Source organism: Triplophysa dalaica, chromosome 22 (assembly GCF_015846415.1).
Source record: "Triplophysa dalaica isolate WHDGS20190420 chromosome 22, ASM1584641v1, whole genome shotgun sequence".
NCBI lineage: Eukaryota > Metazoa > Chordata > Actinopteri > Cypriniformes > Nemacheilidae > Triplophysa > Triplophysa dalaica.
This window is the reverse complement of record NC_079563.1, coordinates 16047439-16119306: the sequence shown is the minus strand read 5'-3', so window position 1 is coordinate 16119306 and position 71868 is coordinate 16047439. Positions and strand designations below refer to the sequence as shown.

Sequence of the window (71868 nt, the reverse complement as noted above, 5' to 3'; positions counted from 1 at the left end):
AGTGTACGAGTGCCCCCATACCTTCAGTACACTGCGAGCAAAACATGCAACGCGGGGCTTAAACAAATGGTCAGATGACAATAAATTGAGGAGATCATTTTGATTAAAAGGTATCTTCCGAATGCACAAATGTAAAAGTATGTACAACTACATTCAAATAATAATTCTGAACTGAAGTATAATAGTATGTGTGTTTAAACATGCAGTAAAAGAGAGAGGGATAGAGGTGTTGTTATGGACTGCAGACAGTCACTGAACTCAACCCCCAGAGCAGAAAGTTTTAGCAGTCTGTTAAAGCGGCCTCAGACTGTTCCACGCTCTCTGATAATGAGCAAACAGGGGCAATTGAATGTCAATGCCCCCGTGGGAACAGAGGAAACGTGCCCCCCAGTCACGCTCACCTCCCCCCCCTCCTCTCTCTGAACGTGCCATTCCAGAGAGTGAGAGAGAGAGACGGTGTAACCTTGTGGATCTGTCTCTTTGTCCTCTGATCGGCTCACTGGGTGGGGGGGGGGGTACTGACAGCTGAGATCCCCCCACAGGTGGGCCAGTAAACAATTCGGCTTTAGTGTCAAAGACTTATTTTGACCCGTCAACTTTGATAGGGCATGACCTTTGACATGACCTTTGGGTTAACTTTTTGCTGTAGACTATTTTCAGTCTTTAATATGTTTCTTCTTTTTTTTATATAAATAGAATGATATAAATAGAATAATATAATAAATACAGTATCATTATAATGTAAATAAATATAATAGTATAATAAAATAGTAAAATATACAATTTCTTCTGAATATTATTTACATTATTAAACTTTTTTCACCCTTGCTGTATATCATTCTGAACACGTAAATAGTAATTTATTTATTTATTCTTAAGAATAATAAAAAAATTTTCTATGCAATGACAATTAAGGTCTGTCAAGATTACAAAGAAGAATAAAAGCACCGTAAAAGCTGCGTGCACAATATTTCATGTTTATTTTGTTAAAAACACAAAAGTATTTATAAAGCTTCAAAAGACTTTGAAAATTGTGAAGTTGTGGTGCATTGTAGTATTTTGTACATTTTGGGGATTAAACGTCATTGTTTACTATAGTTTATATTTAAACATTTAGGCCCGGTTTCACAGACACGATTTAGCTATGCCTCAGTTGAATTAAGATATTTTTGTCACTTTTATAAGAATACATTACTGGTTTGCATTTCAAGAGAATCAATGGCACTGATATATTTTAAGTTCTTTCTGGGCAGGTTATATTCAGTTAAGACACATTCATTTTAGTCTGGAATTTAAGCCTGGTCTGTGAAACCGGGCCCAAGTTTATTTTAAGTATTATGAAGATTTGAATTATTTTTTTCCATCGAAAACATCACATCATACACCTTAAGGACAAAATTTGCTTATATCAGAATTTTTGGGTGAACTGTTCCTTTAAGAGCACGACCCTCACAATAGAGTAAACAGCGGTTTTCAACACATGCTCTTAACACAAGATCTCTTATCAACAACAGCATCAGCAATCTGACACAGACAAAGACGTGGAGATGGGTTCAACAAGAAAGAGAATAACTCAATCCTTTTAACGCTCGGTAATAAAATCTCACCCATGATGCTTTCTGAGCAGTCTCTTAGAAAACACTACTTGTTCAGGTAAGCCAAACGCTTCCAAAATGCTTCTCTCAAGAGATCTCAAGAGAATGCCTTGTTAAGTTAGAAACAAGGCCAGACGCGACAAGCAAGATGTCACAGTGTGTTTGTCACCTGACAAGAATCATGTCTCGTCTGCAACAACTCCAACCCATGCATGCCGTGTTTCAGAAAAAGGGGCCTTTCGGATGACTCGCATCATAGTAGAGAAAGATCAGAGAGAGAAAAAGAATAACAATCGTAGAGGATGCTGTGATAGCACATTCAAATCCTCCGGCTGTGTTGAATGTTTTTTTCCGAAAGCTTCTGTCCTTTTCGTCTGATAGTCAAATGAGGCAGACGAAAAGCAAAGCAGCCCCTCCCAGACCCCTTTCTCTCTACCCAGGGATTAACCAAAGATCACTAAGTAGGTCAAGAAGACACGCTCTGAGAGCACAAGGAAGGGTGGACCACAAATACTTTTGCTAGATTTCGAAGCAATTATTCAACCGTAGACATAAACACACACAACCTAGATTATAGATTTGAGTGCTGGTTTGTACGTCAGGCGAGTGGCATGCAAGTGTAGGTTAAATACTAAACACCAAAGAGGCACATCTAGAGTAAATATTCTCAGTCACGGGGGAGCTTTTAAACTTATTTATTCATGAAACGGCGAGCTCAAATCACCCGTCGCTTTTGAGCAATGCTGAATTCGTCCACATTTATTTTGTCAGAAACGGCTCTCGTATCTCGCCTCGAAGAAAGGGAGATCTTTTCTATGCTTGAGCTTGAGTTTCTGACACATGTATTTGGAAGACGCTAACAGATGCTGAGGTGCACTTTGAACCCCGGAAAGTGTGTTGGGTAGATTAATACTCAGAATGCTCCATAAGCGAGTGCTCTGAAAGCTTTCTGTTCATATATAATCCTGCCAGGCTATTTTTAGAGATGTGCATTAAAGAGAATATTCAAGTTGATGCTCTTATGTCGGCCTGATCAGTTATGAATATGTCTTTATCTAGGTCATGACTTAGCTGGTGTGCTAATAACGTGTGTTTCCCTGTGAGTTTAAAGAAATAGTTCAATCTTGCTTTTCGTCGGGTGATTTTAATGTTTTGCATATGTTGTTGTAGGAATGTCTGATTTACAGTCTACTGATAAATGAATGAATTGAAATGCAAATATTTTCTCTCTCTGTTTTTCTTCTGGGTCGAACAATATTGAGTCACAATGTGGTGACAGTGACTAGAATCTGAGCGGATCAGCAATAAATATATCTGATTAAAATAGGTGTATTTAAGAAACCTAATTCTTGTTTACTTGTAATTCTTTGTTCGGCACAAACCGCAGGTGCAAATAATATAATAAGTGTCATGTTATTCTTGGCCAATTTACACCAATATCGTTTATAAAAACAATATTTGTGTGAATTATTTATTTATTTTGGAGAGATATTCATCATTGACTTCCCCCTATCATTCCAAACATGAATGTTGTTCTGCAGAATTTCAAAAGAAGATATTTTGAAGAATGTTGCTAACCAAACAACATCGACTCCATTGTATGGACACACAACATTTCTCAAAATATCGTCTGTTGTGTTCCACAGAAGAAAGAGTCAGGTTTTGACCAAGATGAGGCTGAACACACGATGACAGATGACAGTGGCGTGATTTGGATGAAAGGCTATGCATGGATCTTGAAGAACAGCTTATTGTCATAAGTCTTAGGTCAGGTTCCTCTTCTCTCCTCATCTCTTGCTGATCTCTCTTCTCCACCAGACACCAGATACACAGAGGTTAATGCATGGATGGGGCAAGAGGGTAGAGGTTAATGTCCTTTGACACAGTGGTCTTTTCCCCTTGAGGCAGTCAGGCGTCTGAGTTCAAGTGCCCTGGGCCCCTGCTGGACCTGTGGACCCGGGGAACAAACCTGCCAAAGCTTTGTTTCATATTTCCAGCACATTAGGTAAAAACAATGTACAGAAGAAATGGATTAGTTTGTGGATATGTGTGAATTTCAGCCCTGATTTTTTTTAGAAAATGTTGTTATCTTAGCAAATTTGAACATAGACATTTATTAGATCCCATTATATGTGTTATATTCCAATAATTTTTTTCTTGATCTAAATAACATGTAAATGCATTTTAATTTGGAAGAAAGAAAATACATTTCATACTGAATGTTATTCTATACGGAATGTGGAAATCTCTCTTAAACACCTGTGTTGCTTTGAAGATGATTATCAACAGGTTAACTTGCATCGATGTTAAGTTTCCTTTCAAAAATCGTCTTAATTTTGTAAAGGTTGTCGATCCTGACGGCCGATGTGCAGCATGACTAAAAAAAAACATACAAGTCTGCTCCTCTGTTCTGAGGTCAAAGATTGAAGTTTCATGAACCGTGTTTCTGTGAAAAGCTTTGGGGCACAGGTCAGGCAGCTTGTGATGGGGAAGGAATGAAGGGCGGATATTGTATCTCCATTCATGTGGCATTTGAGGTCAAAGTTCAAAGATGAAAGGTCTCCTAAGTTCGAAGGTCGACTTAGCATGGAGAGATTGCGCCAAAGTTGCTGATCCGGTGTGTGTCTTCGGGATCCAGGATGTAGGGCGATGACGGGATTGCACACTATACATGTAACCCTGAAATAAAATGAATAACATCTTACTCCTCTAATGAAATGTATATTTAATCCTAAAAGCAAATGGAAACTATTGGAGTGATACTTGCCTTAATTTGCTGATGCCTGATCTCAAGTACATTTCCTGGACTTGAACCCACAACTTTAAGTTTCCAAACACCATATACCTGTTGAGCTAAGGACTGAGGATGCAAGTAGAGTACAGTTAGAGTAGTAGTGCTTTTCTTTGTTTCTCAAAAGGATCTTATAAGAACCTTTGGGTAAACAGCTCTTGGGGTCAAAATGGTTCTTCTATATATCGCTGTAAAGAACCTTTTGTACATTTATTCATTTAGCAGATGACAGATGAATCATTGAAGCCCATTAGCTGACAGCATCTCTTAGAAATTAAAAGAATTACACCTTTGACTTGTAAATATTTATTTACACTGTGTTTATTTGCGCTGTGCTCATTGTGTCGAAGGTCAAACGAGTTACCTCATAAATGTTTATCTGATGCTTATAAAACAGCCTCTCGTTTCCCGAAATAGCTTCAGATAACTCCAGATCATGTACTGCGAGAGGTGAGCTGACGCACGTCTCCCAGTGCGCGCGCGCGAAGCGACTCCTGTAGCTTTAAGCTGCGCGCACCCGAGAGAGAGGAGGAGTGTGAACATTGCGGAGTTCTCGGGGATTCCGAGAATACACAGTTTGGACTCAGACTCAGAGCGACTGTCGGTGCTGGAGGCCGGAGGAGTCGATGCGTGTTTGGACTCTACTTCCATACGGCACGTCTGCGCGCAGGAAACAGAGGTGTCTCCAAAACCCGGCCCGGAGAGCGGAATCAGGTACGTGTGTCGGGGCGACATCCGCACAACAGCCAGAGGGACTAGGATGCGCGAGACCATCATATGGTTTATATGTGCTTGATGTGTTGTGATTGCGCGTTAAGATAAAAACGACGCGCATGGAGCGGTCGTTCACACATGCCGCTTTGTTGCGCCTTCATAAACACGGAAAGAAACGCAGGGCGTTGTAGACGCGTTTTGAAAGTTGAAGTGTTTTGGACTTCAAAAACGCTCGCCTGACGCACGTGTAGACCACAATTGAAAAATAGCGCAGACGGAACGCAAGTACGCGCTCTGACCCAGGAGCGCGATGGTCGCGCTGTCATTTAGTTTCCATTTTGTTTCTCTCAGTCGGTGCGATGTTGCCGCTCGCACTGGTTCGTTCATTATTTATAGACGTGCTGGGTTAAGGAATGGCTTTTTCTGTTTGCGTTTTTCCAAGCAAGATCATTATCATGGTGTGGACTTAAATAACGGGAGCATTGCGTGACCTGTGTTGACATTATTTTGTGTGTTTGCTTGAACATTTTGTGTTTCTTGTGTATCGTTTTGGATATCACTAATTCGACATTATTCTCATTCTTCAGGTTTAGGGAAATAAACCATATTTAATCGTCCATTGGCAACTCTGCGTACTGGCAGTTCTTGGTGTTTCCAAAACCATATACTGTTACCTGTCAATTCATTATTCTGTCTGGTTGGTTCATGCTGTTTGTTCAATGGAGAGCACCAAACATGAGCGAGGCGTCATAAATCCTCAGGGTATCTTTAGGACAGGACCTCACCTGCTAAGTGAGCTTGTAATTGATTGTGGTTTCTCTATTTACATAGGCAGCCTAGGGGGTAATGACACATATTGGACTTTGCATTGTTTATAGTTTTCATGAGGTTTCCTGTGGCTTCACTCAATAAAAATGGGGGGTCAAGGGTTAAAGTTTAAAGGTTGTCAAGCAGAGGCCGCAGTCTGGGTCGGTGTTGGTTCAGGTGGCCTCCGGAGCTTTTATGGTAAAGGACCAAATAATTACAAAATAGAGAAACAGTACGCATGTGCGTAGTTCACTGTACACGTTTTTAGACTTCATATTGTTTGTACAAGTCAGCGTTAGTTGATTTCTCAGTGGATGGAGGACGGAATGTAGGTTAAGTGAGCTAATGTATTCCAGCGCTGATCACTTACTAAGGAGAATTTTTCTTGGCTGACACACATCATTTTGTCTGTCTCACTGAAATCGTTACGAAAAAGTGGACAGTTTTTCTCTCTTCGTGGAGTTTCATCTTTAACATCTCTAATAAGATGCAGGCATTTGATCTGTCGTTCAGATCTACGATCCAGATGTGAGGGCGTTTGTGTTTCCCAATGGATCGTGGATGATGACGTTAATATTGCAATCAAAATGCAAATTTCTCATTGTGGATGTCGACAAATTCGGAGTGGTTAAAACAGTGCTGGTTGGTCACTTTCACATCGTTTTTCCAAAGTTAACCTCGATATTGAGGGTGAGGTCTGTTTGCTTTGGGCTTTAAAGTGATTCAAATTACAAAGAATGTCTTGTTTGATTGGAAGGTGCGCAGCTAAAACAGATGCAAAAGATTTCCGAAGACACTTGGTGGGAATGGAAGCACATGTTTTTAGCGTATGCAACGTAAATTTGCATGGTGTAACATGTCGTAAATCCATAAAAGACATGGGCGGTTTACACTCCATAAGAAGTCAGTTGACAGCTCAGGGACATGGTTTCTTCCGTGCACAGAGAATAGTTTGTTTCATATGTTTTATTGATAAAAGATGACTTGAGAAAAAACAGCCACCGGTGGTGAAAATATGAGCTGTTTGTGAACCAAAACATAGTGAAAATGCAAAAAAAACCTTTGAAACTAGGTCTGTCAGGCGGATCTCTCCAACCTTGTAACATGGGTATGCATTACATATATAGCAAAGGATAGATTTTTATATATAGATTTTCTTGCTTGTATATTTTGCTGAAATTGCAGTGAAGATTGACTCCGCAGAACATTAGCACAACAGCACAGAAATTATAAAATATTTGTAGAAACTAGGTGTGGCATACATTTCATTAGCAAAAAAAGTTAAGTTCTCAAGTTACTGATTCTAAAATACGTATTCTCAGGTTATTTTAATGTAGTTACTACGGTGCTTACCTATAAATGCCAGCTGTTTTTTTGTATTGCCTACTAGGCCCTGAGGTGTAGCTTTCCTGTAGCTCAATGGTAAGAGCATTGCGTTAACAACGCAAGGTTGTGGGTTCGATCCCAGGCGATTGCAAATACCTATGTAAAAATGTATAGGATAAAGCAATGTAAGTCACTTTGAATAAAAGCATCTGCCAAATGCCTAAATGTAAATGTGTGTTTGTCCTGGAGGTCAAGGAATCCCGGACATCAGGTTAAGTGGATTTCACTTCTCCTATGGGCTGTTATTAATTGTGTCTTATTTTAGGCAAACGTTGTGCAAAGAGAGAGAGATGCCCGTGTTCCTCACCGTGTTTCTGGAGTAATAAGGGTTGGTCATTCATCTCTTGAAGCCGATAGCTAAATATACAGTATGCACAATTCACAGTCCAAGGCCACAGCAGGCCAAGCTGTCTTTCACACAATCTTACTGACATGTCCTTTCAGAAACTTTCAAAGCCAAAAGAAGGCCGCAATACGCTGATAGTTACAGAATGATCTGCAGGCGAGGCTTCGGTACGACATTCACAGAACAAGTGACGTGAATAATCCCAGCTTCATTATTTCTTGCGTGGAAAAGCTTTCCACCGGCCAAAGCAATTAGCTGAAGAGATTTTTATGAAGCAAAGATGGATATGCAGTTTATAAATAATGTTGATTATGTAGCATGTTAGGAAAAACTTATATTACGTTTTTGTGAGTTAAGGTGTCATTCGAAGGTCTAAACACAGAATCTGGTTTGTAAAGCAGTTTTTTTTTCAAATAATTGTTTTACTTATTTTTAGAAATCATAAAAAAGTTTATTTGAGAAAAGAAATGTTGGAGGGGAAACTGTAAAACCTTTGCCTTTATATGAATAAATCTGGGATAATCTCACCCTATTTGTATATATGCATTTGTTGTGTAAATGGTTTAAATTATATTGTATTATATTATGTATTTTCCTTCAATTTTATGATACATAATGTAATACATGATTTCTATCCTGAAAAAACAATAGAAACCCAATAGAGTTTCTATTAAAATACCATTATGAACCATTAGCTTTCCAATTAAAATCATTACAAAACTCCTTTTTGTAGTGTGTTTTGGGCATTATTTCAAAAATGATTAATCTGCCAGATAACACTCCTCCAAAAGAATTCATCATAGACGCCATTATGGTTCCCATTAAAACCGATACGTTCCTTATTATAACCAATAAATGCATTACATTTCCTATATTGTTTTGGGCAGGGTACATTATATTGACTCTTCATAGAAAAAATAGTTCCTTTACATAAAGGGGAACATTTTTAAGACCCATTGGAGATGCAGACTAATCTGTCTCATCTGACCACTCGTGATCAGATCACGTGAGATGGATGTTAATACCCAGTGTAAACAGGCCTTTGGTATTTATCACTGGTTTGAGGCCATTGCTTCCGGCTCCCGCGTATGTGTCCGCGACCTTTGTTATGGGACTCGGAGATGTCAAGGGTCAAGATTTATGTTGTCTTACGTCGTCGGGTACAGAGCTGCATACCTAATGCCCGACAAGTCCTGTCACTTTTGGAAAGCTGGATCACTTAAGACTCACTTAGGGGGTTAAAATGAGTAGAGCTGTTGCCAGGCAACAAGGGACACATCAGCAGCCGCAAGAGCAGTGAAATGTTGCTCCTGTTCTCCAAATGCTTTCTGATGCCTTTCAGCAAGGCATGCTGGGATATTATTTTAGATGCCAGGCACTCCTGGTGTAGGATTTATAGAAAGTAGATTTTCACATAATCATACTTTCTAACCTTCTCAATGTATGATAAAAAAATGTATACATGTTCACATCTCCTCTGTGGGTTAATTTTGTGTAGCGTGTGTTGATCTCCTTCAGTAGTTGGGAGACGTCCTTCAAACAAACGTCCTCGTGTCCTAGGGCTTCAGGCTTATAGAGACAGCACCTGCTTTCCTGGCATTAACGCTCTGACTTTGAGTGACCTGAAAGCTTTTAAGTAACACTCTCAAACAAGATTTGGTCATGTGACACCATGTGAGGGGTTTATGTGTCACATTTGAGTAAAGGTGTGGGGGAGCTTTTTCATTCACATTATCAATTAACTGTGTTGTTTGAATATTGATTTCGTAATTGATTTTACGTACTACGGAAATGAAGGATGAGGGACTTCCCTGGGATCTGTTGAAAAGATATATTGTTAGGCATAATATTTGTAGAACAAATTCTTTCAGTCATTTATAATGATGATGATGACACATCTTGTTCGTTTACAATGAGACTTTTAAATGGTTTTAAAGTAAGAAACAATCAAAGCATGTTTAAAAATAGTAATGTTTTCTGAATTTTATACAAAATGTCACGATATAAGCCCCACTATCTTTGATTTAACTTTGACGGGCTTTGATGGGTTTTTTTTGTTTCAATTCCTCCACTCGACTGTGAACTGAAGTCAAACTTTTCATAAAGCCGATGTTTGTGGGCTCTGTCTGAGACCGGGTTACTGTCACAATGAGGGTTGTGTAGAATCGGTACAGTCTCTAACCTGAAGTTGATGTTTACGTGGTGCTCCGCTTGTGTAACCACATATATATATATATATATATACATCTGATTCAGACACAGGGGCCAGACGGATCAGATCAGATCTTTTATCTAAGCCACTTGTCTCACCATCCAAGGCTGCCCTCACAGGTTATATTAAGGTACGGCTTGCCCTAAATACACTTAAAGGAGTTTAATAAGGTCAACGATCGGTTTGATTCGGTTGCTTGTTATTGACCTTCAGGTTATTTATGTGTTGTTGAATGTCATTGGCAGAGAGGTTAATGAGTGTTAATGAAATCAAATCTTTGCTGACCTTCTGAACCCTCTGATGTCCATATATTTTTTTTAAATGTAAAAAACACTGATCTCAGTTTACAGTTGGGAAAGCACTTTTTAATACTTTTTAATAGTTGGATATTTGCAAAAGCCAGCGATGAACATAAAGGCTGACTAATAATGAGGAATTATGGCAAAAAATTTTAATCTCAAAATTTGGAGAGGTTTCAGAAAGACAGCTGCGATATTCGATATAATGAACCCTTATATTTTAACATAGGCTTGTATGTCGCCGGCGTTAATTCAAGTTGATGTTTAGCTGTTGATAAAACGTGTAAGGGTTGATAAATCCTTCAACAATATATTCCACAGAGCCACAAGAATCTCACAAGAAATACAGGAAAAAATAATAATTTCTATAATGGCTCAATTTGATCTTGTTTTGTTTGTTTTTTCTTTCTGTGTTTACTGTTACGGTGCGTTTTTTACAGTGACGGTTTTGCTTAAACAGTTTTCCTAAAGCGCTGGATGTCTACGTTTAAAACTGACAAAACTCTGAGCATCCGAGAGTAAATTGTCCCTTAGAGAGACGTACGAGAGCTTTTGATGTTGACGTGTGAGAGGATCGGTGTGTCCCCGTGTGTGTTTGTGTTGTTTGGAAATATGTTCTCATCTTACAGTGAACGTACAGAACAGTCTTCACCGGCCCGAGAGAAAATATCCTGAGTGACAATGAAGGGCATTTCATGTAATACATTTTTATAGTTTGTGTGTTTTTTGGAAATCAAACCCATGAACTTTGCGTTGTTAACTCAATTCTTTACCAATTGAGCTATGGGAACCATTTTCAAACACCTCTTGTCTCAAAAATGTAACAAAGTGATTCCCAAATACACTGGTTTTGGTGACTGAATGAGACATCGTGTGCGTGTTGAGCTGGTTTGGTTTCACACTGATTATATTGAACCCTGGTGCATTTGCATTTATCTTACTCTTCACAAACGTGCATGTTGTATGATAGAATTACAGAACATGTTTTGTTTTTATTCATTTGGTGCTATTATGCGCAGTATAAACTGCACTTTCACATTAGCGAACGGTGCCCCGTTCTGAACTAAACATCACGTGTGAAAGCCGTAGTCTACGTGCGTTTCTGCCATCTGATAAGATGTGTTGTGTCTCTGATACACGTGTGTGTTCAGTGCTAAGAGTTCTCTCTCTCTCTCTCTCTCTCTCTCTCTCTTTCTCTCTATCTATCTCTATCTCTCTCTCTCTAATGTGTTTGTGTTTTCCATCTTTTTCTGAGCTCCCTGATCAAACTCTGCTGCAATCTTCACACACTCTTTTTTTTTAAAATATAGAAAGACAAAAGTGGGCCATGGTGACCTATTTTTTCCTCACAGTTCAGGGAGGTTGAGGGTTGCGCTGCTGCAGTCGGAAGGGGTGCACGGGCTGTCGGCAGACGCAACCACACAGAAGTGGGTCAACGGAAAGGTCTGTCTCTCGTAAACGGACTGTAAATTTGGTGGAGAAAGTAGCAAATGAAGCGTGGTTTACACGGTCAAAATTGTCTGTGATCTCAGAAGCTTCACGTACATTCCTTTCACCGGGATGTGAGCTCAGAAATGCTCATCTCGTCTCGGTTACAGCTCAGGAATGATGGTACACACTTTAATGGATAGTTCACTCAAAGATGAGCATTCATTGATATATTTACCCTCATGTCATTCCATATCTGTATGACTTTCCTTCTTCTGCTGAACACAAAAGACGACATTTTGAAGACAGTTGGTAACCAAACAATACTGACCCACATTGACTTCCAATGTATCAACACAAAACCGTTTCTCAAGATATCTTCTTTTGTTTTCTACAGGTTTGGAATGACATTCACAGGGAATAAAATGTTGACAGAACTTTCATTTTGGGCGAACTATACCTTTAAGTTGAATTGTGTATGGAACCAAACTGAACACAGTTTTTATCAACAATGCTTTTTTTGGCAATGACAGCTCATATCATTGTAACATTGTCAGTAGATGATGTATGTCACCCATCACAATTTTGGGTTTAACACTTTAATACAGCACACACATTGACTGTTAATTCCGGGGATTTGCATCCGCATTTAAATGTGATTGATACTCAACAAGAGACCTTGCAGTATGTGTGTTGCTCTTCAGAGTCCTGTAAGACAGCCAAATCTATAAAGAAAGCTTCAGTCCGGAGTTAAAGTGACGCACACAGCTCGAGTCAAGGTTTTTATTCATAGTGCAGGGTAATTAAGATGACATCAGTATCCCGCACTGGTGAAAGCCAGGAGTCATGACTCATGAGAGAATCACTGCATCGTTGTTACGATCTTGGACTCGGATCCCTGTGGGCGTGGCCTTTTATGAAAGATTGTTGTTTTTGTCAAACGTAAAAGGTCAACAGAACCTCCTGTGTATACAGAGAGAAAGGCACAGCCAGACTGACAGACTGGAAACCAGCAGGACTTTGAACCCCAAAAGAAAGCTCTTCTTTTGAGTTATCGCTCTTTACGGCACTATTTAATATTTGATCTAAGAGTGAACTGCAATTGTGTTTTTGACAGACAGAGACTTTGACCTGACCAGGGCGTTTCAAGGTTTTTAAGGTTTGTAGTTACTTGCACAGGCCAGAGACTTTACGCAAAGCAATAGAGTGAAGGAAAGTGTGTTGGTGTGTGTTATGCTGGGTTCACACCAACTCATCCACGCTCTTTAAACTAGTGGGAAAAGTTTGTTATATTCGCATGACTGAAATCTAACAAATATTTTCAACCTTCCTGTAAAACAAGATTGATGCGCATTTGTGGCAAATGCGCTGCCCGATTTGTGTTGCCTGATTGGTGTCATTCACACCGTCTGCCATTGTTCTGCGCATCTTTGCATTGATTTTTTATGTAATTTACTCGGGCAAAATGATTAATTCGCGTTTGGTGTGAACCCAGTGTTAGGCCTCGGTTTGAAAATAATATAATTATTTCACAGGTGTCTGGAATACTTGATTCTGATTGGTTAGTTGAGGCATTCTGTGTTTAGAATTTTTTTGTATGACTGTTAATGTAACAGTTTGCCCAAAAATGGAAATTGTGTCATGAATTGCTCACCCTAAAGTTATTTCAAATCTGGATAAATTTTGGTGAACACAAAGAAAGATATTTGGAATAATGTTTGTAATCAAACAATTTTGGGTCACTATTGACTACCATAGTAGAAAAAAATCTACTATGGCAGTCAATGGTGCCCCAGAACTTGATAAACCTAGAACATTAGAAATTACTGTATCTTTTGCTCCCTTCACCGGTTTGAGTCATTCATGTAACAAATTCATTGGTAATCAAACCTATGACTACTCTACTAACATTGCGTACTACTAGAATCCCAACGTTTTTATTCGAGTTGGATACTCATAACCCGCTAGATGATGTGTTGGTACGAATGACCTTTGATCTAATTGAGCGTATCGTGTTGCGTGCGTGCCTCAAACAGGGCCAGGTGGGTGTTCCTTCGGTAATCTGATGAATTCCAGTGAAGTTGAGGAGAGCTCTGACGTCTCGGGCTCCTGCACGCTGCCAGAGGAGTCCACGCCAGATGGTGTCCAGCAGGATCGCATATGACATGCGATAACATTACAGTCAGGAAAGGTCAGTCCTTGTGGCGCTGCAAAGTGTCCCGCGAAGGACACGATCTGTACGTTCCTGTGCCGCCTGTGTGCTGCGGGGAAGGTTTGGTGTTTAAACATGACATCGCTGTACTCTTTCCTCACCTTTGTGTCGATGCACAGAGGACAGTACAAATATTTGTTTAAAGCTATGAACCTTGTGCGACCAAGGGCACTGCATTTGCATGACGATAAAAAGTGCTTTATGTTCTACTGTAACGGCAGGCGTAGCTTTCTCGCCTTGGAGTTTCATCCTCATTCAGAGAGGCACGTGACATTGGGCTGAAACTTTTATTTATAAAGGGATAGTTTGACCAAATCTCTTGTATGATTGGAAAATTGTATGAGGAATGGTATTATTTAATTTTTGGGGATTTTCAGACATTTTTAGGTAAACGTGTTTTTGGGTAAATGTTGTTGTCGAACATGACTAATGCCCTATTAGATCTTGTGCCGCACGTCTGACAACCCATCCCAATTAAAGAGCAGAATATTAACGTCACGTTACATAAATATTAATATTACGTTACAGTCTCTCGGTCTAAACCAGAGTTGGCCAGGCTGTTGTCTCAGGTGCCCTGAAGAGTCATCTGATCTCCCGAAACGGAGACAAACAATCTGTGGAAGGTTAAAAATACACCAGCGAGAGACGTTTTGAAATTCCGCCTGTATCTGAGTTTGGTGCTAAGGTTAAAGATCCAGCGTTCAGATAAGTCTCCCCCGCTGGGGTGGAGATAACAGCCACGCAGATTGAAAAGCGAGAGAGAGAGACGTTGGGGCGAGATGCGAGATGTCTATCTGACAGTGTGAAGGTTTTTGTCTTGCAGATTCAGTTCAAGGACGCCTGCAGGCAAGCAGCCCTGACTGTGCCAGCGATGTTTCTCAAGGTCACATGCGCTCGCCCTGTGACTCTTAGCAACAACAGGCGGGGGGGAGTGGCGGGTAAAGGGGGCACTCACTGTAAAATCCTTCATTCCCCCACATGCATACAGAAAGAGGACGTTAACCCTTCGATTGTCTTCCTGTTGCAGACAGTTCCTGTGGCTTTGTTGAGGTAACGTTTAAGGACCGTCTCCAGTGAGCCGTAGCACAGCCATGAGTCTTCAAAATTTGGAAATGCAACATCAAATGGACCTGTTGCGGTCGCCATTGAAGTCTGTGCCGCAACTGTTTCCTATCTCGCTTTTAGCTTCTGCATCCGTTTCAATCTGCGACGATTAACAGTTAAACGTTTGTTATGATCAACCGTTACATCTTTGAACATTTCGCTGTCAAACTCTGCGCTTTGTGGTCTTCCGTTTTACATCACGTGTTACTTTGTTCGAGCTGGTGTGTCTGACATGTATCTTGTGTTGAAATGGGTCTCGGATGAATTTGTCAGTCAACATTTTGAAAGACCAAATAACGCAATGTCCTTATACAGGATTTGCAGGTTTAAGGGATAGTTCTCTTGTCCTTTCAAATCTGTATGAATTTCCTTGAAGAATGTATGTATAATGCATTATAAAGAGTATAATGCATTATAATTCTTCATAATGTGTGTTGTAATGCATTATGCACATTTAAAATGTGTAGTGTTATAATGTAATAACAATTATTTATACATTACAATGCATTAAAAGGTGCATTACAATGCTTCAAAACTACTTTTATAATGCATTATACATACATGCTTTAAGGAAAGTGTTACCACTTCTTTTCTACTATTGTATTTTGCAAAAGAAAAAAAATCATACAAATTTGAAATGACAGATGCTTTGTAACTTTTTTTAAGTTTTTGTCCGCACGCAATAATCCCCCAAAAAGGAAAATACAGTCATTATTTACTCTCTCTCATGTTGTTCCAAACCTATATGATTTTACTTTCTTCTGTGCAACACAAAGAAAGAATTGTACTCGTCTTTCTCTTTTTGCCATACGATTACAGTAAATTGACTTTGAGGGTTTTAAGGTTCATTATATGATGCCACAGAGTTACCAAAGAAAGTCCATATGACCTGCGATGTTTTGAAGTGCTCTGAAGTCATCCAGTAGCTTTGCATTAAGAGCAGACTGAATTCATTATACAGTAATTTAACTCCTGTGTTTTTTTTCATTTTTATTTTCATTTCCTTCCTTCATTTTTGGATGAGTCGTTTGTTTGAAAGTGGATTTTGTTGAGTAAGCCAGATCGACCTGATGTGACTTCTAAAATAACTCTGGTGCGGCACGAGGTATGTGCTAATCTAATCTGCTCCCTGAACACTCGTTTTCACCGTTTGGCGACGTTTCGATTGCAATGAGTAACCATGACGACCCAATGATCAATAACCACCGACATGGCTACGGATTCTGTCCGTCGTAAATCTTCCACCGGCCGGCGTCCAGCTCATTTCATTTTTTAATTTCCTCGCCACAGATTCGTTTCAGTCTTACTCAAAAGAGAAGCTTTTTCAGATGATAAATTATACAATCGCTACAAATTTGTCAACTACTTCCGCACTTCCAGACCCGCTGTTGAGGCAAAACCCACCCTAGTTTGCATTACGATGTGTAAAAAAACAGATAGACACTTGCGAGCGTAGCGCATTAAGGTCTGTGGCGGTGCCGACGGTAGGGCATTAATCTTTAATATTAACGAGTCTCTCTGTGGCAGGAGACCCGGCAGCTTTGTCCCTCTCTCTCCTCTCGGCTCGCCTACGCTCCCTCCTCATTTAATTAACAGAAGAGAGATTATGGAGGCCTCAGGGTTGTGAAGATTTGATTTAAACATAGAAGTGTTAAAGGATTGTCATACTCTTGGCTGATAAAGGTTGGGGAGGAAGAGAATAAGAATTTGGGGAAATGATTTTGTTGGCCTTCTAGTCCTTACAGGAACGCGTTCTGTTTGTCTCTTGATGAATATGTCACGATTTAAACTATCGCTGTGCAGCTCTATCATTCGTATGTGAGTCACGATTAAGGCGAAATTGAATAAAAATATTGATACGAAGTCAGCACGATGGCCAAGTGAGCTGCGACCCTAGTTCGACTCGAGTCTTCACTGTTTTGTCAAGATGTAAAAGTCCAAAAATAACTTTTTCACAAAAATATTTAGTGTATATCAATATGATTGAATCAGCACCGGCCTTTTCAACAAGATATTTCTAGGGCGGATGTTGGTGTCTGCTGTGGGATGTACGGGGCACGCCGGTAATCAGGTGCAAATTCCCACAAGCAAGAAGCCCCACGTCTCCAAAATAATGTTAGGCTCTTTCCTTTTCTCAGAGCCGAAGTGGTTAACATTTCGCTGTAATTGGCACCCACAGCTAGCTCTCCGGTCCGACAGGGATGAGTCTGGAGCCTCTGCCTTGCGTGACAGCTGCCTAATTGGGCATTCTCCCCTTGTGGCAGGTGCCTCCTCCTCCAGCCGGGACCGCTGACGAATGGCAGCGTATTACAGATGAGGACACAGTGACCCTATCTACCTTCCCTTGCCGTTAGCGGGGTGGGGTTGGGTAGTTTAGCCGCGCTGGGCAGGGCTCTGCCAGGTGGCAAATCTTTAAGAGTGTCACATGACAGTGTCAGTGTGTCAAGGTCGCAGACAGCAGCATTACTTCTTTCATCTGTTGAGGGGTTTTCACTTTCAGTTTATAGCTCCTGGCTGTTTTAGCACCTCTGCTCATAGAGCGAGAGTAGAGGATGCCTGAGTCTGGTTGTGTCACTTTCATCTCTGCTCTCATGCTGTGTGTGAAACTGCCAAGGTGAGGTTGTGTCCTCTTGTTAGTGGCGATTAATGATACTTGTTATGTAAAAATGAAATATTCTGCTGATGTCGTGCTGTTGGCTTTTACTGTACCTTCATCACAATGGAGATCAAAAGCACGTTGAGCGGTCACAGCGGGTTTTAATCTGGATAAATTGCACAGGGACAGTTTTTTATTTGTGGTCACGCTTAAAAAAATCTAGCATTTACCCAAATTTTTTCCAGATCCGTATGGTTTTCTTCTGTCGACACAAAGAAATTGTTTTAACTTATCTGTATTGAAAATTGAAAAACATCTCTTTATGTGTTTCACAAAACATAGGTTTGGAATGGCATAAGGGTGAGTAAATGACAAAATTTACACCTTCCCTAAGTAGGATTATTTGAATTATGAATGTGTGAAGAATCAGCATCGATTTTTGAGTCACAAAAAGACTTCAGTATCCATTAAAGGGACACGTTAAAGTAAAAATTCTGTCATTATTTATTCTCTTTCGAATTGGGTCAAATCTGTATCAATTTTGTTGTTCTGATGAACACAGAGAAAGATATTTGAAAGAATGCCTGTAACCAAACAGCTCTCGGCCACAGTTGACTACCATAGTAGGAATAATTACAATGGTGCCCCAGAACAGTTTTTTCCTACAGTACATTCTTCAAAATATCTTCTCTTGTGTTCAACTGAATTTTTTTCTACAGTGGTAGTCAATGGTGCCCGAGAACAGTTTTTTCCTACAGTACATTCTTCAAAATATCTTCTTTTGTATTCAACATCAAACATATTTTTTTCCTAATATTGATGTCAATGGTGGCCAAGAACTGTTTGGTTACAAGCATTCTTCCAAATATATTCATATCTTCATCAGAGCAAAAAAATGTATACAGATTTGGAACAACTTGTGGGTTAGTTAATGGAGACTGTTCCTTGAACATCTGTCAGTCGGCTCAGCTGGAAGGTCAATTGAATTGATCTACCTACATCCTACTGTAAACTCAAGTCTTTGTTTGTGTTTATACGTGTGACTGCAAATGTGTTTTCTTTGCAAATATGCCCACCTCAATACCCTAACCTCAGACGCACAGGTGCACTTGTTGTTCTTGTTTTGTATATTTTTGGCTCAAAGGGGTTGTGCAGTCACTGCTGTACTCCAGGTTTGACTCTTACCTTGTTTCCCCTGTAGCTGTTTCGAAGAGTCGAGTGGTACAGAGGTGTAATCTGTGTCCACACACACACAGCCTTGAGGCCTGGACTGATCATCCAGGCTGCTTTCTCATTTCCAGCAGTACAAGGAAAGCGTTGAAATGTGTGTTTGAATGAGTGTGTGTGTGAGAATGTGATTTGTTTAGTGTGTGTGTGTGGAGGAGAGAGAGATTCATTAGTATTCTACTGAGGAGTCCTGGCGGTAGAGCAAATTGATTACCACACTTCACCTGTCTGAGCCTCCTGAGATCCGCAGCGAAGAAGCCAGCTCTGTGCCCGAGCTCACGTCGCCTGAATAACGGTGGACGGCTCTTATCAGCTGCCATTTAAAAAGCTTACAGTCAAAACACTGTTGTTTTAGTACAGTAGGCACAACGGGGCGTGTTTTTGGGGTGAGAGGGTTGCTTGATGTGAATGCATGTTTAGTTAGCTGCTTTGTTGGGTTGAGAGTGGATGGTCCAATTGACTTGTCCATCCGAGCACCTGGAGATCTGAGAAACACACCTGGATGAGACATATGGATAGTTGGAGGAGGTGCAGGAGAAAACGATTGATTTGGAAGCGTCAGTGCTGTGATTAAAGGAGTTGTTCACTTTAAAAATAAATCTTCATGATAATTTACTCAACCACATGTCATCCAAGATGTTTATGTTACTTTTCTTTAATCGAAAAGAAATGAAAACTTTTGATGAAATTACGTATTATGTGAAGTCATGAACGCGCATCGCAGAACAGAGCAAGGCGGGCATTTGTGTTTATAAAGCATATATTACTATTATTTTTTAATGACCGATCGTTTCGCAAGATGAGACCCTTATTCATCGTCTGGCCCTTTGAAGCTGCACTGAAACTGTAATTTTGATCTTCAACCATTTCGAGTCATTGAAGTCCACTTTATGGAGAAAAATCCTGGAATGTTTTCATCAAAAACCTTCATTTATTCTCGACTAAAGAAACAAAAACATAAACATCTTGGATGACATGGGGTGAGTAAATTATCATGAACATTTATTTTGAAAGTGAACTACTCCTTTAAAGAGACAGTGGATAGATATGTAGGCACTAGCGGAGTCAAGGGTTTCTCTGAGAAGCGTGCGTGTGTGCGTGTGTACAGCGAATGAGATTGTGTAATCGTACTCGGGTGGCATTTCGTTGGCTTGTCCAACAAGGATTCGTGCCAGCTGGAAGGTTGCATCAGGGGGAGAAACCCTTTTCATTGGTTAAGTGCACTTAATCGATTGGAAAAAATATATAGAATCTTTCCAAATTGAATTTCTTGTCATGCATTGAAGTTAATAAATATGAAAGTTTTAGAGTTACGTATAACACAGAAGTGTAGAATTATTATGAGAAACCTTATAGAGGACTTTTATTTATAAATTTATTTAATGTATCATAAAAGTGTTTATCTCGCACCAGTGTGTGTTATTTATGGTTTCAACACATCACTATGAGCCTTTTTCCTTTTAAGTCTTTCATTTGATCAGTTTAACAGAAAACAGCGTATCTATGTGTTGTTTACTGTGGCCACGCCTAGATTTGACTTTTAATTCGTAAATGTGTTTGGCAAGATTGACTTCTTTCTATTCCAGGCTCAGTTTGCAGCATTCCACGAGATGAACTGTTTATTTACTTTTTATTTCACTGCAGTACAGACGTTTACCAGCATGGACGTTAGGTCGTGTTTGTTTAGGTAGCCTGCTGCTCTCTTTATTAAATTTTCTGGAACCCTATTGAATTGACAGATTCAGCCCCGCGTACCTGAGTAATCCATTGCCAAATAGCAGATGTCGTCGATAACATGTTGGAATGCAGTTTACACAGTTCCCCTTCCTTAAAAGTTCTTTAACCTTGGTTTACCTTTAACACCGGTGAAGCGTCTGCCAGGCCGGTGTCAGATATTAGCGATACGCCCATCGAGGACCGGGTTGTCACTTTTTATTAACGCCGAGCGCTTCGCATGGACTCCAGCTGTTGCACGGACGTTGATGTACTTGACCTTGACTCGCAGCGCAATTTCTGCACCGCTCCCTATTTTTAATCACACATTTTAAATGGATTACAGACAGTATTTTATTATGGGGACGGTTCATTGACCTTTTATTTTTGGGGGGTACGTTATGCAGGCTTCGGCAGGGGGCGGGGCTAGATTCCAATTAATTTTGTAACCCACATACCAGAATTGGCAGATTGGCTCTGGATATCACATCCCTGACATTTACGTCAAGAGGTTCAGCATTTAAGTTTTTTTTTTTACAAAAGTCCTCAAGGGAAATTGACTCTCAGCCACTGATGATGGTTTGACCTTCCTGCTCGGGGTGTCTGAGTGAGTAAAGACGCCCGGCCATGATAAAGTGCCCTGCGCACTGCTGTTGCCTTCACCACTGGCTAGTGAAATCACTTAAAATGCTGTTGGGTGTGAATGTTTGACATTGTAAGAGATAATGGATAATCACTTGCCGGCCGCTGGAGGGAGAGAGAGATTGAATGAGGGAGAGAGAATTATTTTCTGCAGAAATGCTCAGCAGGGGTCACAAGTAGTCGGGTGGACGAATATGTGGTCAATTTAAATACGCATGCTATCATGCCCTCCTAATATAAAAATTTGCATGTTATTTATTTATTTTAAAGGGATAGTTCACCCACCAATTTTTTTAACATTTACTCCACCTCTCGACATTTTAAACGTGTATGACTCTTTCTTCTTTAAAACACATTAGAAGATATGATATTTGAAGAGAAACGGCTGGTCCCTGTTGACTTCTTTTGTATGGACACAAAACCAATGCAAGTTTTCTGTTACCAACATTTTTTTTAATATATTTTTTTGTGTTCTGCATTGGAAAGTCATAGAGGTTTGGAATTTCAAGAGGGCGAGTTAATGATGATTTCATTTTTAGGTGAAGTATCACTATTGTAGCAACCTATATGCATTGCATATAGGCAGAAAAATTATCTTGACCTGGCCCATTAAGATTAGCGTGATATGTCAGATGGCTGTGTTTCGTCTTTGTTTATTATTTTTGTGTCAGTGACTCACGCTATTCTTGTATCTGAGACTAAAGTTGTTAATAAATTAGTTTTCCTCCTCTGTTCTTCTAACCTTCGCAATAAATGTGACTTGCGTCAAATTCAAGGTACCAGCGGTAGGTGTTTCCGTGACTGTGTGAAGGTGTTTACTTAGTTTGTTACTGTAGCTTAACCGTCAAGGCAATACAAAGATCATGAGTTCAAATGGTTGTGTAGGTATAATGTACAACATTCTGAATATTCTAAGCATGAGCGTGCTGTTGAATTGCTGTAACAGCGTTCCTAGCTCAAGGTCAAGCTTCACTCCTTGGCAAACCGCAGTAGCGTGTTATCATGCTGCTGAAGGAGCAGGACGTGGAGGTTAAGATGCTTTCTGACAGCTGAGCGCTGCTTCGCCGTAGCTGGAGAACCCTGTATTAATTAACCTTTGTGGTGGCGGATCTGACAGTGGGAAGTCAGGAGTGTTTATGAAGGCAATTCTGACAGGGTTCAGGGCTGTCGAGCGAGCAGCCAGCGGTTCTGTCATGTTATCTGATGCGGCGGAGGAGCAGTATGACAGGTGTGCCGTGCCCCTCCACACCTGTGAGCGCTCCCCAGCCACCACAGATTTGACACTTGTTTTTAAAGGGGAACGTGTTTCGTGTTGCTATGTCAGGAAGACTCTTAAATCTTAAGAAATTTATATTTGTGTTATAGCTCCGAAATGTAAAAAAAACGGACCTCATGTAAAAGCTGGCACATGGGTGCTTTGAAGGATTGCTTGTGACCCCTTTGTGACGATTTTAGCATAGCTGTTTTGCATATTCTAAAACAAAACAAATTGCGGACAAAAATCTTTGTTGTAGAACTTGATGCTTTGAGATACTCGAGACGGGCAGCAGACAAGAATCTTACTAACAAAGTTAAGGCAAATTTGTTTCTTTAGGACATCATGCCTTGCCCACAGGTTCCTCAGACTTCCATGTACTTTGCTCTGGGGCGGTAGTTCTCAGAAGTTTTAGTTTACATGGGGACGGATAGACATTTAAAGGGCATCTAAGGGCTAGCAATAACACATCTTGGTCAGATCCACTGTTATGTATGTTACATTTGAAATCAAAACCTGAAATATAAATTCTTAGAAAATAGATTTATTATCAATACGAGGAATTATCTGTCCAGACATCAGAAAAATATCAGTGAATGCACATTTTCTATTTTAAAAGAGAGAAAAATGTATGCCTTATGGATGTGAAAAAAGCTTGGACAGAATTTGAAGAATGTTATGGTGGTTATTGACACCTGTCACTCATGTTGTGTTTTCTCTTCCTATTTTGCAGGTTCCCGTGTGGCCACATCTGAGATTAGAAGAACAAACAGCTGTCACTGACGGCAAAGCATTGCCAGCTGGGTTGGCCTGCCGTGAAATTATAAATGCCCAATGGTGCTGTATGTAGAACTGACTAGAAAAGAAACAACGTCCGAAGCACTGTTGGAGTTCTCTGATCTCATCATTTATGGCACATATGCTCTCAAGGCGTTTTCAGCATTAACAAAACACATCAAGGCGTCCTACTGTTGAACATGACTCATGGGGTGGAGTCTGGCCCTGAAACTCAACAGGATTCCACTGCTTTAACATATCTGGAAGGTTTGCTAATGCATCCAGTCACAACTGGGCCTGCTGCCACTGTTACACGGAGAACAGAACCTGACCGCCACAATGAGGAAAATGCCAATCAGGTGACTCGGGTGTTTCAGCTTCCCAACCATGGCTCCCCATCGCCAGACAAAGGCAGCCCACCCATTGCAGCCTCCCAGCACCTTAAAAAAGCAAGACTGCTTCGCTCGGGGCCATGGAGTGAAGCCGACAGCCAGAAACGAACAGGATCTGTAATTGAAGTGAATGGACAGAGAAGGGAGCATTATAAAGGAAGCCTGGATGGTGCTGGACAGGGGGAGAGCACCTTGCTTGCTTCTCTGCTGCAGTCTTTCAGCTCTCGCCTGGAGAGCGTTGCATTGCAACAGCACATTTCACAAAGCCACAAACATCATGACATGGAGAACGGCGGCAAAAGTGCTCCTGTTGATAAAGACTCCTTCCAGAGTTATGGCACAGCGTCTGGCCGCCTCAAAAGCCTCATGAAGAAAAGCAAGCAGCAGAACCATAACACTGTGCCTTATTGTCGTCAAAACCGAAGTTCAGATTCTCCTCATTCCTCTCAAAGTTCAACTCAGCCCACTGGCACCGAGTCGATGCCCTGCACACAGCGACTCAAGGCGGTTGCAAATATGGTGAGGACCAGGTTAAGTCCAGCCCCCTCTCCTAAACCCAGTGTAGCCTGCAGTCAGCTGGCCTTATTGCTTTCCAGTGAAGCCCATCTACAGCAGTACTCCAGAGAACAGGCCATAAAAGCACAATTAACCAGTCGATCAGCAAGCGAGAGACTAGCAGCAATGGCTACTCAGAAAACGCAGGATACAAGGCCGCCCAGCATAGGGCAGCCACCAACCACTCCAGACATGTTGAGCCCTTTAAATATCCAAAATGGAACACTCCCCTCACCCTCATTAAAGACTAGCCCTTCACTAGCTGTATCACCCTCCACAAAACCTCCCAAAGAAAGACGGCCCTTTGACAGACACAGTCGACCCCCGCAGAACTGCAGCAGCTTGTTGCTTCTCCTCCTCAACAACCACAACTCCCATCAGCGGCTCACCAAGAATGGACACCTGGAGAATGATTGCGGTATCCTCCTGAGCCGGCCCTCCTCCCTTCAGTCCGACAGCGAGTACTCCAACCAGGAGTACAGTCTGACCAAAGACAGCAGCGATGCCGAGAGCATCTCCAGCTGTTCCCCCATTGACCTCTCTATGAAAAGAAGAGCCCCCAGCCAAAAATCTGAGCCCTGCTTTTCTTTAACCCCCTCTCTGGACAAGCTCACAGACTCTCCCATAAACAAATGGAAGCCAGAACCTTTTGTGCCAAAGGTCTACGAGGCCACAGATCTGGATACTAGCCCAGACATGAAATCCCATGATAAGGTCACTCTAATGCAGTTACTGCTAGACCGCAAAAATAACGAGAAGGTAAACAAAGGTTCAGATAATCCTGATTTACGGCCTAGCACAATCATCAGCAGCTTGGGTACAGCCCCGCTAAAACAGATTGTTATGCCAGAGGACAGTGGGACACAAAGTCCTCTGGACCGGCAGGTGGGTGGAGGGCTATCTACATTCTGTTCTGTCTCCCCCTCAAACTCGTACCCCTCGCCCCGTGCTCAGTCCAGTCCTCTAGATCTGTGCAAATCTAATGCCCATTCAAGTGAGAAGAAGGTGGACCCTTCGTTTAGTGCCAGCAAGCTACTACAGAATCTGGCACAGAGTGGTACAATGAACCTGTCTCCCTCTCCCCCTCCTTTGCACTCTCACAAGCCGACAAGCAGAAGGCAAAGCCCAGAACTTGAGCTAAACAAGCCTCAGGCTCTTTTGGATCGTCTTGTTGTTGCAGTCAAGCGCAACAGAACCTCCACGCTGGATGGTCCCCCCGCTGCTCTCACACCTCACAAATGTGAGCAGCCGCCTTCGGCGTCAACGCAGATAGAAAACCTTCTTGAGAAGCGTACCGTACTTCAGCTTCTCCTGGGAACAGCTTCCCACAAGGACAGAACCAATGGACTTAAAGTCTCAGAGGAGAAGCCTCAGGGGGTCGCTGCCAACTGTGAGAGCCAAAATAGACTTTCACATCTTAAGATCAAAACAGAGCCTGTTGAAGAGAACTGGTCATCAGAAAGCTCTGATGACGGGATGCACAATCAGAAACGATTAAAACAACACAACAACAAAGCACAGGACAAGATCAAACCTGAGCATTGTCCTACAGAAACTGCTGCTAAATTTGGACTTCTCAGCGAGCTTTTACAGCAGAATGCTACCTATCAATCAAACCCACACAACACGCTCTACACTAACTCTGTGAAGGAGGAGCCAATGGATTTTCACAGCACTCTCCCTAAAAAAAGAAAACTATGCGTTGAGCTGGCGGAGCACCTGAGTAATGAACTCTGTCAACGGTCAGGAGATAGCACTAGTGACAATTTGGTGTCTAATACAACTGAAAACAATGGCAGAGGACTGATAAGACCAAAAGAGGAAGATATACTTGGGAGTCCCAGGAGCAAATCTCAACTGTCTCGAGAAAGCCAAGGCTTTAATGTTCTTAAGCAGCTCCTACTCTCAGAAAACTCTTTAAAGGAGCTTGCCCAGCCCAGAGAAAGTCCTGTCCTCCCTCAGGCGAACTGTGCAGCTAATGGGAGCTTAACTAACTCTGCTTTTCCACACTTGCCATGGTACCCATTTTCTTTTGGTACAGGCCCTGGTGTGCCCAAAACAGATAGCACTGGCGTATCACAACTTTGGGCTATGGAATCTCCTAAAGCCAGCTGTAAATCCGTTATAAAAGAACCTGAGAGGTCACTTAGAGAAACTATTAGTAGGGAGGAAAGATCCAGTCTTGACTCGCCTCCTTTAACCAGGTCTAACCCGATTTTGTACTACATGCTCCAGAGGGGAAATGGTCAGCTAAGAACTGATATTCAGGATCAGGTCCAGCCAGCACACTGTGTCACAGGTGTTAAATCGGAGCCATGCAATGACTATGAGCACAGCATTAGCTCTCCGGCCCATAGACAAACTCACAAGCGAGGAGAAGAGAGTCTAAATGACTCGGTGGAGAAATGGTAGATGTTTGAGAAATGTGTGCATGGCCATTTATTTATGTCTGTGAAATCTTCTTTATTGGTTTTTGAACTGAATAAATGGCCGAACATCTTTGAGGATATTTGCCCCAGCTTAGAATTATTTCATATATGTGTTTGTTTGATTTGTTTGTTCTTATTGATGTCATTAAATGGTCCTTCAATGTTCTTCACTTTTTTTGCTTCTTTTAAGATTTTTTTAGCATGTATGCTAAGCTAACTGTTCAGCACAATGTAAAAATGAACTCTTCCTCCTTCCACACCTGAAACATTTATGAAGAACATTCACTTACGTGTATTATTGATGAATCCAGAAATGTTACTGCTAATTTCACTCTATATTTATCTACAGCCGAATCAGGTCCCTTTCCATTTTTCGAGGCAGAGAAAAATGTACAGTTTAAGCACAACGGAATATTGGATTTGTGGCATTGAAAAGTCCAATTGAAATGGGAAAATGTATATTTTCTTACAGCAGAGTTTAAGGAATGGGTTGTAATCTATCAGGTATCTTATATCTAAGACTAGCAAAGGTCAAGAGGGGTTATCAGATGTTTAGGGCTAAAAAGGCAACAACATTTACTGGAATGTTATGTTATTGTAATTTAGTCAGATTTACAGTGCTTTAATTTCATCTGGAATGAAACCGTAGGTGTTACCGTGGTGATAATGGCATGATGTTTTAAAAACACAAGAATACGCAAGTGTCATATTTTAGCAAGTGAAATGTATCTTTTTGCATTTCGTTTAATTTGTTTTGTACTTTAAATATTCTATATGTAGCATTTTGCCGGTTTCAGTAGACTGTTATGTTATGTTATGAAGTATAGACGATTTTGCGGAGTGCTAGTTTGTCCCCCAAAGCCATGAGGGTTAACTATGGATTATATTTATAGAATATAAAGAAAACGCTTTCAGTGTGAATTAGACACTACTGTGAGAAGAAATAGGAATCTGTCTAATATTTTTCTTTTGTCTTTTGTTCATACAAAGGCCCATCACTTACAGAGTCTTAAACCTTAACATTACAGATTTTATTCCACGTTCTCTGTGCGACACGTTTTGACAATGATTCAATAAATTTATGTAAATATTGCTTTCATGATGAAAGATGACTATTTTGTATCGTACCAGACAAAAAAAGTTTTTAATGTCTTGCATTGTACATATGAAATGTGTAATAATGTACATAACAACCAGAGAATGACACTTTTTCTGCATGTCTCTATGTTGTGGGCTAATGATAATCTCTGTTCAAAGCTCTGCTCTGCAGCCTGTAGCATGTACGCATGGGGAGTCCCTGTGTATGGGGAAATGTCAAGTCTTAAAATAGATGTTTTTCTCATGAGGAGATGGTACTTAACCATAATCTGTCTGCAAATGCAGTCCTAGACTGTTGAGCCAGTGCTCAAACCTGCCAGGACAAATGTTTATTCATTTTATTTCTGAATGTTTTCACATTTCTTTTGGTTAACAACTGAAACAACATTGGTATGAATTTAATTTTGAGACCGTTTCATATACTTACTCCAATTATAATCAGAGCCTTTTGGGTTTTCTTATGTTCTTTGGTGTTTATTTGCACTGACAGCATAATTAAAATATTGAAATGCACAGAATTATTGGTTTGCTGTCTTCTTTTTGGTTCATGCATCAGTCTTTGACCTGCTTTGTTACGCAACGTGCTATGTAGAGCAATTTGTCTGTTTAGGGCTACAAAACAACATGGCAAATCACATGTAAGGGGTCCCACGGTGTATGTAGATAGAAATGGCTCATTGAAAGGTGATAAAAACAAAATGCTTCAGTATATAAGGTCTGTAGACACCTATAAAGACATAGTATATTATATTGCATTTTTCTCAATAGATCCTCCTTAATATCACACGTTGTACCTTTGATTGCCCATTTAATTCTTGAGGCAATTTGAACTTTAATTGCACCTTTTGAGTAAATTTTTGATAGAAATAATAAAATAATAACGGTTGTATTCTTTAAGCTTTCTCTTGCATTAATACAGTGCTTAAAATCAACCGAGGCAAATGAAAGAAAAATAGAAACGTGAATGAAACATATATAACGCATTATATGAATATTATATAAACATACATAAATATTATACTATATGCATAATATTCTATGCATCCAAGTTGTGCCCATTAGTGTGATGATTGAAATAACAGTTACTGTTTGAAATACATTTTTGAGGGTCACCGTCTCTCGCTTCCTCCAATGGAACCTCGCTTTCTGATTTCCACCTGTGAAGGTTAAACGGCGGTCAACTGACAGCGTATATCTAATTTTAACCTGTGAATTGCACGCATCCTCCCCAAAATCACCTCGGTACCTTTGATTCCAACCGTGAGACTGTGATGCGCAAAAATACTTTACAAACTGGTATTTGCATTTCTGCCAGTTTTCAACAATGACAGGAAAGAGATGGCAAAGGAGGGTTTGGAAAATACTGTCTTATAACTATGGGAAAACGGCTTGTTGGCTTCCATTTTGAAAAACAGCTCGTCCAACCATTGTGCGAGAAACGCATTGATCTCAATTCTGCGCTTCCTGTTGGCCACTTGAAACAAATGTCCGAATAAACATTACCTTTGATTCAAGTCAGATTTGTTGCATTGAGTGTTCCATATAGGATTACATTACAAAAATGCTTTGATCATTAAACCACAATAAAAAAGAAATGTTACACGCGGTAGGTAAATAATTGTTATTTATTTTTAACTGCGTGTTTCTCATTCAAAGCCTGCAGTCCGCAGCTTCCCCTCCTCTATAATCCTTTAATGCGTTTTCTTTCCTTCAACTTCAAATAACCTTTTCCTCCATGTGAACTTCACAGTCCAAAGATTCTTATCGTGCTTGAACCGCCAATAACCCCAGATTTCCTTTTGGCTTTAAAACAGAGAAGAGGCCAAACGCACGAGTCACATCTAAACCAGGGTCAGCGTTTGAAACCGCACAAGCGGCCGTTTGTCTGTCTCACATCCTCTCATATCCCGGACTATTCTGATGGGGGTGTTTGGATGCCGCCAAGAAAGGTTCTCACTATTTAACTACAGCCCACTACACAAAGGAAATATTTTGGTCTTCCAGGAAGATAAAGTACTGAGGTAAGTAAGGTTCAACAGGTTGAGACGGAGGGATTGAGTTGCTGCGTGTGTTGCCTACGGTAAAACAAGGTGTTGTGGGTGAATGTTTAACTGAACTTCATCACGGTTCCACAGTGGTTGGTTTTAAAAACACTCATTCACAGGTCTCATGTAATGACTCGGGACGGTGTCAAAATTGTTCTTTCACAAGGAAGTAAATGTGTGGCCTACTGTTTAGTTACCTCAAACAAAGTGCCTCACATATGTAAGCACGTGTAATCGTGTTTCTATTCATAAATGTTTACCGTGGTTTTTGGGATATTTTACCTTATGATTTTAGGCACATTTTTTTGAGTTGTGCCCCTGACTATAATAAAATCAATATAGTACGTAGCCTCAAGTGACTTAATATTTTTAAATATAAACAATTTTATGATTAATGCCCATATTTACCAAACAATGGATTTAAACAACCCAACCAATCCTCATGATGGCAACTTCTTGTAGTCTGGGTTAATACCTCAGGGGTCGTGACATTTGTATGTCTCTGACATCTCTAATGGTTGATCTGCAGTTGCCCTGCAGCTGTGAAACCCCCCTTCCCATAATTTCCCATCAGCCCTTTCTTCAAAGGCTACCAGAAATGTGACAGCTGGCAGAAGAACTTCTCCTTTCATTCATCGGTGATCACTTATTCCTGTGGTTGATCACGAGCAACTGGTGGTGCGTTGACCTCGTGCTACGAGACATAAGGAGCTTAAACTTGATTCAACATACTGGAGTTAACATTTCATCAGCGATTAAAGAGACAATAAATTTAGTTTAAAAAAAATGAAACAAATGTGGTGTTTTTGACCTCGGATAATGTACGATTTTGTTAATGGAAGGAGGATACATTTTGTTACTTTACATGTCATCTGTTTAAATATTTCTTATTTGAAATGTTTGGTAACAATGTAAAATAAGGTTGTATTTGTTAAAGCGGCCCTGCAACAATGTGTCATGCTTTCTGACATCTTTACAATGTTAAGTGCGCTGTTTTCTCATGCTTAACATGGTCTACTTGTTAAAAACAAGTTGGGTGTATTACGTAGTATTTCTGTGCTCCATTCACTCCCCCGGTGGTCATATAGGTTTCGGAAAGTTTTTTTCAAACATATAAAACTGGTTCGCAACAACCTTTCTTAGTCCCTTATTGGACAATTCTTTCAGAAAAGCATGGGGCACGGCCACAGGAGAGCAGGAGAAGGAGCATATGCAGATATCACTTTCACTTGTGTGCACGAGAGAGCAATAGCATACGTTTGCAAAATTCAGGTGTTTGTTTGTTCACTGCATTTACGTGATGAATGTTATATAAACGGTGGATATAACGCTGCATTCGGAGATCGTTTGAAACTGATATATGGAGCCGTCCCAGCGCTAAAAGATGCCAGATATGATCCACCTGCGCTGAGTGAAACTGATTTCTGTGTTTTGTTGACAATGGGTGCGCACGTGCTTTGGTTCAGCCTACCACTCCCCCCCGCACGCGCCGTATGATTTCGGAAACAATCGTAAAGCTGTATCTACCCTTTTATCTACTACACACTTGCATTATTCGACCAATCACTACGAACTGGTTAACTGGCCAATCACAGCATACCTTGCTCAGAGCAATGAGCTTTCTAATAATCTGCGTGTTTCGGAGAGGCGGGGCAAAGAGGAGATACAAAAATGCATTACATCTAAAATAAACGATAATATTCGTATCAGCCGTGTCATATCACCCCTTTAACAAACATTATTCAGAAAAACATTTTAGCTCATGTTAGCTTACACATTAACTAATGTTTACAAATACGACCTTAAAGTACCAAATGTTCTTTATATGTGTTATTATAAACAGTATAATATGTTTTGTAAACATTATTTATGCAAACCTTGCAGACATTTGAATATACCTAAATATGTAAATCAAATACAAATAAACCAAATAACAAAGATGAATAATAATTAAATATAATAAAGTGTTACATTTGTGTTATATTTCAAGGAAATGTTTTGATTTTCTCTGAATATACTCTACATGACCAGCTCAAAGTCAGCTCTTAGGGTCATGGACTTTCAGCGCAAACATTTCCACAAATCTCTCTTAAATGTGAAAGGTGCCTTAGTGTCAAGCAATCTCACTGAGGCCAGACTGAGATTAGAACTATTGGATCTAAGGCCAAAGGTTAAAGAGAGGCCCATCGTGCCCTATGCATTGTACCAAAAAGTGCTGGAGATTAATTTCCACTCCTGAAGTTAAGAAAACTCCCCAGACTGACCCGTGAAACCTTTGCATTACACTTCAGATGAATGTTTGGAGTGCCGTAAAATCATATCTATCTATCTATCTAAGCAGCTTGCTATAAATAAAGTCTTAAGGGTGTAACATGAACTCAAATGTTGTCACATGTGGCTGCCTCTGGTAAGGTGTAATGGCATCATGATTTGCGTGACCTTCGACCTGAAAATGTAAAGTAGTGATATTTTATGTAACCCGAGAGAGCCATGCTTGTTTACTGTACAGGAAATAGCTCTGATATTCCCTAGATGTGTACAGTAGATATGCACATGCAGTGAAATATCACATGCCTGAGGGTTCATGAGAGATCAAACTCCATATTTACACAGAAAGAAACTGGAGCAGGTCTACAAAACAACTCTTTCAGTGTCATGGGTGTAAGTAACGTGACACCTATAGTAAAAAAAAGTGACGCAGATACTCCTCTTAAGGTTGTGTTTTTATTTAGAGTAGATAATTCAACGCTTTTCTTATCGTTCTTGCAACCAAAGCCTTCAAATCAAAAGCATTGTTTGAAAGGAGTCACTAAGGTTTCAGATACAAAAGCGTTCTTAATAAAGTCTTAAGTGCGGTACAAACATTCTTACATTCTCAAATGACTTTTGGTGTTCTTTTAGACTTGTACACTTCAGTCTGTTTCAGAGTTTATGGAACTTTTTATTGATTGAAAATATATACACGAGCGCCATCTGCTGGAAGGTTTAAAAATGTTTGAAATGTCAGACGGAACACTGTAGGAAAAATAAATCGTTTGTTTGTCTGTCATCAGTCAGAGGTTATAAAATAAAAAAAAGGCCAAAACAGAGGTAGCCTATATTTGTATAGATGTATCATAAAGAAAGTCTTCACGTGTAGTACTTTTTAAAGAAACGTTAACACGTCTTTAATAAATAAAATACCTCCAATATAGGTAATTACAGTAATTCTTAATGGTAACTTGCTGCCCAAAGACTTTTATATTTATTTTCACAGGCATGAATAACCTTGCTGTTCATGGCTAAATTCAGTGTTACCTTGAAATGTATTTATTTTATTTATTTTAAAATTCAGGAACATGATTTGAAAACTATTTTCAGAGGAATTATTTACTTCATAAGGACATATAAATAATATATCTCTTGTACTTGTCTGCGTTTATGTTAAGGGTAAAGAAGCCTACTTAATGGACAAGCTCCACAAAATATATTATGGTAATGAAGTACACACTTATTTAACCCTGTCAATTGCTCATGTACCAGGGACGGCTAAAGAACACATGAGTCTTACCATATTTTGATCTTTAAAACGTTTATTTCAAAGTATTTATTATTTACTGTTAAAAGCATTTAAATAATTCTGAAAATAAAAAGCACAGTCCTGCCAAACTATTTAAAATTAAACACATTATTTATGTAGCATTAATATGTCTTATTATCTTAAAAGTCATTAAACCATGTAATATTCATGTGATAGTGATGAATGCTAAGCCACATAAAGAACACTGAACATATACAATTTACAATAGCTGGCCTATAGACCTTATTAATCGACATCACGGCGCGTTGAATGTTGGGCCATCTTGGGAGGATTGCTTCTAGTGTGTTCAATGCAGTGTTTTGTTTTTCTTGTTTAATTGGGAAATATAACTATGGCAGGTCGGTCTTGCTGTGTTAAAAACTGCAATGACATAACGCAGAGTCGTCCAGGAAAAGCCCCTGGTTCTTTCACTTTCGATTCCTCCATATATCTTACAAAACAAGTATCGGTACATATCAAAACAATAATAGCGGCGCAGTAAGATCCTCCCAAGATGGCGGCGCAACCGCAGCATAGGGCGTGACGTCAGCTTCACGATCTCTATTTATGATATTTGCTTTATATTTAGTGTGTCTCGTTTGAAAGTCAAAAACATAACTGATCTCCAACTTTCACTTTCATTTCTCTGTTACAAAACTATTTACCTTCATTAAAAAAAAGAGTCAGCTGACGTAAGTCTGTACACGTGTTTTGTTTTGTGGGTGTGTTAAAAACAACGTTTGTTTAGTTTTGAACGAATAACCGAACCAATGAAAGAACGGAGCTTTTATCGCCAAGAATGCTTATGTAAACAAGGAATTGTCGCGGTTAGCTTCCAGAGCACAAAAACACGATAACACACAATAAAGATAACGAATAAAATATATGTAAAAATATATACAATCGACAAAATGTCATATGGGTGTACTGAAGCAGGAGAATGTGTTTGTATTGTTATGTTTGTATGAATATTGTTTTGTTGTCCATGTTTTAATGTGTGTATTTTCGTCGTTTTTAAGGAAGGGCCAGTGTTTTGTTTGTGCAAATATTGTTTTGATTATGTGAGCATTATTTTGGTTGTGTGACTATGGTTTTGCGTGTTTACTCCATCACTCTGACGTAAGCGCCCGTGTGTGTGATTCAGACCCAGCTAATGGATGTCAGAGTTGTCAGATGAGTCTATGCTGCTCGTGTTCGCAATGGCGCCGTTGCAGCGTACGTGAGATCTTCTCTTCTAACCTCTGCCATCAGAAGCTCATCTAGCTCCTGCATGCTCCGTGTTTTACTCTCGAACCTAAATCCATTTCGCCTGGATCGGAACCGGCCATGACCGTGGAGCAGAATGTCCTGCAGCAGCACTCTCAGAAGGTACGGGTCTCGCCATCCGAACACGCACACCTGGTTCGGCCCAGTTCGGTTTGACTCGGTTCGGTCGGTGTCATAACTAGGTTTGTGGGCGCGTGCAAAGTTTCTGCGGGTCAGTTTGATTGCTGCGGCCTAGCATTAGCATGACAGTAGCCGCGCCCCACGTTTCGGTGTTTACTTCTATTTAACTTAAATCTACGCGTGTAAGCTTATACATTTCAAATCTTTTAAACGGTTTAGCATGTTAGAGATACCAGATAACTGAAAACAAAAGAGCACACGCACGCAAAACTATAATAAAGGTGCAAACTGTCGGGTGTTTGCTAACGGCTACAATGCTAAACTTCACGGGCATGACACACTGAAATCTCACTTCCACTCAATTAAATCTCACCTAATCCTCAACATAGTGTCTGTGAGTGTTTGAAAGTAATTTAATAACTCAATATTGAGTTTTTGTTTGATTTATTTGGGTTGTTTATGTTCTGTCACTGCATTATTTTGCTTGATACGGTGGGGATATTGTGTGCTTGTGTTTGTAAACACTGGGCTTTCTTGGTGGTTAGCATGTATTTGTGCTATTGTTGATTTCATTTAAATGACATCTCATTGTAATTGCTAGTCGATTTATGTCAAATTGTTGTTTTTAGGTTAATTTGTAAACAAATTTCTTATCACTGTTTGTTTATGTGGGTGTAAATTATTGACATCTCTAAACACCCGACCTCTTTACTGGGTGCGTCATAGTGTTTTTGTGGTTGCAACTTATTTATAAACAGTAGGCGTTTATTTCCTGTTAGTTATGGCATGTATTATTTTGTGGGTTGAAACTAAATCTGTTTATAAACATGATTCTCTTTTGAACTTGCTTAGAATAACTTAAACAATTTAATTGTGGTAACCACGTCTTTTTGGAAATTTAAATACTATTTGTATTACCATAATTTTAGTTACTTTGGTGGTTGTGGTGAGCCTATAGTACATTTGTGGTTACTATGGCTTTCTACAAATGAAACCACTATGGTTGCTATGGTAAAAACGTTGTTTATTTATATAAGGGCTAGGTGTTTGTTGTAGTACATTTATATTTAAAACTGAAGGGTGTTGTATCGTATTAAAATCTCTGGTCAGGTATTTCGTTACGTTTATGGATTATGTACCAGGTGTACATGTATGTATATTGGTCCCTTTGCAGTAATTTAATGTGTAAATAAGAAACATTTGTTCAAACTTGATTGTTTGCTGTAAGTAACATCGGGTGTTGGGAAATCAATAAACTATATATAGAAGTAATTGAAAGTGAACAGTTAGGTTTTACTTTCACCCGCCTTGACTTGGCACAGAGCTTGCAGCTTTATCATGTTACTCTTGAGAAATGTGTGTTACTCTGGCCAGGTCGTCCATACCAGAGGCAGGCTGGCTGGGGTGTCCCCAGCACTGAGTGTTAAGACTCGCTCCACACATTCCACGTTTCATGTCATATCTTGAACAGAAAATGAATAGGTCAGTGCAGCATCCTTTCGTCCCTGGCATTGAGTTTGTTATTTAACCCAGACTTAGGTTTCGGTTCTGGCTATATATGAGAGAAATCACTGGTACGAGATGAATCCTCGAAAGAATTGTATTGTTGTAAGACAACTTGATCTCTGGCACAGTTGGAGAATCCTGTGTATAAAATAGTGTGATGAATAGAAAGAATCAGTCACTCCTCATTTCAATCTTGGGTGGAGTGCTGTTGTTTTCTCCTAAGGCCGACACAGACCGTGCTTGACTCATGCTGTGCCTGATCACAACCAGCGCTGAGATAAAAGGGACGTGGCCGTACTTGGCGTTTGCTCAAGCAGAGGTGTGAGCTGTTTTCTCTTGGCTGTGTGTCTGTCATCTGACGCTTCTGAGCTGCATACTGGTTGTGCAGCGCCAGACTTGACTATTACAATAACATCTCGTCCGACGTCCGCTTCACATCTTGTTCTGACTCGCTTAAAACACCTTTTTATTTTTTCATTTTCTTGCTGTATTCTATTAATTCGGGTAATTCCAGCAACTTTCAAGTTCTCGATCGTGCACCTGAAAATGTTGCTTCTCAGCGGAACTCTGTGCATCCTGAACTTGACAACCTTGCTCTTGACGTTTTTTTTGCAGCATGAGGTATAAAAACACGGTACATGGTTTTGTGCTTGTACCAATTAAAGGATAAAGCTGACTGAACCGTGATGTTGGCAGACCACACCCATACCAGAACGTCAGTAGTGAGCAATGGAAGAAGTGAGCTCACAATGTGGATATCTATATATGTGTATCTAAATGGATCACCTTGCGTTAACCCATCTTGTTTTTCCGTTTGTTTTACAGCACCAGCAGACATTACTGAACCAGCTGCGGGAAGTAACTGGAACCACAGATGTTCAGCTATTGCAGCAAGCCCTTCAGGTGAACTATCACATATAATATAAGTTTTCTGCTGTTTTATATTTATGTTTGTGTATAAGGTAGGTTTGGTCAGTGTATCTGATGTTTAGACATCACTCTGTTCGGGTTTAGGTCAGTAACGGTGACCTAGCCGAGGCGGTTGCCTTCCTCACGGAGAAGAATGCCAAGGTACCGCAGCAAGATGAAGCCACCTACTACCAGACAGCTCAAATTGCCAACGATAGATACATCAGCGTGGGCAGCCAGGCTGACACAAGTACGTATTAAAATCTCAGAACAATGATTGGCTGGCATCCAGGGGAAAGTTACTCTGCTCTGTGATGCAGTGCCATGAAATGCCAGGATGCAGACGTAGAACCAGCTGCAAATGTTCTGTTCCGGATGGCCGGCCAACTGTTTCCCGTCAAGGGATTTGGATAAGATTAATGATAAGATTACTTGACAAGCTTATTATTAGGTCTAATATCTAAGAAAGTGTTTACTTTTTTGGTTCAGGGGAATTTCGGATTGATTAACTAACCTCTAAACACTAAGCACAACTGTGAGTTTTCCAATCACTACAGTGTCAGATCGGAGAACGTACAGTTATGGCACAAGTTGTGCTCAAATTCCTCTTTTGGAAAGAGATACTCAAAACTGGAGCATTATGTAACTCATAACAGTGGGTGTTCTGGCAGAACACTTATAAATACACACATACTTGCACACTAACAAACAGCAATCTGAGAGATCCGGAGATTTAAAGTATTATCCTGTCAGTTCTCCTGCTTGCTTTAAACAATGACGAAATATCCCAACCCTAGTGCTGAGAAAATGCTGACGGGGAATTTTAGTTTGGCATCCTTTTGTGTGTTTTATTTGTCCTCCTGGCACGGGCATAAAGCCTCGATTTACTCCGGCGGCGACAAAGCGACTTAAACTAGGTCTGTGGCGGGTCTTTAAAGGGATAGTTCACCCAAAAATGTTCTGTCATCATTTACTTAAAACCTGTATAAATGTATTTGTTCCACCGAACACAATTTAAGATATTTGTAAGAATGTTTGTAAACTAACAGTTCTGGTGCAAACTACTACGGTAGTCAATAGTGCCCCAGAACTGTTTGGTTTCCCACGTTCTTCAAAATATCTTCTTTTGCGTTCAACAGAACAAAGAAATTAATAAAGATTAGTAAAATTATTACAGAATTTTCATTTTTGGGTGAACTATCCTTAAGGCTATTGGGTGGTTTTTGATGGTTCATTGCTGGTAACATGAGATTGAAAATGTCTGATCATTTTCAGATGTAATCGATCTCACTGGAGACGATAAAGATGACCTTCAGCGAGCCATCGCCCTCAGTTTGGAAGAGTCAAGCAGGGCCTTCAGGGAGACAGGCATCACAGATGAAGAGCAGGCCATCAGCAGGTACGCTCCCACAATTCTCTTTCAGTTTTGTGTTACGCACCTCAAGAGAAGAAATAGTGATTCATTCAGGAATGCAACAATGTGATGTGATGTTGTGTAACCGAATATTGAGTAAATTACATTTTACAATTGTAATTTACAATTAAAACGGTTTTATAAACTTTCGGTTTCTCTGTGCTATAGAGTTCTGGAGGCCAGCATCGCCGAGAACAAGGCTAGCCTGAAACGTACACACACGGAGGTATGGAGCGATTCGCCCAATCCTTACGACAGGAAGCGGCAGGAGAACTGTCCCGTTGGGCTAAAGAACGTGGGAAACACGTGCTGGTTTAGTGCGGTTATACAGGTCAGTGTCAGTTTGCAAATCAGTTAATCTCTATCAGACACTAGCAAACACATTTACTTATTTAATAAACCATTTAAACAATGAAAGCAACAAATGAAAATGTAAATGGTCAAAACAGCTCTTGAAGGAATTTTTTTATCACAAAATAAAAATTCTGTCTTCATTTACTCACCCCCATGTTTCCAAATCTGTATATATTTCTTTGTTCTGATGAACACAGAGAAACATATTTGGGAGAATGCTTGTAACCAAACAGTTCCTGGCCACCATTGACTTCAATAGTAGTTAGATTTTGTAATTAGAAAAAGTAGATTTTGAACAACAGCTTTTCCTGTAATGATCACACAGTTGTATTATAGCACATGATCCAAATTGATTCCAGACTGGAATAGTCATTTTGCTAGCGTAATAGAGGAATCGTCTTGACTTTTTGATGACTTCAGGCTTTACTGATTGATGATGTTTGTGGCTCTAACATGGTGTCAGAACATGAACCGTGTATAGTCACAAGTAAGGACTGCTGAGTGCTGTCACATGCTGTTTACCTCCTGTGTGTAACCTGATTCCTGAAGAAGCCCCTGTCCGTGTGATAACCACAGGCAGCCTGGCGCACAGAGCTGGATTTATAGATCTGAATGTGTAAATCTATCACCAAAACAAGCTGTCAGTCATTTCCCATGATGATGCGACGTTTTGAGTGAGCACAGAAAGATGTCGGATTTTTAAGAGTAGCTTGCGACCTGTTTATTTTGTCTGATGAATGAAGGTTGTGTTGACGTTCACATGTGGTATGTGCTTTTCTCAAATTGCCATATTTATCTCTTTACAGTCCCTGTTCAACCTGCTGGAGTTCCAGAGGCTGGTGTTGCATTATTCGCCCCCTGCACGGATGCAGGAAATTCCCCGCAATCAGAAGGTAAAACCCCATGCGCAGACTCCCCTCGACTGCGGTTAAAGGGATAGTTCACCCCAAAAATAAAAATTCTGCCATTATTTATCATATACAAAACCTGTTTGTGACTCTTTCTTCATAGAAAACAAAAGATATTTTGTCTTAGTGGTGTTGTGTTCATAAAATACAAGTCAATGAGGGCCAATGTTGTTCTGTTATCAACGTTCTCCAAATACCTTTTGTGTTCTGCAGAAGAAAGAAAAACATACATTGGATTCATTTTTGGGTGAACTATCCATGTGCCATCATAGCTTTGCTTTTGCACCGAGACACATTTTTTAAATCTGGTGACCTTGTTTGACTCCCGCTTGGGTTTTCATTCATCCGAGAGTCTCGTGTCCAGGGGAGGTGAACCCATGGAAATGCTTTTAAATCTTCTTTATGTGTCAGTTGTCACGGGAGTCATCTCCTGCTGTATTTAAGTGTGAGTGCAGCGGAAAGTGTCCGTCTCGGAAGGCTAGCAGCTATCTTTGTCATTTCTTTCTTTCTGAGGGCCCTGAGCTTGTAAACGGGGTCAGCAAACATGGGCGCTAATCTGGGCTCAGCCCGATCTTCAGTTAGGAGACCACAGAGCCCTGGATTAATCTATTTCTCTCTCGATATCACCGTTTCTCTTCATCTCCCCGGTCGGTAGAGAAGGTCTTGCTTTTGCTTTAATTAAATTTTCACTGAAAGCACAAACCATACTTTGAGGAAAATACAGCCAAAGTGAGCTCACAAATGTTTCAGACACATTGTGGCATTGAAGTTTTTTGTTGTCTCATCCAGCCATCTTGAAGTGCTTACTAGACAGGACACGGTTAAGTGATTAACCGGCTAAGACATTTTATCGGTTGCTTGGTTTCTATTTTTGTTTTTCAATACATTACTGTTCCAATGTCTAAAAATGCTGTTCTTTCTGTAGGAGCACAGGAACCTGCCCTTCATGCAGGAGCTCAGATGCCTCTTCTCCTTACTGGTGGGTTCCAAGCGGAAATACGTGGACCCATCTAGAGCCGTAGAGATCCTCAAGGATGCCTTTAAGTCGAGTGAATCTCAGCAGGTAAGCTTCTAGGCGGACTCAGTGAAGCAAGAAATTACACTTTAATTTTTTATATTTTAAATAGGGGAATTGTTACTAAAACCCATCTAAGCTGACCAATGACAGATGACAGTAGGAGTAGGGCTGTCACGATTATGAAATTTGTCTGACGATTAATCGTCTATTAAATAATTGCGATTATGGCACTTTATTGTCTGTTTGAAGGGTTTGAGAATTATAACGATTAATTCCAATGAATAAAATATAAATACGTTGAGAAATGTGAAAATTATGTTAATAACTCGTAATATTCCCTTTAGAGTGATCTTAACAGAAAAGACTGTCTTAACAGGAAAAATGGGGGATGAGTTTGATGTCGTCTTGCAAATCTGGAATCAATTGAATAAACGTATAAACACAAAGAATAAAAATCTGATACAACTCAAATGATGAAGAAATGTCATTCGAACGTAACAATGAGTGCAGATCAAGGAAGGTGGATGTAAAATGCGGCAGTTCACCCTTGTTTTTTAAGGATTTACAATAATTGCGGTTATCTGAAATAATTGCAATTAAGTCAAATAAATGCGATGATTTAAGAATTAATTAACCTAACCTAATTAGGAGTGCCGAGCCCTTCTCATTTCATGAAACCTTCATCGCAGATTGCTTCCAAAATCTAGCATCAAAACCTGATATTTATTGCTTTTTTAGGCTTTTTTAATAGGTTTGTAAAACATGTTTGTCTGACAAAAAAGAAAACAATGTTCATGTTGATGTTATGTGTTTGTTTGTACAGCAGGACGTTAGCGAGTTCACCCATAAACTCTTGGACTGGCTGGAAGACGCGTTTCAGATAAAGGCAGAGGAGGACAGGTGAGACCCTACACGGCCCACCAGAAGAGCTGATAGTGAACTCACAGCTTCACACTCCTGCCTTCTGTGTCTCTGTGTTGATCTTAATGATGTATGATCGCACCAGATATTCCTCTGGAACGGTTGGACAATAATGAAGTTTAGTGCAGTACATTGACCCGCATGACTTCAATTAGCACAGTAAAATACCCACTGTAGATTCTCTGTGTGACTCCAATGCAGAACATTTCCGGCCCATTGTGACTCCATATTTATTCTTTTTCTATACAGGGAGGGAGAGAAGCCAAAGAACCCGATGGTTGAGCTGTTTTACGGGAGGTTTCTGGCCGTGGGCGTTCTGGAAGGTGAGGCGAAGGGTTTTATCTACATATTATAAAATGTTGTAGGAGGTAATGAAAACATGGAACTTCTGACATGGAAATTCACGGTCTTGAATCATAATCTGTCCCTTGATGTTTAAGTGACAATTGAGTGTATTCACAGGAAAGAAGTTCGAGAACACAGAGATGTTTGGCCAGTACCCTCTCCAGGTGAACGGCTTCAAAGACCTGCACGAGTGCCTAGAAGCTGCCATGATTGAGGGCGAGATCGAGTCTTTGCATTCTGCTGAGAACTCCGCCAAATCAGGACAGGAGGTTTGTAATGACAGTGTCTTTATTTTTTTCAGCATGGTGCTCCGAAAAGAGATCTCTACAGATCTGAAACTCTTTCCTTTCTAAAACCGTCCTCCTTTTCTCGTCCAATCATGATCTCTGCTATGGGAAAAACACGTGACCTTTGACCGAGATGTTTATATAATGGCTTTTCAGTCATCAGAGCGGCCCCGGGCAGATCCCTCCGCAGCTGCTTCCTGCTAATTACTTCAGATGAGTGCGAATAAAGTACTAGATTCTCTTGTGTGTGTTATTCTGAGCACCAACAACCCTGCTCAGGCTGGGATTTTTAAAGCCCAGTGCACGGTTTCTCTCTCAGGGCTCAGAGAGCGTTGTGCTCTGCAGAGCCAGCTTAACAGCACTCATCCTAGTTGTCGGCACACAGGGTGGAGCTCGGATGGGTCACATGACGCATGCATTGAAAGAAAGACTGAAATTTAAGAGTTCCTCCGAAATAAATAATTCCGTCATGATTTATTCACCCATCCATGTTGTTTAAGGTGGTTTTGTGTTCATACAATCGAAGTCAATGGGGTTTGGTTTCCAACGTTCTTCAAAATGTCAACTTTTGTGTTCTGCAGAAGAAGTACATGCAGGTTTAAATGACATGAGGTTGAGAAAATGCTTAATTGAGTTTGTTGAAAAGAGCTAGCATCAGATGTTAAAATCTAGTTGTTAAACTATATTGCATTTAATTCCAGCACTGGTTCACGGAACTCCCACCTGTTTTGACCTTTGAACTGTCAAGATTTGAGTTCAATCAAGCCTTAGGTCGACCTGAGAAGATTCATAACAAGCTTGAGTTTCCCTCCATGCTGTACATGGACAGGTGAGATTTGTTTTTATTTGCATGTTTTACTGTGACTGGGTGATGCTGCTGGTGCAGTGTTCTGTGAGCGTTGTGTGGTTCATTTCAGGTACATGGACAGAAACAGAGATATCACACGGCTAAAACGAGAAGAGATCAGAAGACTGAAGGAGCACCTGACCGTTCTCCAGCAGCGACTGGAGAGGTTTGTTATCTCAGTCCATCCTCGGCTCAGATCAAGAGCTAAACCCGCTGTTAACTAACATAGCAGGAATGTCTGAGCTTTTCTCTCTCTTTGTGTTCTCAAATGTTCTCTGTTGTCGTGTAGGTATCTGAGCTATGGCTCAGGGCCCAAGCGGTTTCCTCTAGCCGATGTACTTCAGTACGCCATGGAGTTTGCTTCCAGCAAGCCGGTGTGCACATCGCCTGTAGAAGACATTGATACAACAGCCCCACCTGGTGGCACAACTGCACAGGTGCCACCTGCAACAAGGCAAGTACCAGCCGGTTTTTATATTTTGTTCTGGAATGATGTCAGACACTTGAATACTTCCTCTTTTTGTATTGATCAAATGGCTGGACTCATTAGATGTTTATTGGAGATGTTGTTGTTTTGTCCTGCAGTTTAGGGGAGCAGCCCGATGCCTCTCTCTCTGCTGAAGGTTCGGGCACAGGTCCTCAAGCCCTGCAGCAACAGCACCGGGTTCCGATCCATAAACCTTTCACTCAGTCTCGAGTCCCACCGGACTTGCCCATGCACCCCGCCCCACGACACGTCACGGAGGAGGAGCTGAGGGTGCTGGAGGGCTGCCTGCACCGGTGGAGGAGCGAGGTGGAGAACGACACCAGGGGTACACACACACAAGCATATGAACATTTTTACACATACTTATTCTGCAATTACATTATCAGACATGATCAAACCAGATGTACACACTTAGACAATTACCATTATTATGTATATCCTGATCGGTTTCGGCCTTCCTTCAGATCTGCAGGCTAGTATATCCAGGATCCACAGGACTATTGAGCTCATGTATTCTGACAAGTCCATGATGCAGGTGAGAAAGTCACAAGTACATTACAATTCAATTTATACATTTGGCAGGTGCTTTTATCCAAATAGAAAAAAAATTGCTACAGAAACCATTTGCATTAGCAAGTCATTAGCATCAATATAGTTTCCTGACCTTATTGGAAATACAACACAGAAATAACATTGGGTTGTGCATTTATCCCGCATGGTTCTATGTTGCAGGTTCCGTATCGGTTGCATGCTGTTCTAGTCCACGAGGGTCAGGCTAATGCAGGTCACTACTGGGCGTATATCTACGACCCACATCACCGGCGATGGATGAAATACAATGACATCTCCGTGACGAAATCATCCTGGGAAGAGCTGGTCCGAGATTCCTTTGGTGGATATCGCAACGCCAGCGCTTACTGCCTCATGTACATTGATGATAAAAAACCCTTCCTTATTGAAGGTAACAGTATTTGCATATGCTAGTTGACTTTCTGCTAACAGTACAGTTAATATGCTGAGCAGTTAAAAATAAAAGATATTAATAACATTTTCATATTAACAAAAAATGTAAAATGTGAATTGCTCTCTCTGTGTTTCCTTCAGAAGAGTTTGATAAAGAAACTGGGCAGATGTTGAGCGGTTTGGACAAGCTCCCTCCAGATCTGAAGGAGTACGTGGAGGTGGATAACAAGCTCTTTGAGAGAGAGATGGAGGAGTGGAACGCTCTTCAGGCCCGTAAACTCCAGCAGGAGAAACTGGCTCTGGCTGCAGCGTCCAGCGCGGCTGCCCAGCCCATGAGCACAGAACCCTGTACTCAAGACGACACAGGTGAGCCTTCAGATCTCAGTGCGTGCTCTTGGGGTGTGTATTGAGATCTTAAGTATACTTTAAGTTTAATATTTAAAATGACTACCTGATTCGGATTCTCTGGCACTGCAGCAGCCCCCCAGCAGGAACCAGAATATATGGAGCAGCAGTCACCCACCGGAGACGCCAAACACCTGCAGGAGGACACAGAGAGAGCCATTAGCAAAGCTGCGACTGAACACGACGAGAAGAGCCCAGAGGCACTCCTTAATACTGTAAGAAACGCACACATAGATGTGTGTATAATGAAACGGTATAAATGTACCATTGATTTTCATGACATTGACGAAAATCATGAAACACGCGTTAGTTTTCCACATCATTCTGTTCATGCTTTCTCATTAGTCTTTTGTAGTTTGGGTATTTGGGTCTGATCTCTATATCCAGAGAAGATCTCTATCCACCCGGTTCGTTTTTTATGCACAAACAATATGTTTGTTTTGCTTCCTCCATTAGACCTTAACATCTTTGAATCATTTAGGTTTAATTTAGATTCAACAAAACGGTTTGTATCCATCATATTGTCACACAAAAAAATAATACACCTCGAAAATGAATCCGATTCGTTTCATCATGGGGATACAAACTCATCCTCTTGGTTCTTTCTCTTGCATGCTCCCCCTTTTCTCTTTCTGTCTTTCTCAGTCTCAATCATATCATCTTGACCACCAGGTGACCTCTGACCCCTGCCCTCCCTCTGACCCTGAGCAAGACGACTCCGCCTCCTCTCCGCCCGAACCTCTGCGGGTGGTAGAGGTGGCCATTCCTCATGTAGGAACCTTCGTTATTCAGTCGAAGGAGGGAGGTTATGATGATGAGGTAGAGTTCCTGGATGCCCAAACCCCCCGGTGTCTGGGCATGAGTTTTTGTGCAGCCCTGAAACTCCCAGCATCCTTATCACATCCTGCTCGGACATGCCAAACCCGTTTCAGAATAACATTATTTGCAAGTTACTCCCGAAGGCTCCCACTTTACTAACCGTACTTTGTTTTTTTCCCACAGTCGTGCTATGTCATGACTTTGAGATGAAAATAATAGTCTCCTTTGTCAAATGTCATATGATAAGAAAAAAATGTTATTCTTGCCTGAGTGATTTTCCTTTATGACGATTTAGCATGTAGCATGGGCTTGAGATCATGTGACTGTTTATTTTTTAATTCACAATGCAGATCACGCCTCTAACTATGGCATTGAAAACTGTAATCTAATGATATAATAAAAGCATGTTTTTTTTTTTTTTATTGAAGGTGCTCTGGGCATGACCATGATTAGGCGTTTATATAAATAATTAGTTAATCTCAGTGGGTTGGCCTCTGTGAGTAAGCGACGCATTCATTGGCTGTTGGCTGAGCTGTGGTGTGGTTGGCATGCGGACTGCCCAATGAGAGTTTTCTAGGCGTGCAGTAATATCCTTCCCTCCTTGGGCAGGCAATGATGACCCCAAACATGCAGGGTGTCATAATGGCCATTGGCAAATCCAGGAGTGTTTATGACAAGTGTGGGCCTGAAGCAGCGTTCTTTAAGGTACATGACCTGCTGCATGCCACGTCCTCATGCATCTTATTAGCTCTTTGACCACACCCCCTTCCACTGAGCTTCTCATCACTGTGAGCTCACTTTGATTTATTCTTCAAATTTTTGTTTGTAAACACCAGGGATGGAATTTGGAGATCTTGTTTTACGGTTTACTTGGACAACTTGGCAAGTTTTTCAGTGCTCGGCAACAGTTGGAGTCGGCTATGTCAAAGGGAATGTTGACCCAAAAATGTATTCATCATTTACTCTGCCTCATGTCATTCCAAGCTTGCATGACTTACTTTCTTCTGCAGAACACAAAAGAAGATATTTTGAAGAATGTTGTTAACCAAAAAACATTGACCCTCATTGAGTTCCATTGTATGGACACAAAACCACCGAGACCTTTCTCAAAATATCTTCTTTTGTGTTCCGCCGGAAAAAAGAGAGTCATATCAAAGTTAACAAGTTTAACAACCCTAAGGGTATTAATAAAATACGGTTTTAATCAAACTATTCATTGAGCAGAGCAACACTTGTTTGACACATTAGTTAAAGATGTTTTTGTTTGTATTATAACTTGTAAGGTTTTATCAACAAACACGTCGTGGGGGATATTGTCGGCATCTCTTTGCAACTAAATGTTATTGTTTCTCAGTATATAGAGTATTTTTAATTATAAACCAACATTGCATTGTTAATCTGGCCTAAGGAATATGTACTTTACATTTGAACAAACAGATAAGACCAATATTCAGTTAGTTGTCCAGTTGTTTGGTTGGTTTTAAAATCTAAAATTGGATTAAAAGTAATTGTTGTATAATGTTCAGACATGATTTTGTTGTTTTGTACTGGCTACAGCTCCATCAACACATCTGTACATTGACATATACTTAAACTTGTTTCCTGATCAATTTGTTCATATGAAGGGGCTACATTTCTTGCTTTATAAATTGGTTACCCCTTTTCTCTAAGTTACCCTCTTCCTCTATCTCTTTAACAGGCAATGAAAGTAGAGTACACAAGGTTAGTGAGGTTCGCCCAGGAGGACACGCCTCCCGAGAGGGACTATAGGCTACTGCACGTCATCGTCTACTTCATACAGAACCAGGCGCCCAAGAAGATCCTGGAGAGAACTTTGCTCATGCAGTTTGCAGACAGAAACCTTGGCTTTGATGAGAGGTACAAATGATACAATTCATCTCTCTATACAATAAGCTTAATACAATAGTGGCATTTGAGGCTAGTTTCACACTTAGTTCCATTGCTTTGTTATTGTAATTGATTATTGATTGTTGTCTAATGCAATAACATTCAAAGATTTCAAAGTTAAACTTTTTCGACACCACAACAAATTACACCATCAGTAATGTTTTCTGTAAATTGCTTTCATACCAATTACAATCCCTTATGGAGTCTGCATTTACCATCCCTGTTATAGAAACAAACCAACTAAACATCAAATGGTTGTACCAAAAACTAGTGTAAAAGCGCTTTGAAATGAAACCTTTGAAGGAGTTCGTACCACACACTCATTCGCATCGCATAATTTCACATTGACAAATATGAAAGATAATCATGGAACGGCTTACTGATAACTGATTTTTGCAAGAGGGAACCCAGAGCTTTCCAGACTGACACATTGACACAGATTATCAGTTCGTCACAGCACTCGCCGACATTTCAGATCGTTGTGTTACCCACCAAGTTCCCGTCTGCACGCCCGAAAGGCTTTTGTCTAACTACACAACCGTACACATCTCCAGAGCAGACCGCACGGTTCATTGAGAGACGTGATCCATATTCATAAGCAAATTGATTTCTTTCTCTATTTTGAGCGGCGTAATTAGATTGATGCAGGAGCCGCCTCAGATGCGAAGCTCCAGAGAGCGTTTTCCGTTTTGTTTTGGGTAATAAAGTATGATTTATGGCCACAGCTTCCTGCCTCGGTTCTGTAAAGCACCTCGCGAGACACGCCCGAGCTAATGTGGTGCCTGTGTTCTTTCCCTGCAGGTGTAAGAACATCATGAAGGTAGCACGCGCTAAACTGGAACTCATTAAACCTGACGAGGTTAACATGGAGGAATACGAGGTGAGCAAAGCCATTATGAGTCTGGGTTGTGCATTGTTTAGAATTGAAACGAAAATGCCAATTAATCTTTAATATTTGAATCGAGGTAGCAAACAGGATGCACAATTTGAGTTTGTGTATTTTAGTTTTGCTTCCTTTATGGGACAGTTCACCCAAAAAAATAAATTCTGTCATTTACTCACCCTCAAGTTGTTCCAAATTTGCATCACCTTCTTTTTTCTGATGAAACAGCAAGAAGATATTTGAAAGAATGTTTGTAACCAAACCATTCTTGGCCACCATTGACTACCACAGTAGGAAAAATGTCAATGGTAGTCAAAAGTGCCTCAGATTGTTCGCTTTCTTACATTCTTCAAAATATCTTATTTTGTGTTTAACAGAACAAAGAAATTTATAAAGCGATTTTTCCTGCTATGGTAGTCAATGGTGGCCAAGAACTATTTGGTTACAAGCATTCTTCCAAATATCTTCTCTGTGTTCATCAGAACAAAGAAATTTGTAGATATTTGGAACAACTTCAGGGTGAGTAAGTAAAGACAGAATCTTCTTTTCTGGGTGAACTGTTATTTCATAATCTATGACAAATTATGTAATTGATAGTTATATAGTTTACAGTATGCCATTTTTCCAATAAAATGTACCCGTTTAAAGATAACATTGTACGATTAATGAATTCTTGAAATGGTACCCATAGAAATGTATATATTATTTTATATCATAACATTTTTCAAAGTGGAAACACTTTTTTACAGAATACTTAATTTCCACAGCATATTATATAGTTAATAGCTGTACATTTTGCTTTTTAAATGTTCATTTTGGTAAAGGTTAATGATTAAGATCATGGCACAATTGTTTGGATCTTGAACTTGAATGACTGACTTATTCCTGCGATGACAGGTGTGGCATCAGGACTACAGGAATTTCCGCGATACGACCGTGTTCCTGTTATTTGGACTGGAATTGTTCCTGAAAAAAAGGTGAAGCTCTCTTAGAGACATTTACAGAAATAATAGCCAACACAAAGCGAGCAAAACAAAAAAACAGGGCACTGTACACAAGGTTACCACTGGATGGCAGCATATTCGCTTTTATCGACTGTAGCTTGCCAAACGTATGCATGTACATTTCATTGGGATATGAAAGAACAAATTATCTCTTCTGTTTGTTTGCATTGTGTTAATTTCAGAAACAAATCATAATTATGTTCTTTTAAATTGCTCTTTTTCCTGCAGTTATGTGGAAGGATTGATGTACCTGATTTACGCCCATCAGTACAATAAAGAGCTCCTTGTGAAAGGGCCGTACAGAGGCCATGATGAGGAGCTGATCGCCCATTACCGTAGAGAGTGCCTGCTGGTGAGTCAATGAACCAAGTCCCTTCAGCCAGAACCTAACTGCCCTAAAGCTGATCACAGATCTCAGATCAGCGCTGAAGCACAACAATCCCTGAAATCCTTGCAAGCACACTTTCCTGTAAACATTAGGGACCGCAATAAACTTTGAGTTCTAAGTGCATTAAAATGAATCGGTTTGTGTGTGGTTGGATAGATGCATTTATTAACCAACATCTTTTTTAAAACAAGAATTCTTTGAAAGCACTTTGAATTAAGTTTTAAGGGTCCGTCATGAATCAACTTTAGTGAACATTTGAACATTATTTTCTGTGCGAGTATCTAGTTCAAGTACCGCTTCTGCACCCGATGACCCCCGTGCGGCCATTGTGCTCATAATGTAATCATCGGTACAGAAATAGGAAGCATACGGCGCATGGAGTGTAAACACATTAGCGGGAAGCTCGTCGCTGTCCTTGATTCACCCTTTCCGAACGCTGCGAAAGGCCTTGGCTCCATCTCAAAGCGTGCTGTTTACCCTCTGCTCGCTTTAATTGAAAATACTGCTAACATTGACATAGCTAATGCACTGCAGTGTTTTTGCGCGTCCCAGCTAGTTGCTAATTCCGGCGAAAGGGGTCGTTGAGTTTACTGTTGTTTCCGAAGTTGCACCAAGTGGCATGGTGAGAACGGCGGATCTTGCGTCAATAAAAGAGCTTTGGAACACTCTCGGACGAGGATGATGCTTTGTCGAACAGACAAGGGCTTGCGGGCGTTTGTTTATTGATTTTTGGTTATACAGAGTTCCTGCACCCATAATCTTGAGTGAACGATATGGGAATGTTTGTTTGCAGAAACTAAACGAGCATGCGGCCGCACTGTTTGAGACAGGCGAGGAGAACGAGGTGAACGCAGGTCTGAGCATCATGAACGAGCTGGTGGTGACCTGTATTCCGCTTCTGCTGGTGGATGAGATGGAGGAGAAAGACATGGTGGCCGTGGAGGACATGAGGAACCGCTGGTGCTCGTATCTGGGACAGGAAATGGAACGTAAGTTCAACTTACGCTTGTCAGATTTTGGAAGGAAAGTCTTACAGAAGCAGAGAAGGTTTAAAAAGCTGTGACTTTAACTCTATCTTTCTCCTTATCTTCTCCAGCTAATCTCCAGGAGAAGCTCACAGACTTTCTGCCCAAGCTGCTCGACTGCTCAACCGAGATCAAAAGCTTTCAAGAACCACCCAAACTCCCATCCTACTCTACACTAGAGCTCTGCGAGCGCTTCAGCCGGGTCATGACATCACTCACCCAGAGTCGAACCCCCGCAGACGGCAGATGAGCTGACGTCATTTCCCTACACTAACACACGCCTTCCTTAAAGCAGGCCTTTCCCTAACCTACCGAACCTTACTTATCTCTTTTGCTGCTAGAGATTTTATCTTCATTGGTAATATTAATATTATTTTGAGAATTCTGTTATTTTTAAGCTAACGCAACAATGGGAAAGGTGTGAAAAGGAGCACGGAAAAAGAAAGCATTAAAACTGAGAATGCCACGGCTGTGCTTTAGACATTAGCGCATGCAGCTTTAGCTTTGTGAAACAAGGTTGAGGATTTATTAATATTTTTTGTTTTTATTTGTTCCCAGTCAACCCTTTCACATCAGAAGCGGTACATTCTGCTCATGCGCTCCCAGTTTGTAACAGTGTTATCGCATTAGGTTTTTTGTGTTTTTCTAAAGGATGGTGTAATGAAAAGCTTGAGGTTCTCGGACGGGTCTGCAGACCAGAGGAATGGGACTTTAAAAGAAGTTTTAAGTGCTGTGGTTGGCAGACATGGGGCACCCTGTGGCTTGTTAATACATTGAGAGAATAAAGTTTTATTTATGGCTCTTTTAAGCCAGATACATATTTTTTTAAATGTTCCTAATCTTTATTGAACTTGGCATTGAGTGAATCTGTGCTATGCTACTTTGGGTATCTCAAAGAGAACAGAGTATGTTTTCCCTAGGGACTTGGATAGGTTTGACTCCTTTTTAGACTCGTCCTGAGTTTGGTTTACCATACGAAGTTTTACAGATACAGGAACAGCCAAGTATTGAATGAAAAGGCACAAACAAAAGAAAATTTATCCAAAGAAAATTGATTCGAATACATTACTATGTATGCCAATTCTGTCTTTAACAGTCCATCACTGTGCCGTCATATTAAAATGTCCAGAGGTGAAATGCTTTGATGCATTGTTTCAAAGTTGTACACACAGGTCTATTGGAAAAATGGGGATTTGATGCCAAGCATCAACTAGGACTGGAATTTTAGCATTCACACTGGTGGAAATTTCCTGGATGGATGCACTCGTAAAGAAATCTACTCTGGAACAGACTTTCATTGTATATATTTTTACACCCTTATGTTTGTCAAAGAGTGTGTTTTTTTTCTTCTTTTTTCATCAGAGCAGTCTGTTCTGTGCTTATGATTTTAAAAAGCTATTAAACAAAGCTGACACAAATAAACTAACACAAACCTACTTTAAATGCATGATTTTCTTGGATTTTACAAACGCATACTCGTTAAGAGGCGGAACACATGTGAGACCACTCCCATTTATTGCTTCGTTTTTTTGAAAGAACATAATCCTTTGAAGTAAATAGTAATTCTACAATTTCAATGCATAAGTAATTCCAAGAAGCAAACATTTAAACCTATTTACATAAAGGTTGAACGCAAGCAAGAAAAACTTGTTTATTTTATCTGAATATAGGGCTATGATCCTGCACCTCCTTGCGTGGTCAGTGGATGGTTAGAAGAGACACAATGACATTTAAAATGTGATGATCTGATAACAATTATGAATATTAAGAAGAACATATATAATGTGAAGTATTATATTGTGATAAATAATATTATTAGAAAGGTGGTACCATTAACTTTTTTAGACAATGGGCACACAATGAGTCTTTGGTTCACTCTTAAATTATGATGCTCCCCTCTAGCCAAATATATGGTTAGAGCCTTGATTAGTCTAACATAGTGGTTCCCAAGTGGGGGTACGGGTATTCCAGGGGGTGTGAGAGAAAATGACATTAAGGAATAAATAATGAAAATCAATAAGTCAATAAATTATGATAATAGTATTTTTATATGAAATAAGGAGTACAGGAATATGCATTAAAAATAAATTCATAAATTTAAAACCCATTTCAATTAATAAGAGATTTATAGAGACCCGGAATCAGGAGCAGGTTCTGGGCGCGAAATAATGTAAGTTAGGAGAGGTTGCGGTTAAATGTTAAAAAATTGTCACAATGACCTTTTCCAGAACTGAAAAACACTGATGTACCTTTAACTGTTATGCCTAATACTTAAGACATTTACATAGTTGCGTAAAGCTACATATAATAATGTTTATAAGCAATAAACCTGCTCGGGGGCATCAGATGTTATAACTGTCTGACTCTCATTTCACTGTATATTAACGCAAAATGTGTTGACTGGTCAAGGGGTACTTGGCTTGAAGAAATCATAAAAAGGGTACTTAAGCCAAAAAAGTTTGAGAACCACTGCTCTAACACATTTCCTGCAGAGGAGCTTTACTGTGACCACCTTAATCTGTGAATGGACTTATCTGCTTTCATTTGATCATCCAACCATGTCCAGACGACCGGAACCGTTACTTACCTCATAATTGAGTTTTTGGCCTCCTTGCCTTTCTTCCTCAGTTCAATGAATCATCGCTTTCTGATTCCCTTTGGGGCTTTTTTATTAGTTTGTCTTCAAAAGGTCAGACAAAGTATCTGTTTAAACATGACTGGTCCTAACTGTTGACTGTCACACTCCACTGATAACAGCCTGCCTGTTTCCATGGTGATATTTCATTGTCTGACTGTCTAGACACCCAGTGACACCTGACACGACAGGCCCGGGGGTCGCAGTTGGCCTGGCGAGTCAAAAATCGAAGGCTCAGCTGCCCTCTGCGTCTGGTCTCCTGATTGCTGTTAAGGTCCACAGAGACGTCCCTAAACACAGAGCAAATGCAAGAGTCTTTAAATCACTGTTGTTTCGGATGTTGTCGGCCTATTTATCACAACATAATTTTGTTTGCTTTTATCGCAATAGACATAACCATACATTCAATATTTTTGTTATTTACCGCAAAAAAAGGTAACATAACTTAGATTTTAAGAGGAAAGCAATACTTATTTAAAATAATTTTTATTTGGCTAAAATTTATCTTGCTGTCAATCCCTCGTACCCCCAAAATCTTATATTTTGATCTTTTTCTGTAAATCTGTTTTGTTCTTAAAATTCTTTTAAGTGAAATTGTCTTTTTATGTGGATTTTTGGTTCTGAATAAGCACTTTACTGTAAAAATTGCTTCACTAAGCTCTGAATTTGTGGTTGCATGTTTTTGAGCTTTAACATATTTTCACTCAAATCTATGTATTTTGTGCCACACAGTCCCAGAGTATTCATTTTATTCAGACGTTTAGGAATCCTGAAAAATGCAAGACCAGAAGGGATACAGAACGTAAACGGCTTTTAAAATATCCACGGCCCTTTGAGGAAGCCAGAGGCTGTTTGCTGAGAACCCAGCGACTCTGGCTTCAGAGGACGTTCTGTTCAAACCCATTCAACTGAGATTTTTTGTTCTTGAGAGTTTTTTTTTTGTCTTCCTGAACTGCATATCAATCAACGGTCGCCTCGTCGGTGTGGGAGAGCTTGCGAAAAGAATGACGCCACCTTCAGACTAAAATGAAAAAAGAGCGGACGAGAAAAGCAAGCAGAAAGTGCCCGCCATCCATTTCAGTCCAGTTTAATGATGCTTTGTCGGAGTTGTTGGTGTCTGGGTGTCAGAGACCGTGATTTTACCCCAGACACTGCAGCCCAGCGGGGTGCCCGGTTATATCGAGACGGGTCGAGGGCAGTCAGGTTGAGAGAACTGGGGGGGCTTGGGGTGGTTTCGGGACCCATTCAAGGTGCCTCTTCCATGGAAACGCAGCTGGCTGAACAAGATTCCCATCAGTCGACAAATAAGAGACAAGCTGGGCTCAGTCTCCCCTGCCGCATGCCGTACTGTTACCAGGAGCCCACAGCCAATCCCATAGTCTCATCGGCCTGTTTCAGCAAACAGCTCTGTTCTTTAACCAATCACAGGCCTCAGTGGTGAGGAGCACCATGACATCACACGATAATGAATCGTGAAGCTTTTCAGAAGCCGATTGGCTCTCCAAATGACGGATACTGCACCGGGAGTCAGGCTAGGGTCTCTGATGGAGGGCCATCCTTCTTCACTATCCACGTCTGTGTATGGGACTCCACTTGTGATCGGACCCGTTGTTCCCAAGCTCTGCGATTGGTTTTATTGTGCATTAGTGCTGACCCTGACCAATCACTTTCAATCACCATAATTCTCTGATTACAGGAAATATGGCATGAGACGGATGAATAGCTCATAAGTCATTTCAACCCTGGACGGGTTCCAGTGTTTCACTTACCTCTGACATCCCGTCAGTCTCTCCCTCTCTTGGTTCTCTTTCTCTCCCTTTCACATCCATAGCTGGCAATTGATTCTGCCGAATTACACTATAGAATGAAGAGACACCATTTTATTACAAACATTAGTGATAGACAACGTATACGCCAGGCAGATTAACCGGCTTATATTTCTGCCTGCTTGGCTAATTGATAAAACTGCACGTTTCCCCATGTGTCAAATTGACTGAATGTGTTGTTTATGTATATTTTTATTGGCGAAAACACAGCAAACCTGTCAAAATTGATCTTTAAAACATCTGGTTGGTCTAAGTAAATTAGGCCTAAAACTGTTTAGCATGGTATAGCTGGTATAAAACGTTCGACAAATGTTTTTTTTTTGACGTACAGTTCAGTTTTACAAAATAAAATAATCGTGAAAATATGTTTAAGAGTATCAGATTCCCTCAGAGTTAAGACCTTGTAGCACAACATCAGACCTTTTTGAATAAACTGAACGAACGTAGCCAGCAATAAATGACTAACCTTGACTTAATCCCCTCAAGTTTTTAAGACTTAAGCAAAAAAAAACGCCCACTAGAAGAGAAGTATTTATCGACATGTAAACGAACCAATCGTCGATAAGAAGTGACCTGCGGACTAGCCAATGAGATTACAACTTTGTCTTTTAGATTCGATCGCTGAAACGTCGTTCACAAACTGGTGTTTACTTGTAAAGCGATCGAAATGTATTGAACTTAATTCTTTAAGAAAAAAGTAAAGCAACATTGTGAAACTGTTAAAGGTAAATGTACTTCATCACTTACCGGTTGCGTTGTTACAAAGGACGTTGGTTGTAATCAGATATAGTCGCGCGAGGGAAAGCTGTTCGTCTGACTAACCGTCGCGCATGCGCACTACCACAATACGCACTTCATATCTTCGTGATGTCCACAGGTTTCTATATTCGGTGCATCTTGTCCACTTTCCTTCACTTTACACTGTTTTTCTGCGCACTCGATCTGGTCTGGAAGTTAAAGTTTGCGCGACACTTTACTCCGTGTTTAATACTTTAATACTAATGCCACAGAGCTACAGACAGACAAACATATGCAGATGCAGCTGTCATGATTCAACTTTCTGCTTGTTAGTAGATCAACACCATTGTAAACTATGGGAGTCACGTGCTTGTCATTTAAAGTTTGTTTTAAAGCTTTTGGAAAATGTGATTTATGTTTATTGTGGCAGACTGATTTATAACTCTTCCTTTCAATCTGAATGCATGTTGGTGTGTTTGACTCGTTGCGCTTTGAAAATAAATGAATAATGTTTGTTGTTTTGTAAAATACTGTTGTCTTTAAAATAGTTTTAATAAGTTTACTGTCTTTTTTAGCTTCCATGTGTTGTTGTTTTCTTGCAGAATATTCACCTCCCTTTCATATTTCACATTTTATATTATATGAGCATTGTGAGAATGTTTGGAACAAGATGTTTGCAACTGTTAAATATTGAAATGGTTTTATAGATGTATCTTAAAATTGTATGTTTTGAACATTTTCAAACATTTTCCACTAAAAAGAAAGTGCATTGTTTGCTATGCTGACCGTATGTTGTATAAAACACGTAATTAAAACTCATATAAAAGTTATTTACAACAATTTGAATGGCACATGTTTAAAATTAGGTTTTTCCTTGGTATTTGTTCATACATTTACCATCTTTTTTCTTCACTGCAGAAACTTTAAACGGTGACGTGTGTGAAAAGAACCACAGCCTCATTAAACATGATTTGAATTCTCCAGATTCTCTACTTGACTCTCCTCAAATGACCCGACTGCCGCAGGAACTGATATCTGGAGTTTAAGAGCTTCTGGTGAAGGTGACCAAAACACTGACTGAACACATTCCCTCTATTGTTCTTTTTTATAGTTCTATTAGTTACATACTTAGCCAACATGAAACGGCATTTGTTGCACATTTTTGTTCCTTAATGCAATATATTTCCAAGTAAAACCGCATGTTCAGGATAATAAAATGTTGGGAAGCACTTTTAATACATTGGGATTGGAACGTGATAATTGGTGTCTGTGGCTGTGCCTAGAATGGTATACTGTGAACTAGGGATCCACCGATAGCATTTTTTTTACCGTTACCGATTTTAACACACGGTTATCGTCCGAGACCGATATTGGTCAATATTATCACTGGTATTATTAATATTTGTCGATATTTTACAATACTAGCTATCTTTTTCTGCATTAAATTAATCCATTTAAAGGTTCTGTGTGTAAATTTCAGAGGCCACTAATGGCGATGTAGGATATTGCAACCTACAGCTCCACTACCCCCCTCTCCCTCCCATTAGAGAAGCTACGGTTGCCGTCACAGGACAAAGGCTTCCGTAAATGATAGCGGCCATTATCGGTGGTGTTGATAATTGCAATCTACGTCTCACAGGCGAACAACAGACTGAAGTTACGGACACAGGACAGAGATGTCGTTGTTTGAGACAGCAGATAGTAACCTTTGCAAGTCAAGTGACGAGGTTTAATTACAAAGAAAAATAAATAAATTAAATTTACTTAATCATCATTTACTCTTATCGTTATAGTGAATATCATTGTTACTTGTTAACATTGTGTCAGTGATTTATTCGCTTATTTTGCGTAGCATTTTTTGGCACAGTAACTTGGTTCGTAATTCACAGCCTATTGAAACGGCTTGCTAATGCTAAAGTCGTGTAATCTAACCGCGGAAGTCTTAGCAGACGTTTTTCTCATCATCACAGAGTCAATCAGAGAACTTAACACAGGTAGTAAGTGGGAGAGGAAGGACAATTACAAAGTGCTAAAAATTTACAAGGAAAAACGCTACTTCTCTTGATGATCATGCTCATCTGTTAGCTAAAGCTATCAAACAAACAGTTCACTTATATTGCGGAAGTTAGACAAATTTACCGGTCCAGTAGAAAGCTGGCAACTTCGGCGTCGCTTAGCAAACCCGTTTCCTGCTTCAGTGCCCTCCTTTTTGAAAAGAACCACGCCGATGTTTATTCGGGTTTTCTGCCGTTTTTTTGTATCGCCTTGCTGCATCGTATTTTCTCTTTTTTGACGACACAAATTGACGCTCTGTCGGGTCGTGTGCAGAGTATGTGTGGTCCGCCATTAGCGCACATTTCACTTCTTACTGCAACAAAGAACCGTTTCTATTTCTAAGAAAATTTTGTTATTGTTCTTCCTCTACTTCTGCTAATCCTTCTATGTAGTGGCTTTGCAAGCTGCCCCCAAAACACAGCCGAAGAAGAAGAACATAGTCCCGTGCATCCTTCCTTTTACGAAACGCGCTCAGTTTGTCCGTGTAGTGCTACTATAGAAACATGGCTGTGCAATTTGATAAATTACATGTAAGGGTGTGCCCGCGGTGTATATACATAAAATGGCTCATTGTAAGGTAATATAAACATTTCGGTTCATTTTGTAAGGTATTTCTTCACCACTCACAACATAGTTTTGTATTATATATTACATTTTGGTAAATAAATCCTTCAAAATGCTACACACTGTACCTTTAACATTTAAGAGAGGCACAAGTTAAGATAAAGATACAATTAGACAACGTGACAATATTCAAAGGTGATTTTTGCTATCCGATATTTCTTTTATTAACAACATTAACTCATATTATTTAATAAACTAAAGTCTGTGCTGTTACTATTTCATAATTTTGCTCAAAGAAAAACGTTGCATTATTCAGACATGCACCTCATTGCCTCGTGCAGTTCATTAACAAACCATCGGTATCTACCTTTTTCATGATTTTGCTGATATGCCGATGGTGTTAAATTGATCCAATATTGGACGATTAATATCGGTTTCAGATACATCAGTGCATCCCTACTGTTAACTGAATAAAGCTCAGCATAATGGACACAATTTTTTTAAGTGATTAGGTAATATTTTATGATGATTTTGTAACAGTAGTATGATACATTGTTGACCTGGTTTAGCAGGTCTTGTTATTTAATTTGAAATAAACATGGGTAATTTGCATGTTTAATCCAAAAAGTGCGTATAGAAATAAATTTTGATTAGTTAATCGTATTGGAAATCGAAGGTCAAGTTGACTGTGTTGCATTATGGGATTAAACATAGTTTGCTCTGTAGTCATACTATGACTGTAAGACCCACCATGTGAATTAAATTGAGATTTTTTAATAGAAGTTACATAAAGTAAATAACTGTTTATTAAGTTTTTCTTACGCAATACATACACCTCAAGTGATTCATGTCTTCCTGATTCAGCAGTGCCACACTTTCTCCAGACATGTCTCTTTAGCGGTTATGCCTGCTTAAACACACACACACGGGTCTCTTACACGCACTTGCCTCGTCTGACCCCTGGGTCAAGCTGAAGTGACTTTGAGCCCTGTATGTAACTGGGCCTCTTTGAAAGTGGGCCTCACATTCCTGCTCCCTCTAACGGGGGATGTCCTGCTCGCTTCCAGCGAGAGGGAAGTTTTTAACGTCGGGATTATTATGCGCCGTTTCCTCACCAAGGAAGCTATCGTCTCCACCCACTTCTAAAAAAGCAGACCGTCCACAAAGCTGAAAACGACATGAAGTAAATACCTGCCTCTCTGACCGCCAGCCTCACCTCCTTTGCCTCTTCCCTTCCGCCTCGCTCGTCTGCGCTCGTGTGCTTTTAGGGAGGAGGCGGCTGCTCTCCGTCCGCTTTTGTGTGGCTGTGCAGAAGTGCCGCGGTTGGGAGGAGGAGGCGGAGGGGAACAGCTGCTCCCCGCACAGAAGCCGGTTTCCCAGCCTGACGGGCAGCAAGAGGCAGTCAGCGCCGGGCCGTTTCCCCGGGGGCCCTCCGGTTGGTTCTCCAGCCTCCACAGCTCTGATTGGGAGTATTTTACGGCAGTGCTGAAACACGAAATGGACCAGAACAAGTAGGATTCTTTTCTTTCCCAAAGGCCGGGAGCTTCTGTCCTCCGTGAGTACTATTCTTTCTCCTAAAGTTGCGTGGACACAAAGGACTTTGCTTTCTTTTGAGCCGAAATCTGTGCCCGGTTGTTCTCTTTTGCCTAGCTGTAACTGTAGAGAAAATCGTCTGAAAGTGCTCTTTCCTGTGAGAAACAACTCGGGCAGTTTATCAGTCGCATTGAGCTGCAGGTTTTCATGAAAAGAGAGCTTTGTGCTTTTGAATTGCAGCTGGGCTAAAGGGTCATGGCCAGAGGCATCGGTGCTGCGCGTGTGTGTGTGTGTATACACATAGCAAATACGGATCTGATAAAGTCCTTTTTGAATCTCTGAAAAGCTTTTGTTATTACTTTTGCATTTTTGCAGGAGTTTTAATGCATCTGAAAGTTATGGGACATGGCTCTTGCTTTGAACTTTCGGCAGTGAAACTTTGCTTTAACTGTTTTTGTGACTACACACAGTTACACACCTCATATCTACCGGGGATTTCTGTACCGCTTTCACAAAGTATTTAAAGTATTTTCTGAAACCGTTATTTTGACGGACTTCTTTGCAGAAAGTAGCATTACATTTTGCAGCTCACATATGTATTTTTTTCTGAATATATATTTGTAAAGGCCCATATTATCTTTTGTTTATCTAAGTAGGAAGTCGTTTTCGATAACACAGCAGTTGGACAATTGTTATATCATCTTCAGTTATCTGACGAAATTGAATTATTCACTGTTAAGCTGTTTCTACATGTTCATGTATTCGGGAACTCGACGATGGATTCAATCTGCTTTTCATGCATTCAAATGAACTAGGCCAATAAAAACTGTGATTTTCTGCTACTTAATAATTTCTAATCCATCTGATGTTAAAATATATTTTTTGTTTGATTCTTGTGATATTTTTTTAATATGGATGATTTATTTGTTTTGGACAATCTGTTTGTCTGATGGTCTAATGCTTCACCTATTATTTTCCGGAGCTCGATTCCTGTCCGATTTTTTTCTCTCTCATATAAAGCCTTGGTTCACCTTTTCTGTTGCCCCCTCAGATGACCTCGTGTCACAGGAATGAGATGTTTGGACAGGCATTATCGGATGGCTTTCTCCTCCAAAATGCTGTTTCAGAGGATGGCCAGAGGCGTGAAGAAAGAGGGAACGCACAAAAGAAAAAAAGCCTAGAGAAAGATAAAAGAACAGCTTCGATTTAGCTCAGCTCGGGTTTTAGCGCCGACATATTTTGTGAGAGGTGGGCTGCTGTAGTTTAGCTGTCAACAGCCCAGAGAGGGAGAGAGAGAGAGAGCGAGAGAGAGAGATAGGCCACCAGTGAATCTAGTTCTCTATTTTGGGTATGTAGGTCAGTATCCTCTGAAGTAGTAGAACTGCACACCTTCTTAATGAGAACTTCTGAAGACTTTGAGGCAGATGAGATATTTTTGTCTCTCGCTGTTCTATATGAAAGTTTCTTCAGGGCAGGTCGAATAAATGGCCAGGCCTTGTGTTGAAAAAAAAAAGATGTTGATCTGACACTGGTCAGATGTATAGCTTGAATGCACTGTAAAGTACTTTGGTTAAAAGCATCAGCCAAATGGATATGAATGTCTTATCTTTACCTCAAAATTTTGGTTCGTTGTGCATTTCTACTGACCAATTGAGCACCCGGGGCATGAGCATGTTGCCCATATCTATGATATTCATCTCTAAACTACAGTACATTTCTTTATCAGGTTATTTAACCCATATTAGGGGTGTTTCATTTTATGAAGTAGAAAAACAAAATATTCAGGGCATTTTTGCAGGATTTTAGGCTTGTGCCACGATAATCACTTTTAATAAGATGCCGTTGGTTTTATCTCCTTGAGAAAACAAGGGAATATAAGAAAAACATACATGTCCTTTGTGGTCGTCTGTGTTTGGAAACGGTCATTATTTGTGTGTTTTTGTTTGGTGCTGCTGTGAACTTGAAATATTTTTTTTTGATGTTGCTCCTTCACGTTCATCAGTCATGCATAATTATAAATATATAAAAGTCGATGTGCGGCTAGATGCTGTTGAAACGGTGCCCATTCCTTCGACTCAGATTAAACAGACCTCTAGCATGTTTTTGAGTCGTTCTGCGCTGAACGTTTGTGTAGCTCAAAGGCAGAATTGGTTCAGCCCCTAATGAGCAGCACTTTTTCTTAACTGAACGATTTTCAAAGAAAGGAAAAGGACATTGTGCTTGTGTGTGTGTGTCGGCTGCGGTTCTAACGGGCTGAAAGGTGGATGCACACTTACTCTCAGGTGACAGGCAGAACGCTGAGTGCCGAACGTATTTAACTGCCTCACTGGCTATAAATTTGTCACGCTGTCATTTGCTGGCTGAAAAGCCAAAACCGCAGTTCGCCACATATCTTTATGAGCTGTGAGTTTCCAGGTGCTGTTTGGTCATACGGTGCTGGTGATCAGGAACTAGGCCTGAATAATGTCTAGGTGTTGGGTTTCTGCAAAGGTTTGTGTCTTCGACTGGCATGTTTAAAAGGTCTTTTTTTGTATTTTTTTGTCACAGGTTATAAAATGGAGAATTCGTTTTGTTTAATTAATTAAATGTTTTTCTTTTTATATGTATATTTTTGCTTGATAACTTATGTATGTTGTTGAGACTCAACACTTTAAATGCTTTAAATATTGACCTGTATGAATAAATTCTGATAAGGGTTGATTAAACCGTTTGACAAAGTAATCATTTTAAATGAACAAAATCCTTGGATTGCTACATTTTGTGGTTATCTTTTTATCCAGCGTATCCTGATTTAAGACATTTTTATTATCAAACATAAATCCCTGTCATTGTTTTTGGAAACATAAATCTTTCCCACTTTCGGGCTTCAATTTATTTGTTCAGTCAGACTCTGTCTAAAAACAGTTTTCACTGTTGAGGGTTCCAATCCCGGTTTTAGTGTGATTTATAGACAGACACACACACACACTCTCATTTTGTTATCAAGAAATGGCACTAAGAAGCTTTCTCTCTCTCCCTTTTTTCTTTCTCTCTTCCATACACACAATTGGTGTCCTGGAGGGCTGTAAAGGAGGTGATGTCATGTCTGAAGTGAGACTGTGTGTATTTGCTCTGATCCGTCTCTTATTCAGGACCGTTGAATTGCTCGGGTCGCTCTTAAAGAGAACCAGCAAAACCCCTGAAATCCCCAACAAATTCACAGCTGAAAGTTCCGTACTCTGTTCAAATTGAATTTAACTTGAGCTTCTATAAAAACGTGAACCTAGTGGTGTGTGCATGTGGCTTTGTACCTTTTCCTGGATGATTTATAAATATGAAATTTAATTCATGAAATGAAAGTCTGTGGGTTGAAAAATAAAGGAAATAGAACGATATGAAAGAATGTCATAATAATCCTCAAAAGCTGTTAAAGGTGGAAATGGTTTTGCATTCTCAGCTCGATTTAATCTCGAACACTAAACTAATGTCAACATATTGAATAGCAAAGTATTTAATGCCAAAAAGGAAAAAAGATATCAATCTCTAATATATCCTGTTAGAGGGTTTTTCTTATTTGCTTTAATTTCCTGATGCCAGCTGCACAAATCCCTTAAGAAAAGGTTTGAGTGATAGTAATCTATAACTAAGAGCTTGAGTTTTGATACAGCTGGGAACTTGTCAAATCCAAAAATATTACCATTTCCTCAAACTCAAACAGAATTTGTTTGGTTTGGGTTTAGTCCTCATGTCTTCTTATTCATGTGACATCATTTCCTCATTGGCAGGTGTCTTGTTACGAGGCTTTGGGGTGAAACGCTTGTTCCTGAAATCCTTGTTTTGTCCCTGTTTCTTGTTAAATGTCCAGCAGTCTTTTGTTCCGGCCTCTCTGACCAGTGGTGGGACTTCATTAGGAGATGCTCACTAGTGGCTTTTGACTGCTGTGTGAGGACTGGGGAGTATTTTTCACACAAAAGACCAACACAAACATTTAGTGTGAGACAAAGGCCGGTCTGAGGCGCTCAGTGAGAGGTTAAACTCTCCTTTTGTTTGCATGCAATTAAAAGATCACTGGTTTGTCCTGCTGTGTCATTAAGACTTGAGGACGAATGTCACGAAACCTTTCAAGCGTATGTTGCTCATACTTCAAGCTGAAATCAAAGCGAGAATGCGAGAATGCATAATTACTGTGATGAAAATGAAGATAATAGTGATAATTATTATAATAATTTATCTAAATGTATAACATATTTTATGTAAGTATTGTTTGTTTTTTGTTATTAATTTTCACAGACTAAAAAATTATTTAAGCTCTACTGTATGGAAATATTGTATTACAGAAAAGACAATCACCATAATGTTGAATTAAAAAAAGTCATGAAAATATCTCAGTTTTGTCAAATTCTCAAAACTGGAATTCTCATATTTATTCTCATAAACACATTGCTGTTGGAGCTTTAAATGTCCTGTTTTTATTTTTTTAATGGAAAATTAGGTGCTTGTTTTTATAACTGCACGGTTAAAATCTTTTTCTTCTGGGCTGTCTTGCCTCTTTTTCTCACTCCTTCCCCCCTCTGTTTAACTGTGTAAATAAGCAAGTCATTTGAGCCGAACAATTTAACATGCTAACAGTGATGTAATATCCGCTAAATGTCAGGGATGTTTAGATTTGGATAAAAAAGGCAGACGTGGGGGAATGCATTTGTAAAGTGTGTATGTATGTGTTGGACTAAAGCGCCCTTGAGAGGAGAGGCAGGTTTAGAGGCACTAAAGGGAGATGTGGGAAGTGGAAACTCAATAGCGGCCGGGGCTTCTGTTGCTATTGTGCTCATGAAGTCTCCAGCATCTGTAGACACCAGCCTGTGAAGTAATGAGTCGTCTGGGTTTATATTGACCGGTCTGGTGCGGTGACCATGGGGACGATTACATTTGCTATTGAGAGTGAAGGGATTACACATCTAAAATAATTGAAATGCAGGGAATGAATAGATGGCGGTTGAAAATGAGGCGGGCACTCTGCTAACTGGCCTGCCTCCATCTCACATTGGGCTTTTTATATGAAAGTGACGTATCAAAATAGTATGGTGGAGATTTTACTGTAGCTTATTTTTGGCTTATTGATGTGTCCATTCAAACTGAAATATTTGTAAATTGCTAGTAATTGTATGCTTTTTATCTTAAATTTAATATAAAAAATGTATTGAACATTTTTGGTAAACATAACCATAATGTCTGGCTCATATGTATGTATCTGATGGGAACTTTAAAGGCAAAGTTCACCCGAAATTCTGTTATAATTTACTCTCCCCCGTGTATTACTATATAATATAATGACAGTAATATTGCTTTTTCCTTACAATGAAAGTAACCATTTACACTCAGTGAATGGGAAAAAACGATGTAAAATTTGGCTGATAACAATAACCGATAATTCATCGTTGAAACATACTGATATGCAGTATCTAAATATTAATATAAAATTCCCTAAGACTGAAACAAAAGGCAACTACTTTACACTAGTTTTAGACTAGTTTTACACTTTATTTAATACACAAATTATAGATGCTCTTCCAGAGCAACCCAGAAAAAAAATATTTTAAAAACAGAAAGCATTCAAACAGCAGTCTAATTCAAACAATATGCTTTTGTTCCTATAATTTATTTATAAATACTGTATCTACAGCAAGAATGTTTTTCTAATAGCAATATAAGTGAGTGATCATTACAGAAAGACAGTTCTGTGCTGAATTTTAACTGTTAGTTGCCTTCAACTAAAAAAGTTTAACCAGAGGAAATGATTTATGATTTATCGGCCATAATGTATTGCCCTAAATTTTTTATCAATAACATTAAAAATGACCATTAATCGGACGATACCGATATGGCCGATAATTTATTGTGCATCCCTTGAAAAACAGCTGAGACATTCTGCTAGTAAAACCTTTTTGTCAGAATCACAGGCTCTGCATTTAAAAGCAAAAAAGTTCCCAGTTTGCTTGAGCGACGTGACACTAAGATGTTCTGTGAGGATAGAAATCCGATCCGGGCCAGCCTTCGGGGATCAGGGTTGGGTCTCTGTTTACGGGCTGTATGATTGGTTTCACTTACGGAGAAGCAAACATTTCACAAAAAGCTATGGAGGGGTCCGCCTGACCAGAGGGTGAGCGCTAAACTGCCGAAGGGTTCTGAAGTCTAAACCATGCAGCCGTCTGCTAGCAGTCGAGCATGGTGAACTCTGTGCCCTGATGTCAGCGAGAAGAGGGGGTTGGGATGCTTTGGTCGAAGTCCCCAGACCGCACTGTAATAAGATCAGACCTTAATGGGGGTCGGGGTATATTTGAGCTCTGGTCCGTATTGGCTATATCTAGAGTGTCGGTTGAATAAGTCGTGGCTTTAGGGCGGCAGCGGTTCGAGTGTATCTTTAGAATAAATAAGCCCTGATGTCATGTTGTTATTTTTTGTTTCCGTGCCTGGTCGTATCTGTTCCATGGCAAGGTCAATGGAAGTTTTAATGGGGAAAGAAAATGGCCATTTCTCTTTTGTTAAGTTTCTTGGGTTCAGTCTCCTTATTACGGTTCTCTTGACCACAAAGTAGGATTTGAGTTCCTTTTCGTTTATTCAATTGGACATGCTGTGTATTTTGGAGTGCTTGATTTTATCTCATGTTATTTGGTTTGGTTTGCCAGCTATTTCAGATCAAATGAAATAATTCTGGGTTTATTTTATCCGGATTTGTTTAAAGTTCTGGAAGACAGGCAAATCGTTTTTTAAAGCATCTGTTTGATTGTTTAAAGGTGTGTGATGACATAAGCATGCATCAGAAAATATTAAGGCTTATTACGATTGGACGACCTGATATCAAGGGATTGGGTCCATCCATCCATACAATAGAAGTGAAGGGGGGCCATTGCTGTTCGGTTACCAACTTTCTTAAAAATATCTTCTTTTCTGTTCTGCAAAAAAAGAAAATAATTAAGGTTTGCAATGACAAGAGGGTGAGTAAATAATGACAGAATTATATTACAATTATTTCTATTAATTAAAGTGAAACAAAATCACTTTAATTAATATAAATAATTGTTATAAAATTATTAAAATCCTTTATTAATTCTTGGATTTATTAATCAATAATTATTTTACAAATGTACTCCTGAATTAATGCAGCTGCTGAACATCAATGTGTCAACACAAACAGATACAAAACATAGTCAAACCTGATGACATCTTGAACTGAATATGTAATCTGAACTTCCTGATTAATTCTGCTTTATGTGTGTGTGTGTAGCAGAATGTGTTTCTCACCTCAGTGGCTGTAATACTTTCAAGCTTCTTCCTGTGTGTTCTTGTTCCAAATGACCCATCTCGTCTGTTTATTATCTATTACCATGCTTCCCGGGTTTATAGGTGTCGTCATGGCGTCACAGGAAATGAGGTGTGTTCTGTGTAACCCTTATGCGTCTACCAGATCAGATCTGGGCGAGATACCAAGGTGGTGCGGTCTGTGTGGGTTTGTGATCACACATGCTTGTGTTAGCGAAGCGTGTGTCTGCATGTGTTTGGGTTTGATAAGTTGCTCTGTTTGACATTGGGGTTGACCCTTGAATGTATGTGTGTGTCAGGCTTGCATATGGCAGAGATGCTGGTTAAGGAAGGGCATGCAGTGGGTCTATTCTGTATGAAGAAAGTCGTTTTTTGTTTCGTTCTCAGCCCCTCTGTTGACTTCCATGCTGACAGGATCTTGCACTCTCAGGCGCTGATATTATGAAGCATTCAGATGGTAATTTGCCCTGGGGGGGCAGATTCTCACACAAACTTGATTTGTCCGTGAACAGCAGCTTGTGTTTGCTCTGACCTCTCCACTGCCCGGAGACACCAACCATACAGACTCATACAGATTCCCAACACACACACACGCTCTCTCTGTCACTCTCTCTCTCACACACACACACACACACACACACACACAGCTTTGCAGTCTGGGAGAAAGAGTCTGTCTCTCTTATATAATATGTTTTTCATTGTCTTTTTCCCACAGCTGCATTTCAACTTTTCCTTCTCAACTGTTTATCTTCGAGCTGATAATCCGTTTAATTTTTATTCCTCTTTTTGTTATTGTCATCTTAGTTGATTTTTATTTTCTTTAATGATCCCTTATGCTACTTTACAGTAAGAAATTGGGAAATTGACAAAACTGTATACCTGAAATTGAGTTAGATAAAATACAGTACAATAAGATGAAATGTAAACATCAAGTTCATTTGTTAATTATAAAAAGTGTTTTTATAGCTTTTTTGTTTTGGGTAATTTTTTTCTAAAATTGGTGCTAATATTCTTTTAATACTTATTATTCCGAACACATTCGTTACATGAGACTCATAAGAAATAAATATTTTTTTTGTTGGCAGCTTCTGTTTGTGCCACAGACTTAGTAAAATGTTCTAGAATCTATAATGTGGCTTCAGGCTATTTTTCTTTTTCGGAATAATAACATTTGTCCTGCATGAAATTGTCCTCCGATCTGTTCTGGTCTGCCACATCACATTATACACATTGATTATGTGTTAATCAGAGCCCTCCAAACACGCACACACACACACACACACACACACAACATTTCCATACTTGTTACATTTGTTCCCTTTAACCGTTATGATGGTTTTTTGGTGCGTAGTTTCTTCCAAAACTTGAAATTTCGCATCTTTATATTAAAATTTCAAAATTATTTTATGCTTAATAATAATAGTGATACATTTGAATACATCTCTGTAATCAGCAAACACATTTATTGCATTGTCTTTTTTTGCAAAAATCAAAACCTTTTTGTAGTTAGTTTGTAATGTAGGCATTTTATAATATAGTTGCCGTAACGCAGCTAATCACAGACCTCTCTTAGTTTGTCTGTTCATTTACCAAGGGCTGCAGATGGTCAGAACTGCAGATGATCAACAAATTTTTCTGACTGCAGGAGATTGTTTTGACCTTTCTGCGGTTATATTCCGAGACGCCCTATCCGAGCGAAATGAACCAGACAGGTGAAGTCAGTGGAATCCCCCTTTAAATATGACCGTGACATCAGTGGATATCTGGTCTGTGTCATTGAGATTTTTAAATGGTGACACATCGTCATTTAAAAAATATATATTCGTACAGCAATAGTATTCACACAACTGATGTACAAAGATGTTTGTGTGTATCTCAAGGGAGAGACCTGTGCTACAGCATTAGTCTTTCCTGAAAATGTGTGTGTTTAGACCCTCCAGGAGCTGTAACACCCTGCCGTGTTAAAAGAAAGCGTTTACGGGTCTGCACATAATTATACGATCCTTGTGCTGTGATTATAGTGATGGTCTGTTCCTGTTGAGCTGATCTGAAATCAGGAAGGTTGGGGTTTATTGGAGTTTAACATCTTGGAGAGTTTGCTTTACATTTGACGGTTTGTGGGATGGAAGATCTTCATACTTTCTAAATCATATTCATTCGAAAATGCTTGCAGGTTGAAATTGTGCCCATCAGGTGCTTAAAAGCACTTGCAGAATTGACGACGGTAATGGGCAATAAACTGTGTTAATTACTTTTTGTGTGTCGAGTTAACAATACGGAGAGACAATGTGTTAAATAACAATGCGTCTGTTGCGGCATAGTCTGAAAGCAGGTGAACGTATGTTTGGCCTATAGGGGGTGGGTGGGGTTCTAAATGTCAATGACGGAGTTATTGTAAAGGGAATGAGACCCTATCCTTACTAAACAGTCAGAGGGTCTTGTGGATGTTTAGGCTTTCAAGCAGTGATCAGATAATTTATTCTTTTCCTGTTTGTGTTTTTGACACATTTTATTTAAACAGCATAGTTCTGTACACTAAATTTAATTTTTCACAGTTTATTATTTTAGCAGGCAGCTAATGGCACACTCTCAATGTTTGTTTCAGGTGTACTTTAAATGTCTCATTTTGACTGTCTGTCCTCTTCCGTCTGATGTGTCCTCTGTCTCATGTCCCCATTTAATCAGGTTTGTCCTGATGTCATTCAGGTATGGAACAGATGAGATAGATAATTGACAGCCCATATAAAATTTAGTTCAGAATTCAGAATAGGAATTATTTTGGTCTGAGTGATTTGAAGAAAAGCAGATGGATTTAGTTCCTTGTGTGGAAATTATAGTATGTTATGAATTTCATCATAATCATAATCAAATATAGAAATTTATATAAATCCACAATTAATCTTAACCAGGTTTTATGCAGTGGAATTACACACAAATAAAAATCAAGATTTCATGTGTTTGTGGATTATAGCAGTGAATTGTCTGAGTGTTAATTGTTGTGTGTGTGTTTGTGTGTGTGTGTCCGTGTGGTCCATTGGTTCTCTGGAAGAGATTAAACTCTCTGTTCAAGCTGTCTCGGTGTGTTTTCTGCTTCTCGTCCCACCCAGGTGGATCTCTGCATGTGGTCGTCACGATCACCCCATTTATTTCTCACAAACTAGCATTCCACGCTTACAGACTTTTCAGCTCTTCTTAACTTAAAGTATTTCTATAATTTTCATAATAGAAACAATTGTGCAGATGGAAATAATGAATTAAAAATGAATAAAGCTGCGGAGCTCCTCTGCCTTATTCACTTCAGAAAATTTTAATTGAACACAATTAATTTGAAATGAGAAAATCTTTGTATTTTTTACATTTAAAAAATATGTTTTTTAGGATTTGGACTATGTTTATTTAGAATACCCATTTCAGTAATAGTTGCTGTATAATTTTTTATGCTTTATATATTTATACACATTTTTTAATTGTTTCCTCCAGATAATTTAATTTCAAACAAATAGATGCTAATGAACTTTATGTGCATTTAATAATTAGAAGTAATTATAAATAAATCTATTACTACAAATTAATACAGCTATTAATTCGATGTAATATTTGATTTTTAGAATAAAGTCCAGCAAAAATGAAATTAGTTGTATTATGATTATGATTATGTATTGTTTTGTTTAATTCCAACAAAATAAACTAATTTCATTGATATTGAATTAGTATTACAACAAAATAATATTGTTACTTTTCATTCTATAAATTGTACTACACAAAAATCATTTTGTCAAAAATTGTAAGGTATTTATAAACAATAGTTTTAAAGACCTGCTGACCAAAATACACATTTTAAATTGCATTTTTAAAAACAATCATAATTGATGTTGATAATTCAATTGAAAATTTATATTTGCAAGTCTGTGTGAAATAATTGGTCTGCAAAGAAAGCTTTCGAATCCTTTTAAAAGCAGGCAGAATTGGCAAAATCCTTCTGAACCTTTTAATAAATGACCCCTGAGAAAGCTTGAGCTGCTGATCTTATGGGAAAGAGCATATTTTTATTGTAATTCTCATTTCTCTGAGAACTGCCTAAATTCCGCTGCTCTTTATTTTGTGAGACCGTCTCTTCCTATATCTTTTTTTCTTTCCTTTACTTTCACGCTGTTGATTTTCTGTGTCCTGACAACAATGACATTGTCTTCTCACTTGACTGGTCTCTTTACTTCCTTTGCCTTTGAATTTGCTCTTTTTGTGATGTGGTTTTGTCCGTCCTC

The 71868-nt window shown here is 39.7% G+C and overlaps 3 protein-coding genes across 12 annotated transcripts; 2 read left to right on the top strand and 1 right to left on the bottom strand.

Moving 5' to 3' along the window:
- Positions 1-4910: 4910 nt before the first annotated feature.
- nrip1b (nuclear receptor interacting protein 1b) lies at positions 4911-28096 on the top strand. 2 transcript variants are annotated; one of them, XM_056736471.1, is made up of 3 exons: positions 12537-12737; positions 13615-13769; positions 23061-28096. In XM_056736471.1, the coding sequence occupies exon 3, from the start codon at positions 23305-23307 to the stop codon at positions 26461-26463; it is 3159 nt and encodes a 1052-aa protein (XP_056592449.1). In that variant the 5' UTR covers positions 12537-12737; positions 13615-13769; positions 23061-23304; the 3' UTR covers positions 26464-28096. The 2 variants fall into 2 exon arrangements, with proteins under 2 accessions (XP_056592448.1, XP_056592449.1); XM_056736470.1 differs by lacking the exons at positions 12537-12737; positions 13615-13769 and adding an exon at positions 4911-5100.
- Positions 28097-33416: 5320 nt separating this feature from the next.
- Positions 33417-52395, top strand: usp25 (ubiquitin specific peptidase 25). 9 transcript variants are annotated; one of them, XM_056735851.1, is made up of 27 exons: positions 33421-34550; positions 36690-36812; positions 36900-36977; positions 37089-37233; positions 38259-38382; positions 38566-38728; positions 39558-39644; positions 40585-40722; positions 41501-41577; positions 41848-41921; positions 42061-42212; positions 42932-43059; positions 43148-43243; positions 43367-43531; positions 43663-43889; positions 44029-44099; positions 44297-44525; positions 44669-44893; positions 45005-45147; positions 45578-45751; positions 46361-46456; positions 47451-47629; positions 48461-48539; positions 49440-49519; positions 49775-49898; positions 50728-50923; positions 51031-52395. In XM_056735851.1, the coding sequence occupies exons 2-27, from the start codon at positions 36804-36806 to the stop codon at positions 51207-51209; spliced, it is 3438 nt and encodes a 1145-aa protein (XP_056591829.1). In that variant the 5' UTR covers positions 33421-34550; positions 36690-36803; the 3' UTR covers positions 51210-52395. The 9 variants fall into 9 exon arrangements, with proteins under 9 accessions (XP_056591825.1, XP_056591828.1, XP_056591826.1 ...); XM_056735852.1 differs by lacking the exon at positions 33421-34550 and adding an exon at positions 34607-34962; XM_056735847.1 differs by lacking the exon at positions 36690-36812 and having other exon boundaries at positions 33417-34550; positions 45008-45147.
- A 129-nt stretch (positions 52396-52524) lies between these two features.
- Positions 52525-61401, bottom strand: LOC130411452 (uncharacterized). Its single transcript, XM_056736070.1, has 4 exons — positions 61342-61401; positions 59994-60505; positions 55364-55451; positions 52525-53884 (listed from the first exon to the last, which is right to left on the bottom strand). The coding sequence occupies exons 1-4, from the start codon at positions 61399-61401 to the stop codon at positions 53864-53866; spliced, it is 681 nt and encodes a 226-aa protein (XP_056592048.1). The 3' UTR covers positions 52525-53863.
- Positions 61402-71868: the final 10467 nt, after the last annotated feature.

Excerpts from the sequence above, each read along its gene's own strand:
- LOC130411452 (XM_056736070.1), bottom strand. The coding sequence starts at position 61,401 with ATGCCTGTCCAAACATCTCATTCCTGTGACACGAGGTCATCTGAGGGG. Across the intron at positions 55,452-59,993 it reads GAAGGGAAGAGGCAAAGGAG|TGTAATTCGGCAGAATCAAT; the intron begins GTGAGGCTGGCG and ends TTCATTCTATAG. Across the intron at positions 53,885-55,363 it reads AGACTGACGGGATGTCAGAG|GGACGTCTCTGTGGACCTTA; the intron begins GTAAGTGAAACA and ends CTCTGTGTTTAG.
- usp25 (XM_056735846.1), top strand. The coding sequence starts at position 34,509 with ATGACCGTGGAGCAGAATGTCCTGCAGCAGCACTCTCAGAAG. Across the intron at positions 34,551-36,899 it reads TGCAGCAGCACTCTCAGAAG|CACCAGCAGACATTACTGAA; the intron begins GTACGGGTCTCG and ends TTTGTTTTACAG. Across the intron at positions 43,244-43,366 it reads CTCCAGCAGCGACTGGAGAG|GTATCTGAGCTATGGCTCAG; the intron begins GTTTGTTATCTC and ends GTTGTCGTGTAG.
- nrip1b (XM_056736470.1), top strand. The coding sequence starts at position 23,305 with ATGACTCATGGGGTGGAGTCTGGCCCTGAAACTCAACAGGATTCCACT.